General features: G+C 40.3%; 1 protein-coding gene across 1 annotated transcript; it reads right to left on the bottom strand.

The window, feature by feature from the left end:
* Positions 1-26,770: 26,770 nt before the first annotated feature.
* On the bottom strand, positions 26,771-50,187 carry LOC135463748 (uncharacterized). The gene is made up of 4 exons (XM_064741171.1): positions 49,061-50,187; positions 31,497-31,602; positions 30,795-30,944; positions 26,771-30,057 (listed from the first exon to the last, which is right to left on the bottom strand). Exons 1-4 carry the CDS (start codon positions 49,167-49,169, stop codon positions 29,913-29,915), a joined length of 510 nt encoding a protein of 169 aa, XP_064597241.1. The 5' UTR covers positions 49,170-50,187; the 3' UTR covers positions 26,771-29,912.
* Positions 50,188-72,089: the final 21,902 nt, after the last annotated feature.

Here is a 72,089-nt window from a genome sequence, read left to right as displayed (position 1 = left end):
TAGTCCACCAGTAAGGATCAAGCGTAGGCCATACTTAATCCACCAGCAGGGATTAGGTCAAGGGGATGATTATACCATCAGCAGGGATCAGGCAACCGGGATGCTTAGCCCAGTAGCAGGGGTTAGGTCAAAAGGGGATGCTTAATCCACCAGTAGGGATCAAGCCTCGGGGATGCTTAATCCACCAGCAGGGATCAGGTCAAGGGGATGCTTAATCCACAAGCAGAGATCAGGTCAAAAGTATGGTTAATCCACCAGCAGGAATCAGGTCTCGGGGATGCTTGAACCACCAGAAGGGATTAGGTCCAGGGAATGCTTATTCCATCAGCAGGGATCAGGTCAAAAGTATGCTTAATCTACCAGCAGGAATCAGGTATCGGGGATGCTTAATCCACCAGCAGGGATCAGGTCAAGGGGATGATTATACCATCAGCAGGGATCAGGCAACCGGGATGCTTAGCCCAGTAGCAGGGGTTAGGTCAAAAGGGGATGCTTAATCCACCAGTAGGGATCAAGCCTCGGGGATGCTTAATCCACCAGCAGGGATCAGGTCAAAAGTATGGTTAATCTACCAGCAGGAATCAGGTCTCGGGGATGCTTAATCCACCAGCAGGGATTAGGTCAAGGGGATGCTTATTCCATCAGCAGGGATCAGGCAACCGGGATGCTTAACCCACCAGCAGGGATCAGGTCAATGGGATGCTTAATCGACCAACAGGGATCAGACCTCGGGGATGCTTAGTCCATTAGAAGGGGTCAGACCTCGGGATGCTTGATCCATCAGCAGAGGTCAGGTCACGAGGATGCTTAGTCCACTAGCAGGGATCAGACCTCGGGGATGCTTGATGCATCAGCACAAGTCAGGCCTCGGGGATACTTAGCCCACTAGCAGAGGATCGGAGATGCTGGTCGATCAAGAGAACACTAGTTCGTGCAGAGATACAATACTTACTAACATGTAAATCTCACAAATCCTCAAGCGTTAGTTGACAATCAGCAGTTGGAGAACAGGCTTAAGGCTTTGAATACAACGAAGTACAAAAACTACTGAGGGTGAGACATGAGGGTGATAGCCGGATGCTATTGTCAGACAGTCAACTCTGTAACAAGACATATTGGTTTAGCATGAGATTCAACCATCTGCTATTTTACGTAATACGGATTGCTTCACATGGAACATTTATTGGTACAGAAACTTGGTCATTTTTACCACCCTTACCAGCCGTTTCTATTCATCTGTCTCAGTCATAAACAACTGTAATGAAATTCAACCAATGAAACAAAATGAGTCAATGAGTGCATTATGCAAAAGGAGCAAGAATTTCCAAATCCCTCAGCTATGTAAATTTCCCACTATTATTACTATCTTCAAAACAACACAGATATTGAAATATTGATTTTCTGAACTCCGGGATAACCACGGCTTTATGTGATTACGATTTGCTTATTGCAGGATATTGGGGTAGTGTGCGAGATCACTATTAATGTGCTGATTGCTGACATGTCATAGTAGATTCGATTTACGTCAAATTTTATTCTGAAGTATAAAAGGCTTAATTGGATTAGCCCGTCCAGAATGTATCGTTCAACACAGCAGTAAGAAAAGTAATGATTTTTCGCCTTCGACAACGGAGACCCCTAAAATATTATATAAAAAAGACCATACATTATACTTTTATTTGCCGTGAGCCTGACGTAATTTTATACGGCCATCACACATTAAACGTATAGAAAAAACCGAATTGTAACTCATGACCAATCTCATTATAAAACCCTAATTACAAACACCTGAATTTAATTACAAAGGTGGGATGCTTTTAGGCACTGTAATAAGCGAATCATGCATAATTAAAGACATTTCGTCCAGGAGATGTTTGTTTGGTTTAGAAGATGTTTGAACGATGTGGGAGAGGCTTGTTAGGTTTGGGAGATGCTTATTTAGTGTGGCCTTAGATGCTTATTTAGTGTGGCCGTAGTTGCTTATTTAGTGTGGCCGTAGTTGCTTATTTAGTGTGGCCGTAGTTGCTTATTTAGTGTGGCCGTAGTTGCTTATTTAGTGTGGCCGTAGATGCTTATTCCATTTTGGAGATGCTTGTTTGACTTGCAAGATGCTTATTTCATTTGGTAGATGTATTTTTGGCGGTCGTTGCCTTTCACACTCGGGGGCCAGATTTTAATCTTCCAGAGCTAAGGTGCGTTTTTTAGTTGCCCGAAGCAGATACTGTCGAGACAACAAAAATTGAGGAACCTTTGCTTCCAGCTGCTACAGCACCTTTCTCAAAGTAGCCTGTGTTGTGTCCAGATCTTTTTGTCAAGTGGCATGTGGTGGAAATTTGCTTCACTTTCCTACAATAATACATTTAAGTGTAGTTTCCATTTTCACTATGACTTAAGGATCTCCCTCTCTCTCATCCTCACAGCTGGTGTGTCTGGCGAACAACGCGAGCTGCACCCCTGTTCATCCTGATCAAGGCACCAAAATGTACAATGTACAGGATTTGCAGTGTGAATTACCGCCCACTGACCAATATCGTAAGCATCAAGAGATAACCACATTACAAACACGTAATTTGAACACCAGAGACACAAAAAGACACACTCAGAGAAGGATACAGGAATGTTGCTAACTGTAAACTCCCTCAATTTATTACGGAAATCTCAAAGCAGAAATACACACAAATAGCTGATAGGCTCCAGGAGAGAACCAATGAAACACCGCCACACACTGACTGTTATACTGAACAGTTCACGTAGGCAGTATCAGTAGTATTCCTTACTCCTTAGAGGTTCCCAGTCATACTTACGATTGAAAACCCATTGGCACCAAGTGTATCTGCTTGTATCTGGATAATCAATGATAACAACAGTATCGCTTTCCAACATTTCGGAAGAACTTTATTCATCCACTGTTGTTGACTTAGGGCCAGTCGACAACGTGAGCTATTTGGAATCAATACCTTATTAGCACTCCCAAATGTAATTCTGTGTATTTTAGCTTGTAAAGTCGCTACCAGACTGAATTTTGCGTGTACAGGTGTATTCATGATAATAAAATGGTGGAAATTGTCTAATCTTTGGGCAGATCTGAGTTTTATTGATGGAAGTTTGAAATTCGAGGCAAGAGGACACAAGGAGACAGGTGGTAATGAGGCTGCGAGTGACGTCGCCTTGGCGTTGCTAGGTACCCCTCCCAGCTGCTGCCATAGAAAGGTCTAGATTTTGACAGACAGCCTATGCCAAGATTTTATGGTTGCTTTCTCACAGGCTGGGTCAGGTATGTACCAAAACTTATTGACCTCGGAATGACGTTAACATCGTCGCTCATTGAAAATTAATAGGGGCCTGATGCCATTTGAAGCACGGTGACATTCAAGCGATAGTCGGTACACAAATACGCTTACCTTTCATAAATACCGACATGTCAGCCCATCTCTCTGAAAAGCTCATGTGTCACTAATAGTGACATTTCTTTTCTAATGTTCTTTAGTTCTCTTGTCTCGCTGTCCCATTCTATTCAGTGTTACTATTTGAGTTTTGTAATGGATGACGTCACCTAAAGCATACAATACCGTTTTTTGTATGAAGCCCCTTGAACCACCAAGCTCTTTTAACCCAGAATGTGCCCATATTTATCAGCGGGTGATCGAATGACACATAAGACGAGATATACCCCGTGATATTATCACAGTAGGTAAATCACGTGTACGTACTCGATTACAGAGAGAATATTGAACATTAAAGGCAACTGAAACACAAAAATGAAGCTTTTAAATGATACCAAAGACCAATAAACACTTTCCATGCAATTAGTTTGATTTATTTATCTTTATTTTTTTCCAGCAGGGTAAATTAGTTTAAAAACGTCAGATTTTACGGTAGTGTGTAATGACCCAGAGGGTATAACTGACGTTCCTTCTATGTTATTGCCTAAAATACTTAATTTCAAGATTAATCAGGCAAATGTATTCACAGATATATACGTATATGCATTATGAACGATGAAATCTGGAAATCCGTGTGCTAGGTTTCAAAAACCTGATTTGACGCCACTACAAAAAGCCACCGTAGAATTCAAAATTTCAAAGGCATTATACTACGATGAAAAATAGCCTATAAAAAATCCATTTTTAGTGCCATTATTTAGTTGTCTAGTTAGTGATCTAGTTTTAGAACGATTCCCGTTCGACAGAAACAATAAGCAATGGTAGCAGGGGGGGGGGGGGTGTAATTTGCTACTATTTATGCGTTTACATGAACATTTAACTTAGGTACATTGACAGGAGCCTGTATTTTACCGGCTACGTGTGACCAATCGCCAACTATCACACTGTCGTTGCTGGTCTGGATTTACTCTCTGTGCTGTACGTCTTTTACAGTATTCATACCTCAACGGCAACAAAACAGCAGAACGAGATGGCGTGACGAGGCAACATCTGCTCTGTGCTATACAAGTGCAAACCAGGGCGTGACACAACTCCTGAGTGACATATCGGGTGACAACTTAACGAGGTTCGCTATCACTGAAGACACCAGTTTCTGCCAATAACTTATTCCTGGCACTACAGAACTACAGATAACCGAGAATGTTTTCAGTGGTTATGCAATAGTTTGGCAATGGTCGTCTGTCAGCTAATGCACTAAAAGTACACTGCATTTTATTCCTTTCGCCATAAAAATTTTGATTACGGAATGAGCATCTACTTCAGGATATTTGTAGGTTTCTTGATGTTCTGCACTTTTGGCGGCACGTTCTTCAAGCTGATCTGAGAAATAACAGAATGTTTGAAGTGTGAGAGCGAGTCAGTGCATCTCACAAATTGTAGCAAAACGTCATAAAGACCCATAGCTATTTAACCATTGCTCCTTAACGTTAGTTAGTACTACAAATGTCAAATGACATAAGCTGATGTCACAAGAATGGGAGGAGGAACTACACCGACGGACAAAATGATAGCAGAACGAATCGTTTTCTTCTCTGACGTTCCAGTGTGTATGTACTTCAAATACGTTTTATGAGCACACGTACACCGATAATTGTGACATAATAAAGGAAAGAACAAAGCAGTTCACAGATTTGGACCGTCTTGATACAGGCGGGAAGAAGTTTTACAAGTTCCCCATGGTATGTACCTTAACATATTGAAACCAAATAACTGCATGTCTTGCTAAATTCACGAGAAACACAGATGATTTTTTACGATAACTACCGGTACTCAAAAAGATGTGATTTACGGCTAGATGGTACGTGTTACAGCGTCTTTGCTTTCCTCTGTCAGTAATTACCTTCACAAGGCTTAAAGATGTATGGGTTCTGTGTGTAAATGAAAACAGAGCGGTTTGTGTTCTGTATGCCTGCATGAAAAAAAAAACATCTGTAACAAGAGCTTTCCGTTCCAGGAATAGAAGTAAAAGAATGGAAGTCACAGTTGGTTTTGGAATTCTGCATGTGATTTATTCATATATTTGATTGGTGTTTTGCGCCCTGTTCAAGAAGATGTCACTTACACGACGACGACCAGCATCATAGTGAGAGGAAAGCGGGTATTGCCAGCGGGAAAACCACGACCATCTGCAGGTTTCTGCAAGACCTTCCCACGTATGACCTGAGAGGAAGCCAGTGTGAACTGAACATGAACGTACAGAGTTCGCATAGGTAAAATTCCCATGGATGTATACGTATATTCGCATAGTAGACGTCAACCAATAAGGACGTTTCATATCAATAATCCCGGGTCTTTGTGCTTTATGAGCACGTTAACTGCTAGGCCATGGTGGTCAACTGCAGTTCTGAGAGTTACCCCTACAGCTAGTTAGTTGTTCAGAAAACGTATCAAGTCCACGTATACGTGACTTGCACTCTAGTGACCAAAACAACAACAGGACGGCTTGCATTCTAATGGTGCATTGAGGCATTTGCTATCAACACGTAAGCCACTGAGACTGTGTAAGCGGACATTAACATAGGTAAGAGCATTTAGTCATGTGATTTAAGTAAAAATTTATCTGTTACTTAGGTTCTATCAAACAATACATTTATATAGCTAAACCACATGCTATGTTATCGCAATACAGCGATATAATACCATTTCTAACACATCTGCCAAATGCATACTACACAGAGAATACAGACGTCGACTGCATATATCGGATCGTATAAATCTAGCTATCGAAACAGACAATTGTATACCCAGTCGTCGACCATAATGGACATTCTTGGTCAATAATTGCATGACCAATATCAAAAACAGCTTTCAACACAAAGCACAATCGAATCAAAAAAGTATTTAGATTCATTAGATCGGATCCATGCAGAGAGACGCAATCAACAGTGTTCAATGATTACTGAAAGACACAAGGAATGTTCAAGGCGAATGCAACTTTTTGCTTCAACAAGAGGACATTCTGGATAATTGACGTTTCTATTCTCATGAAAAACAACTCTTAACACTGAGATACAAAAATTTACTTTCGACCAGGAAATTATTTAAGAACAACGAGTTAGAACTTTGAAATGGATGCAATGCCCAAACTACTTACTGCTTTCCCTGCGCCATTAAAAACCGCTAACTGTTTTTCTCTTGTATGTTAATAGCTTTATTTATACCATTTAAATTTCATTTCTAATGTATTCCTTTTGAAATATTTGGTTGTAAAATCATGTCAGGGGGAACCCGCATCAGAGAATCCGCGACATTTAGACAAGTTTTTTTCAATATTACTGCGTATTACGAACTAAAAACATAATTTATTCTGTCATACAAAAAGTTATTGGCAGCTTTCCAAGCACCAAATTAAGAGAACGTGCCAACAATTCCTGCTGTAATCAAAAGCATGCCTGCAACATTTAGTCTCCTTGATACGACATATAACGTATGAATGAGGGATCCAGTTAAGTGATTCATCTTAGAAAATGGGTCAGTCAAGTTTGAAGACACACGTCAGTACATAGCAACTGACTCAAATCCCGAGCTCCCTATACATAAATAAGCACAATATGCTAATAAAATAACAGAACACGTTAGGCACAGATAACCCAAATACTGAATAGGTACACTGTGTTGTAGATATCCACTGTGGTGTTCGTAGTCCCTTTTTCATCGTGCACACGTTGAACAGAGGGAACTACATAGGAGGAAAGATGGGCTATTAATGTATATATAGATCAACATAAAACGTTAACATAAGCGATGAAGATCCGACTGGTCAGCTACTCCTTCTCCAGGGTTAGGCAGATCATGCTTAATCAAACTGAATAAGCCTAATTGTTCAGGAATACGATCTGAACGAAAGGGACAGGATTATACAAAATCCTACAAGTGTGTTACGTTGCCTCAGTGTACATTGTATTTCGTGCTGATGGCCAGCACAGTGGGTTGAATTTTGACCACTTCACAGTTGATTTTTACGATACCGCTTAACTCATGGTGCCGAGCTACTTCGTTTATTTCTGTAGTATTATTTTGGTACATACTCCGTTTAAAAATTGAATCATCTAGCATTATGACTGTCAGCCGCTGCCTTTCAAGGGTTCTGGCAGGCACTCTTCACCAATAAATAATGATAAATAACCCAGAGCAGCGGATACACGCTCCACGCCATGGATGAATGTCCCATAAAACAGCGTAAGAAGAATTACTGCGCTACGAAGAAAACGCCACTTTGGGCCAGTGAACATGGATGTTGAGCATTCCGAATGATCTTAATAGCAGGTCAAGATTTGACACGGCTTCTGAGATGAAGTTCGAAAACAACGGTAAAGTCTAGCGTCAGAGTCACTTAACTGTGTTTTTAAACGTACGCGCTGTTGCCGGAATATGGTTATAATACTGCCAAAATGGCCATAAACATCAATCACGTGGAAAGGTAACTGAAATTAATGGATTGAGTGCTTTGGTCAGACGGAGCGTCCAGAATCTCTGGCGCTCTGCTTTATGATTGTGTTGAGTGTTTAGGGGCATTATATTCATCGTGTTGAATTAGCTCGCCACGTTCGATATGTCAACAGTTGCAATCGAAGCGAAACTGAGATACACATTTTCTTATCGACAACTGATATTCTAGCATGGTACACGATTTGATTACTGATTTCACTCAATCCCCTAGAACATACCTTGCGTCTTTCCAACATCATTGAAAACCGTTGACTGCATCTCTTTGCATGATCCTATTTTCGTACTTTATATACTTTTATAGTTCTTTGGTGGTTTGTGTTATGCGTCGTTTTGGGAATTCGCCTTGCGATTACTGACCTGGAAGGTGCTTATTGGTTGATGGTTGGTATACAGATGCCTGTTTTCACGCATAGATTCTGACATCAGGGCATCAAGGTCAGCATTTACTGCAGATCCTACATGCCTTTCTTATGTGTTGTCCTGGACACGATAGATTTATTCTGTTTTAGGGTAAAAGTTGAATAGGTAATCTACACCTCTGTGTCTTTTTATTTATTTTTAATACGCCTATTTTGTTTTGTTTTCAGATCGTTGATTATTACGCGGACTGCGTTCTCAACCTTAGTATTTTAAAACGCTAGAATTCTTTGAGAATTTTGCAAAAATGAGATCCTTATCATTAGTTGCGTGTCGGTGGACTTACATTTCTGACATAACGGGATGTTAGATAATATAGTCTACCAAAAACACGAAAAGAGTTCAACGATTGAACTAGACTCATGCAAGCCTCTGTCGCCTTCCGTAATTGACGTAAACGTCTTTGCAAAGATAGATTAGGATCAACATCCTAGTTAATCATCACCTCATCTGACAGGTTTCTCAGGTAGACAAGGTCATTGAGTACAGGTGAGAAATTTTGTTATCAAGCAATTAAGTGCATGTGGTAAAATTAGACATGAAACACACGAAGCCACACACGGCTACAAACTAGAGACACAGTGTAAAGATATCTTCATATGTGCTCACATGTTAAAAAGCCGTTCTATAAATACTTAGACCAAGGTAATTAATTACCTGAACAAGGGTTTAACTTTACAGGTGTAAAAACGACCAAACATACGTGAAGATCTACAGACCAACTCCCAGTTGTTCAAAAGTGTATTAAGACTTAATAACGTTATCAACTTTAGTCCAGACTAAAGTGTCATTTACTTTGTATTAGCATTATGCTGGTATTAAGATGTAAGCCTGGCTTAACTTCTTACAGAGGCAGAAAAAGGAAAGGGTTTGAGCGTCACCCTAGTGTGTACACATTACATCAAAATGAACTTGTCTACTGGTACAAAGCATGGTGAGCATTTTACTGGTTACAAGATAGATCACTACACCATAGATAGTAAAACCAAAGGGTTGACAGCAGTTTGGTATTTGGCAAATGGTCACATGTCACCGGTAAAATACAGCCCGTCGTCAGTTTACCTCAGGTAGAGTCTTATACTAATTGTTAACCTACATGTAAATGCTTAAATGATGACAAATTGTAATTCTCTAGCACAATGAATTCAGCAGGATTCGATCCAACAAATTATGCCCATGATCTTAACCGGGATATATTGGACGTCACTACTCTAGATTCTACTTAGTTTGGAGCCTACAAGTTATAGTATTTCAGTGTAGTAACACAGCAATACGTCAGTTGTACTGAAATCGCCGTACCTCTCTGCCTTTACATTAGGTAATTTGATGCAAGTCAAATGTACTGAAGTTGTATTTGATAATAAAAATGCCATTTACATTTCTATACATCGAAACAGACATCCGTATACCAGCCGTCAACCAGTAAGGGCGTTCAATCATGTAAGAAAGACGGAAGGTATGTTCTAGACGGCTACCTGAAATCAGTATTCAAATCATGTACCAGGTCAGAATATAAGCTGCCGATGATGAAACGTGTATCGCAGTTCCGCTTTGGTTGCAACTTTTCATCTATCCAAAGTGGCATTCTAATTCAACACGATGAATACACACGTCCTATCCTCGGGTTCAGCGGAATTAGACACAACCTCGAAGCAGAGCGCCAGAGATTCTGAAAGCTCTGTCCATATTAACTTACAAGAGAATTATCCTCATTGTAAAATCGCTCCTGGTGACAATAACTTTTGATAAAATGTTCTTCTTTTACAACTTATGATGACTCCACACACAATGAGTTCGATTTCAAACACGCGTGTTCACCTGGGTTTTGCTTTCGGTCAGTGTCGCATAACTACTTTAATCATGTACTTCAGGACTATTTTCTGTGTATCTCTAATGTAAGGATTCCCTTTATAATTGCCATTGTTTCGCTTTCTAATTCATGAATATGCAAGAGAAGAAGACATGGATTCGACATGTGAGCAAATCCCCGTTTATTAATGCAAACAAATTTTCATCAGCTATCTTAAGAATCTGACGCCGATTCTTGAATGACTTGAGTCAGAATTTGAAATGCGATCTTAAAGCTGATTTTTCGGTTTTAGTAAGATGTATAAACAGGCAAATGATGTACAGATACACCACGTGGCTTCACGTGGGTAGTGATCTTCATGTAGCTCAAGTAACACAGAACCATCTTAATCCTCTTGAACGCATGCAAAACATATTTGTTGTTCAAAATACACAAAATTTAAATCACATTCCGTGGAATGGCTTGACAAAGATTGATTTGCAGTATCAGTGTGATTTAAATACTGAACTTCGAAACTGTCTCTTTTTGCCGATAAATGGATCTGTTGCCTGCCTTTGGCTTTGACGAAATGATGTATTTTCTTTCCATATGGTGGGAAGCTACGAATGAATGAATGAATGAATGATTATGATTTTATGATTATGTCGTGGCGAGAACGGGAAACTAAGAAGAGAAAACGATAGTAAAATTGACAAAATTAGAGCAAGTTTCTTATTTGCTATTTATTAGACGTCATTGGTCTAAAAGTACTCAAAATGCTCTGTTCTCATCATAAACGAACAAATAGAAGCGAGCACGGTCAAATGTATGCAATGTCAACCTGACCCAATTCGTCTTTCATGAAATTTCAATTTCCTATTGATCTGATTTCCGACTTATTAACGCAGTATGAAGAAAAAAAAAACAATATTTAGATCATAACCACTGCTAAGGGATCACGTGACTGTTGTGTCCGCGATATGAGCTTGTTCCGGATACAGATCGATCCTTCCAGAAAGGATTTCCTCATTCCTTATTCCCGCTAATGAAGCTCCGTCAGGTTGTTAACATGTCCTCAGTAAAACTAATAGCTCTGCATGAAAAACCCATGGACTTCTATGGATTAAAGAAGAGCGCTTCAGTACTGACGGCTGAAATGTAGTGTTCCGCGGCAATACTAGAGCAGTCCGAATTCCAAGGCTCTTGTCCGGAATTCTGCGGCATCCAGGACTGCTTATCCCTAAAAGGTCACGTTCTGTGCACAATACTGTTATTGCTGTCAAACACATCTCTGTCACTTTATCATAACAAAATAACACATAGTTAGCCAGAGCAGCGACGTTTCAGTAGAATTAGGTCAAAAAAAGGCGTTAATGTTAATTGCAAGATGCTCACTACTTAGTCTACCATTAAGGATCAGGTGTAAAGGATGCTTAACCCATCAGCAGGGATCAGGTGTAAAGGATGCTTAACCCATCAGCAGGGATCAGACCTCGGAGACGCTTAACCCACCAGTAGGGATCAGGCCACGGGGATGCTTAGTCCACTAACAGGGATCAGACCTCAGGGATACTTGATCCATAAGCAGAGGTCAGGCCACGAGGATGCTTAGTCCACTAACAAGGATCAGGCCTCGGGGATAATTAGCCCACTAGCAGGGGCATGAGGGCGATAGCCGGATGCCGTTTTTTTGATAGTCAACTCTGTAACAAGACATATCGGTTTAGCATGAGACACGATCATCTGCTATTATACGTAATACGGATTGCTTCACATGGAGGATTTATTGGTACAGAAACTTGATCATTTTTACCACCCTTACCAGCCGTTTCTATTCATCTGTCTCAGTCATAAATAACTGTAATGAAATTCAGCCAATGAAATAAAATGAGTCAATGAGTGCATTATGCAAAAGGAGCAAGAATGTATTTATTAAGAATTTCCAAATCCCTCAGCTATGTAAATTCCCCACTCTCATTACTGTCTTCAAAAGAACACAGATATTGAAGTATTGATTTTCTGAACTCCGGGATAACCACGGCTTTATGTGATTACGATTTGCTTATTGCGGGATATTGGGGTAGTGTGCGAGATCACTATTAATGTGCTGATTGCTGACTTGTCATAGTAGATTCGATTTACGTCAAATTTTATTCTGAAGTATAAAAGGCTTAATTGAATTAGCCCATCCAGAATGTATCGTTCAACACAGCAGAAAGAAAAGTAATGATTTTTGGAGGAGAAAAGAAAGACTAAGAAGAATCTGACCTCGGGTCCACGTGAGTCCAGTTTTTTTTAAGGAGTTCTCTTCTTGACGTCACAGCTTCTCCAACACAGCACTTCTTTCCCTGGACGATCTTTTCCTTTGGTAGAAAGCCTAATCACCGGTCTGAATCTGTGTTAATACCTGGTCATTAAGCTCATTTTTCAGCAGGAGTTGAAAACATTAAGGAGTAACGAGCAACAAATAAGATGTATTGCCTTTCTTAGCAACCCATCATGAACGCCTAAGAAATCTCACAGCCTCCGCAATGTTTCTACCTGCTCAGCATATCTGAGGTTCTGGTGTAAATAAACACAGTATTTGGAACAATGTTTGATCACTTTTTTAACCCTGGACATACCAATGGACATTTATTGACTGTTGACCACGAATTTACAGTTCACGCTAGCAATACCCACGTGGTCTGGGTAACAGGGTATACCGCACATATGCCACTGTTTTTGAACGTTGTTGTAATACTATTGGCATATCTAAAATGTTCCAATAATAATGTTGGAAGTTGGAAGTATTAATCAACATCAACAGCACAACTACTCAACAAAATGATATAATTGTGTATTGAGACATGGACGCTCCAGTTGTAGTAAAGCTACAGTATGAGGATAAACAAAAAACTTGTCCTTAAAATATGCTCATGTACTATTGTGATCTTCGTGTGATCTTTTCCTTCTAATGTGGCATGCTTCTGTGTATATACACTTATACATACGTCTATTGCAATAAATGAGGCGTGCATTTAATGCAAAGGCACTAATTTCGTTGTTATGTATGTCATGAAGTAAGCCAAGCGTTCATCAACAGTGTACAATTTGATATCAGTACTTATAGGTATACGTTGCAGCAACATCACTGAGCCAAGGGCCTCCTTGGCTCAGTCGGTTAGCGCGCTAGCGCAGAGTAATGACCCAGGAGTCTCTCACCAATGCGGTCGCTGTGAGTTCAAGTCCAGCTCATGCTACCTCCCTCTCCGGCCATACGTGGGAAGGTCTGACAGCAACCTGCGGATGGTTGTGGGTTTACCCCGGGTTTTGCCCGGTTTCCTCCCACCATAATGCTGGTCGCCGTCGTATAGGTGAAATTTTCTTGAGTACGGCGTAAAACACCAATCAAACAAATAAATAAATAAAATAAATGTCGAAAGGAGCGATGGGAGTTAGCATGGGCTAAACATGAACTCACGACAACTGAATTGGTGGGAAGCTTCTGGGTCATTGCGCTGTGCTGGCGTGCTAACGCCTTCGTCGACGACGGGGGCCCCTAAAACATTATATTAAAAAAGACCATACATTATACTTTTATTTGCCGTAACTCAGACCTAATGTTATATGGTCATCACACATTAAACGTGTAGAAAGAATCGAACTGTAACTCATGGCTAATCTCACCCTTAGTACATTAAAATGTTAGAGACAAGCAAACACCTGAATTTAATTACAAAGGTGGGATGCTTTTAGACACAGTAATAATTGAATCATGCATATTTAAAGACAATTCGTCCAGGAGAATTTTAATTGTTTTAGAAGATGTTTGAACGATTTCGCAGATGCTTGCTCGGTTTGCGAGATGCTTATTTAGTGTGGCCGTAGATGCTTATTCGCCTTGCGATATGCTTCTTTGGTTTGCCAGATGCTTGTTCGGTTTGGTAGATGCTTATTCAGTTTGGGAGATGCTTATTCGATTTGGGAAATGCTTCTTTGGTTTGCTAGATGCTCATTTTATTTGGAAGATGTATTTTTAGCGCTCTTTGCCTTTCACACTCGGGGGCCAGATTTTAATCTTCCAGAACTAAGGTGCGTTTTTTAGGTGCCCGAAGCAGATACTGTCGAGACGACAATAATTGAGGAACCTTTGCTTCCAGCTGCTACAGCACCTTTCTCAAAGTAGCCTGTGTTGTGTCCAGATCTTTTCATCGAGTGGCATGTGGTGGAAATTTGCTTCACTTTCCTACAATAATACATTTAAGTGTAGTTTCCATTTTCACTATGACTTAAGGATCTCCCTCTCTCTCATCCTCACAGCTGGTGTGTCTGGCGAGCAACGCGAGCTGCACCCTTCTTGATCCTGATCAAGGCACCAAAATGTAAAATGTACAGGATTTGCAGTGTGAATTACCACCCACTGACCAATATCGTAAGCATCAAGAGATAACCACATTACAAACACGTAATTTGAACACCAGAGACACCAAAAGACACAATCAGAGAAGGATACAGGAATGTTGCTAACTGTAAACTCCCTCAATTTATTACGGAAATCGCAATGCAGAAATACACACAAATAGCTGACAGGCTCCAGGAGAGAGCCAATGAAACACCGCCACTGACTGTTATACTGGACCGTTCACGTAGGCAGTATCGGTAGCATTCCTTACTCCTTAGAGGTTCCCAGTCATACTTACGATTGAAAACCCATTGGCACTAAGTGTATCTACTTGTATCTGGATAATCAATGATAACAACAGTATCGCTTTCCAACATTTCAGAAGAACTTTATTGATCCACTGTTGTTGACTTAGGGCCAGTATACAACGTGAGCTATTTGGAATCAACACCTTATTAGCACTCCCAATGGTAATTCTGTGTATTTTAGCTTGTAAAGTCGCTACCAGACTGAATTTTTGGGTGTACAGGTGTATTCATGATAATAAAATGGTGGAAATTGTCTAATCTTTGGGCAGATCTGAGTTTTATTGATGGAAGTTTGAAATTCGAGGCAAGAGGACACAAGGAGACAGGTGGTAATGAGGCTGCGAGTGACGTCGCCTTGGCGTTGCTAGGTACCCCTCCCAGCTGCTGCCATAGAAAGGTCTAGATTTTGACAGCCAGCCTATGCCAAGATTTTATGGTTGCTTTCTCACAGGCTGGGTCAGGTATGTACCAAAACTTATTGACCTCGGAATGACGTTAAAATCGTCGCTCATTGAAAATTAATAGGGGCCTGATGCCATTTGAGGCACGGTGACATTCAAGCGATAGTCGGTACACAAATACGCTTACCTTTCATAAATACCGATATGTCAGCCCATCTCTCTGAAAAGCTAATGTGTCACTAATAGTGAAATTTATTTTCCAAATTTCTTCAGTTCTCTTGTCTCGCTGTCCCATTCTATTCAGTGTTACTATTTGAGTTTTGTAATGGATTACGTCACCTAAAGCATACAATACAGTTTTTTGTATAAAGCCCCTTGAACCACCAAGCTGTTTTAACCCAGAATGTGTCCATATTTATCAGCGGGTGATCGAATGACACATAAGACGAGATATACCCCGAGATATTATCAGGGTAGGTAAATCACGTGTACGTACTCGATTACAGAGAGAATACTGAACATTAAAGGCAACTGAAACACAAAAATGAAGCTTTTACATGATACCAAAGACCAATAAACACTTTCCATGCGGTTAGTTTGATTTGTTTATTTTATTTTTGCAGCCGAGTAAATTGATTTTAAAACGTCAGATTTCACGGTAGTGTGTAGTGACCCACATGGTATAACTGAGGTTGGATCTATATTGTTGCCTAAAATACTTAATTTCATGGGCAAATGTATTTACAGATCTATACACATATGCATTATGAACGATGAAATCCGGAAATCTTTGTGTTAGAGGGCGCCATTAGGAAAAGCCACCGTAGAATTCAAAGTTTCAAATGCATTATACCATGATTAAACAGTATCCTATAAAAAAAACATGAATTTTAATGCCATTATTTAGTGGTCTACTTAGTAAACTGGTTTAAAAGCGATTCCCGTTCCACAGAAACGATAAATTTTTGTCTTTATAAAATGCTTAAACCATGGTTGTAGGGGGCCTGTTCTTTGCTGCTGTTTTTGCGTTTACATGAATATTTAAGTGAGGTAAATTGACAAGAGGCTGTGTTTCAACGGTTACGCGTGACCATTAGCCAACTATCACACTGTCGTTTGCTGCTCTGGATTTTCCCTATGCTGTACTCCCTTTATAGTATTCATACCTCAGCTGGAACACAACCTAACATCGAGATGGCGTGAAGAGGCAACATCTGCTCTGTGCGATACAAGTGCAAACCAGGGCGTGACACAACTCCTGAGTGGCATATCGGATGACAACTTAACGAGGTTTGCTATCACTGAAGACACCGATTTCTGCCAATATCTTCCTCCTGGCACCCAGAACTACAGATAACGGGAATGTTTTCAGTGGTTATGCAATAGTTGTGCAATGGTTGTCTGTCAGCTAATGCACTGAAAGTACGCTACCATTTATTTCTTTCGCCATGAAAGAACTTCAGGATATGAACAAGGTTCTTGGTGTTCTCGGACAGGAAGTTTGAGTGCACGTCAGTGCATCTCATAACGTGAAGTAAAACGTGATACAGACCCATAGCTATGTTATCATTGGTCCATACCAGTAAAAGAAATGTCAGGTGACATAAGCAGATACCACACGAATGGGAGACTCGAGGACGAGTTACACATACGGACAAAATGATACCAGAACGAAACGTTTTCTTTCGAGACATTACAGTGAGTGTGTACTTCATGTGCGTTTTATGAGCACACGTACACCGATAATTGTGACATAATAAAGGAAAGAACGAATGAGTTCACAGATTTGGACCGTCTTGATACAGACTGGAAGGAGTTTACAAGTTCCCCATTGCATGCACCTCCACAAATAGAAACCAATGACTGCATGTCTTGCAAAACTCACGAGAAACACAGATGATTTTACGGTAACTACCGGTACTCAAAAAGATGTAATTTACGGCCAGATGGTACTACGTGTTACAGCGTCTTTGCTTTCCTCTGTCAGTAATTACCTTCACAAGGCTTGAAGATGTATGGGTTCTGTGTGTAAATGAAAAGAGAGCGGTTTGTGTTCTGTATGCCTGCATGTTAAAAAAAAAACATCAGTAACAAGAGCTTTCCGTTCCAGGAATAGAAGTAAAAGAATGGACACCACTGTTGGTTTGGGGATTCTGCATGGGATTTATTCGTATATTTGATTGGTGTCTTGCGCCCTGTTCAAGAACATGTCACTAACACGACGACGACCAGCATCATAGTTAGACTAAGGCAGGTATATCTAGCGGGAAACCCACGACCGATTACAGGTTTCTGAAAGCCCTTCCCACGTACGACCTGAGACGAAGCCAGTGTGAACTGAGCATGAATGTACAGCTCGTATAGATAAAAGTCTCATGGACGTATTGTTCGAGACAGATATTCGTATACCAGCTGTGAACCAGTAAGGGCGTTTCATGTCAATAATCCCGGGTCATTGTGCTGTATGAGTACGTTAACCACTAGGTCACGGTGGTCAGCTGCAGTTCTGAGAGTTACCTCTACAGCTAGTTAGTTACAGTGTTACTCAGAACACGTTTCAAGCCCACGTATACGTGACTTGCACTCTAGTGACCAAAACAACAACAGGACGGCTTGCATTCTAATGGTGCACTAAGGCATTTGCTAACAGCACGTAAGCCGTTAAGATTCTGTTAGCGGACAAATCACATCTTTTGTTATCGCAATACACCAGTAGAATACCGATTCTAACACATCTGCCAAATGCGTACTACACCGAGAATAGAAACGTCATCTGTATATATCGGACCGTATATGCAGTGAATTATTTTCACGCAACCCAACGCTGTTGTCCAAGAGAAACGTCATAGTGTTCAGCAGGGTTGTTCCAATTGCATGAAGGATAGGTTGGTACTGCTTATAGTGTAAACGTATAAAAACAAACTATATGACGTCATCAACAAAGTCGTACAACCTATATGTAGGTCAACATGTTTAACTTGAGGGCGAAGTACTTACACTCGGTGACAGATCTATGTACACTTAGCAACTACGAAACAACAAAAAGCAACAGCAAAATTTTACGTACATGTTTTTTTTTTGTTTTGTTTTGTTTTTGTTTTGTTTTGTTTTGTTTTGTTTTCACCCCTTTACCTCGAGCATGTGTCTAACTAGTAGTATTATATGTGAGGAAAGATGGAAAGTTGGGAAAGAGAAAACTTTCATCTTAAGCATTGTAGCATAGCCGCGGAGAAGTTTCAGATCAAGCATGTGTTTCTGATATTTTCCTCATCAATTCTCAAAAAGAAAGGCTGACGGACGAAAGGGAATGGAGCCAGGCGAAAGGAGATGACACAAAATTGAATTTGACCCAAAGCTTTTGAATCACATTGTTAGCTGCAGCAGAGCACTACTGAACGCACAGTTAATATTTTTTTATATTTCTCTTAAATTTCAGGAGTTTTTACTTAACTCTATTGCTAAGACTGCAACCGTCCTTGCTAACAGCGTGCGACTCCATTTTATATGAACAGCATATGCAGACAGATTAAAACAACGTAAGCACATAATTAAAGAGCCGCGTCTTGCAACCGAGATCAGATGTGTTTAGAGACTTTCTGCGACCACGGGACAATGCTGTGAGTGGCAAGCGGAAGAGATATAGTGCATTGATGTTAACGCCAGAAAACCATGTTCGTAAGGCCTTAAGGTGACAAGAGGGGGCCTCCGTTGCACAGTTGGTTAGCGCGCAAGGGCAGCGTAATGACCCAGGAGTCTCTCACCAATGCGGCCGCTGTGAGTTCAAGACCAGCTCATGCTGGCTTCCTCTCCGGCCGTTAGTAGGAAGGTCTTCAGCAACCTGCGGATGGTCGTGGGTTTCCCCCTGGGCTCTGCCCGGTTTTCCACCCACCATAATGCTGGACGCCGTCGTATAAGTGAAATATTCTTGAGTGCGGCGTAAAACACCAATCAAATCAATGAATAAATTAAGGTGACAAAAAGTGTGACAAGAAGTTCATCATGTAGGTTTCAAATCCTCCACAGAATCCAGGGTTTGCATAATGAGTTCCAAGATATGGCTGCAAGCACTGAAATACACGTGGTTTGCACTTGATGATTCACTAAATAGATCTGGCTCACAGCGGTATCGCTGGTTTCGTTACTGTTTCAGCCCAGAAACAAATTACTACCAGAAGAATGATCAATGATTTAATACAAGACAACGTTGCCGATATTCCAGTCACAAAACCACACCAATCTCTAAAAGGCTCTTGTTGTGATCAAATCCATAACCACAATTTTAAACTCTAAATTATGAAATATGACGCAGGATTAATGTACATGTATCAGTCCATCTGCTTCAGCCTAAAAAGTGTGTGACCCAAGGCTGATGTACCAATTCATGTGGTTCAGCTTATAAAGTGTGTGGTCCAAGACTGATGTACCAGTTCACGTGGTTCAGTTTATAAAGTGTGTGATCCAAGACTGATGTTCTAGTTCATGAGATTCAACTTGAAAAATATGTCAACCAAGACTAATGTATCAATTCATGTGGTTCAAAGTGAAAAATGTGTCAAGCAAGACTGATGCATCAATTTATCTGATTCAGCTTGTAAAATGTGTCAACCAAAACTGATGTACCAATTCATATGATTCAGCTTGAAACGTGTGTCAACCAAGACTGATGTACCAATTTATGTGGTTCAGCTTTAAAAGTGTGTCAACAAAGACTGATACATCAATTTATGTCATTGAGCTTGTCAAGTGTGTCAACCAAGACTGATGCATCAATTTATCTGATTCAGCTTGTAAAGTGTGTCAACCAAAACTGATGTACCAATTGATATGATTCAGCTTGTAATGTGTGGCAACCAAGACTAAAGTTATAGATCACGTGATTCAGCTTGTAAAGTGTGTCAACGAAGACTAATGTACCAGTTCATGTGGTTCAGCTTTAAAAGTGTTTGACCGAAGACTGATGTATCAATTTCTGTGATTCTGTTTGTAAAAATGTGTGTCAACCAAGACTGATGTACCAATTTATGTGATTCAGCTTGTAAAGGGTGTCAACAAAGACAGAAGCATCAATTTATGTCATTTAGCTTGTAAAGTGTGTCAACCAAGACTGATGCATCAATTTCTGTGATTCCTTTTGTAAAGTGTGTCAACCAAGACTGATGTACCAATTTATGTGATTCAGCTTAAAAAGTGTGTCAACAAAGACAGATGCATCAATTTATGTGATTCAGCTTATAAAGTGTGTCAACCAAGACTGATTCGTGTGATTCAGCTTGTAAAGAGTGTCAACAAAGACTGATGTACCAATTCATGTGGTTCACCTTGAAAGGTGTGTGACCGAAGACTGATGTATCAATTTCTGTGTTTGAGCTTGTAAAGTGTGTCAACCAAGACTTATGTACCAATTTCTGTGGCTCAGCTTCAAAAGTGTATCAACCAAGACTGATGTACCAGTACATGTGGTTCAGCTTTAAAAGTGTGTGACCCAAGACAGATGCATCAATTTATGTGATTAAGCTTGAAAAATGTGTCAACCACGACAGATGCATCAATTTATGTGATTCAGCTTGTAAAGTATGTCAACCAAGACTGATGCATCGATTTATGTGATTCAGCTTGTAAAGTGTGTCAACCAAGACTGTTGTACCAGTCCATGTGGTTCAGCTTGTAAAGTTTGTCAACCAAGACTGATGCACCAATTCATATGGTTCAGCTTTAAAAGTGTGTGACCCAAGACAGATGCATCAATTTATGTGATTCAGCTTGAAAAATGTTTCAACCAAGACAGATGCATCAATTTATGTGATTCAGCTTGTAAAGTATGTCAACCAAGACTGATGCATCAATTTATGTGATTCAGCTTGCAAAGTGTGTCAAGCAAGACTGATGCATCAATTTATACGGTTCAGTTTGAAGAGTGTTTAACGAATACTGATGCACGAATTCATATCGTTCAGCTTGAAAAGTGTTTTAACGAATAATGATGGTCGAATTCATGTGATTCAGCTTTAAAACTGTGTCAACCAAAGTTAAGTACACACATTAGGGCACAAGTCATTCGATTCAATACCCGAGCTCTCAATACATATAGCCTGGTTAAGCCGCTTACAATAGCACAGCATGGTTTAAGCCGGTAGCCAGGAGACCTAATGGTTACACACTTACGTTACATTAGTATTCTTAGCTTCCCTGTACAAGCTTTTACCCATAGATCTGGCGCAACTGGAATTACGCAGTTCGGCCAGGTGGCGGTATTTAAAGTAAAGAGAAGAGCAGCTAATGTAAACATTTTTAATGAAGGCTCGGCATATACCAGCTACACTGTAACAAGTGACGTCAAACACGCACCGGATGTGTACAGAATGGCTCATACAACGCCGATTAAGCCTACTACGCGGACTTTTCTCGTTGCAGATATAAGATAAGCACATTGGTTAAGATTATCACATTAATTAATCATCACCTCACCTGACGGGTTTTCCGGGTCATTGATCATTGATTACAGGTAAGGATTTTCTTCACTGAGGAGTAATTAGCGTCATATTTTTAGACACAGGAAGCGATACGACAAGCTCTTGACATCAAAGGTGCGGTGAAAAGGTCAGGTGAAAAATATCTACTGCAAGTTAATCATCTGTGCAAGGTTTATCATTACATGTGTGCAAACAACTAAATACAGATGTATCAAATGCTATGGCCTAAGTTTGTCGTTCATTGGTCTAAAATGCATGACCTTTGGGTAGTTGGTATGTATGACGTTGTGTCGTTTTTAGCATGGAGTCGTTGCTTGACGTAGAAATGTAAAAGTTTACTGGACATGTATTATGACGTCTACCCGCTGAGCTTAGATTGGAATGCCATGAAACAAATGTTTCTTTTTTAACGTCATGGCGTCTCGGTGTAAAAATGTAAAAAAAATGTAAAAACAAAAGCGATATCTGTAAACTGTGCGAAATAACAATTTTATCACTGAAGAAATTCCCGGCTATTCAGCTTTATATAGTTCACGAAGCAAATGTAATAAGTAAACAAAATCAAATTCTTTTATTTGTAGGCATACGCGGCGTGAAATGATATTACTCGGGGAGGTAAACATACCGGCCGGTGTGCTGCGTGACACCTTCGATGTTGTTCGAAAGGACATCTCTATTCACTATGTATATCTGCACACGGCCAGCAACTTACAGCGGGGTATAATGTGTAATTTAATAAAAAAAAAGGACACAATGTGCCGTTAAATATTTTTTCAAAGTAATTATCGTCGTATCATTAGAGTGGAAACACAGGTAATGACACGAGGTTGTTTTGAGATCTGACGACAGGTGAAAAGTCCAAGCTATAAATACTTGTAGTGTAAGGTAATTAGCTGTGTTGCATGATATTAACACTGCGACGAACTTAATAATCTGAAACAAGGAAACAAGAAACAAAGCATGACTCTGTACATTTTCTAACAGAAGTCGTTTGAGTTTGGAATAAATATACACATTCACTAACCAATGATAGGTTAAACTCAAAGAAGGAAAGGAATAGTTGTGGATTAACGCTACATTGACAGTATTTCAGTTATGTGGTGACGAGATCATGTTACAGGTAGGAAACCCTTATGGCTGTCGCCATCGGATTGACACTACCAAAATGTTGTCCAACTTCAATCAAATAAACAAATAAACCAATTCAAACTGTTGACAGTAAAATAAATTGGCGTTTCAAAATTCGAAAACCAGCTTTAAATTGCGTGTTTTTTTTTTTTTTTCATGGTTCATAACATACTATTACAAGTACTTGTTTGTACGATGTGTCTTTTATTTCTGTGAATGTCACATATCCATTATCTTTTCCCTTCAGATTTAATGTCCATTTTAATATTATTTCAGGTAGATTGAGAAGGTACTTACCTTTTAAGAGATAAGACCCCACGTTTGGGCTGGCCTCTATAAGGTTGTACCACGACAAGTGACATCTAGCAAATAATAATATGAAATAACAACCCATTTGCGAGCCGTTTGTAAATATACTTATTAAATAGAGAGGACCTTTTAAACAACATTGAACATGTCGCCCAACATAACGGCATGTACGTTTACGTCCCAGAATAGAATGTCTTGCTTTTTATCAGCGCTAATAAATCGAGTTGAACATGTTTATGTGTTAGATTTGTTTTTATGATTTATATCTAGGTCAAATATCGTGATTTTCTCCAGCCAGAAAGCTTCTAGTGCATACACTATATTATATGTTTGATGTTACGCGACCGACCCTTCAAAAAACGTCCCGACCAAAATTCATTTTTCCTGTTTTTACAGATGACAAATTATTTTATGTTATGTTATTTAATATCTTTTTTCCGCCTATCGTTTGAAATGTGAATACAGGTGACGGGCGATCTTTCGAGATAAACAATTTCCGAAAATCCGGCCTAAGGATGGCTTATATTTACCGATACGCGATGACTGCTGCCATTCTTAGCCCGGGCATGTGCACCCGATTATGACATTGTATCTGTATTTAACTAACCAATCGGTAAATATCTCACTGAATGCAATACTTACTATCTAAAGCAACTTAATACATAGTCTGTCAGCAAGCTCAGGCAGTTTTGCACCTTTTGCCACCATTGACACTGACTTTTATTCGATATTTCCTCAGAAAATCTCTAAAATAAGAAAGTAAGGTCTGCTTTGAGGTAGTCTCCACGTGATACCGTCTACCCGATTGACCTAAATTGTTACGTCGATCACGCTTACGTCTACTGAGAATCTGACAGTATCTAAAATATATCACAACGTTACTTACGTATCCCAATCTATAGAACAGTTCAGTGCGCAAAGGTAGACAACGATGCTGTTTTGAAAGCTAATTGTTCAGTGACGTAGAAGTATGAAGTGCCAGGTGTTTTTAAAATGCCAAGAAATTGACCCTGTGACTGAGACTGTTTGTTGCTTTGATTTTGTAACACCTTAATGTCAACCACATGTGCGCATGTGCCGCTCGCGTAAACAATAGCTGCACGTTTGTGACTGACGAGATATTATGGAATTACCATTCGTTTACGCCACGGAATGAGACAAAAATTGTCCAAAAGACGACGAAAATGTCCGCGAGTGTAATTCACTTGACTTTTACCGATGACATGTACGTGTTTTTTCGTGTTTTCGTTCTTTCGAGAAAGTCGGCGGAGGGCTTTCCCAAATACATGTTTTACTATGGATAGCTTCTCGGCTGTGAACTAGACCTTACCCAATATGAAAAGTTCACAGTCGATGTATTGGCTAACAATTTCCTCTCCCGCTGTTGAGCAAAGTCGGCCTTATAGCTCTTTGATGGGTATACATATTCGATGCCCCTAGATCGAAATACCTGTGAAGTGTTTTCACCCGTACCCAAATTGATACCCGTCAAATAGTGTTGCCATATTTTGAGGGGGACGTATACATTACTAAACTGGTGACCAGTATCATTGTGTTCCCATAGGGAGTTGAGGTTTCAAATTAATTCCTCATCAATGAGATAATCCTTGTACGATATTCAAGGAAATCTTGTGAACATCGCAGCTGTAAGCGTCTTTCGACGACAGGATATGGACTTTTCCGTGATCCAATTCATTTCGACACGCTGTAGCTGTAAAACACACCTAATTTCGCGAAACTCGTGAGAATTGTGTAGGTTTGGTTACAACCGGAGCGAAATGTTTACAATCACCCACAAAACTTGAACCCAGGGCTATAGGCTTATCTCCAAGGACAAGTCGCTCAAGCTATAGCCAAGGTTCTACGTGTAACCCACTTACGTAAACCCCCTAGTTTATTTTTTGTGAATTAAGTTAATACATTTATGGACTGGTATTATCACAGGGACAAATGGAGACCTTACACCATAATACCCGCTGAAACATGATCAAAACGGAAGATTTTTATTTCAAACCTACGTTATCAAAGAATCCCCAACAGAGTCCATTTTATGTTGGCATCCAACATTGTCTTACTCCCATTTCAACTGGTGAAAAAAAGGTGTCAGGTGTCTGGATACCTTTTCTCCCCGTCAAAACTCTATGTTAGGGAGAGTGTAGCTGGGAATATATTGGTATAATTTCCTGAACTGTCATTGAGATCACCACCGCCAGATGCTGAGAAAACTTTGGAAATTGTACCTGCTCACTGATTTATTGTTCTGAAGTGGAAACGATGGTAGTGACACTAGAAAGGGCAGATGCGTTTCTCAGTGGATACAGGGAAGTTAACATACAATGACAAAGCTGATATGTTCCATCCTCCAACCTTCATGCAACACAACATCACTTTGGCTCTCCTTTTCCTCATGTATAAATGTTTTGGACTGTAAATTAGGTCAAACCTGGTGATTTAGCTGAGGCTCACTTGGGTGCTTACGCTTTTCACACTTTTAGACAAGCATGTACATTTAGTGATGTATTGAAGACAGAAGAAATATTTTCACATGGAGGAAGAATCCTCTAAATCTCACAACGTTTAATTAAAATAAAGAAATTTCGGAAAATTGAAAAAGATTTCTCGGTATAGATTTTATTTCACTCTGTCAAAAGTATAAGCTGGACAGGTTTGTTTAACAAATGTTTATCTGTTAGTTTTGTTGTAAAGATCCAAGAATATTTATTTTGAGGGTTGCCAAATATTGGGTGATATAATTTAGTACTGATCGATGGTGAGGAAGTTTAATTGTGATCATCATTTCAACACGATTCTACGATTGTTCTTGTTTTCTGCCAAAAAACCCCGACCTATTGCCCTCTTTTGTTATGAAGGGCTTGTAATATCAAACAAACAATATTTTAATTTTGGCCTTACGACAAAACTTTTACCTTCCTACATCTACGCCGAGTAACATCAGAGGCGATGTCATACGCAGCTTTAGAATATCTAGGTCATCTGCTCACTTTAACGATGATTGACCTAAACCTCATGATCCCTTGGGGGTGGGGTGAAGGGGGGGGGGTGGTGATTTTCGTTTTCGTATGCCGTTTTCTCCACGTGTTCTTCTTTCATGGGGTAGAATAGACACCTTTGTATTCCTTGTATTGTCGCTGAGCCTTATTTCGTACCCCGTCATATGCTTCAAAGACTGCGCATTCTGGGAAAATGAGTATGTACGAAACAATTCTCAGCGGTATAGGGTTAAACCCTTAATCAAACAGTGTAAACACGAACGAATTTTGCAATGAAGTTGTACGTAAGTGAGACACGCCGAGTTTCCATCCAGTCTGTATTTCTTTACTTTATAACAACTGCTACTGTATTTGCTTGTACATTCCATAGATGTTCTGTAGGATTACGATTACTTGATTATGTTACAGGTGGAAACAAAATCAAGATGTTCTGTGTGGTTACGATTATTTGATTATGTTACAGGTGGAAGCAAAATCAAGATGTTCTGTTTGGTTACGATTATTTGATTATGTTACAGGTGGAAACAAAATCAAGATGTTCTGTATGATTATGATTACTTGATTATGTTACAGGTGGAAACAAAATCAAGATGTTCTGTATGGTTACGATTATTTGATTGTGTTACAGGTGAAAACAAAAACAAGATTTCGATATGTGAGCAAACCTCCATTTATTAATTAAAAACACAGTTATAATCGTTCTCTTCTGACGTAATCACCTTGAGCAAAAGTACATCGGAATATTTCTTGTTTATATAAATAGTAAGACGAACAAGACGTAGATTGCATATGTCATCCACATTGTTATTTTGCGTCACGTGATAATTTCACGGGATCAGATCTAGAAACAGATACCAAGTATAAATAAATGAACAACTTCGCCCCTGCGACCTACGTTACACGGACACAAACTTAATCAACTTCACTACATATAAAATATATTCAATCTTTAATTAATTAAAAATTAAATCACATTTCGGCAAGAATAAATCAGAGAATGTCCTTGTTACTGAACGCTACAAAAACGCAAATGCTCAAAAGTCTCGAGCACAATAGTACCCAGCCAACGAAGTTCAATGCAAAGAGAATCTCAGTAACCGAAGTTGTGAACATGGGACAGACTGTCAGGCCAAGATAACTACATGTATTAACAATAATCCGACATAGGCTACCTTTGATAAACTACGTGAAAACAACATTGTCTCGTCCAAACGAACAGTGAGCAGTGTCACGCAATATGGCGTTTTTATGATAGAGAAAGCAGGCCAAGACTGAACACGTATTAAAACACATACTAGGGAAATTAACAGTCTATTAAGGCATTGGCAGGGTGCACGCAGGGTACTCAGAGGAAAGACAGTTATTGCATTTCAGTGTTCATTTAAACATGACCTTTGTATTACGAACTATTTTTAGTAACATTTCCGTTCACCAACAAACATGCCAGGTAATAGTCAGGCAATATATCATTATATGTTAACCTCAAAATCAGGGTGAATACATGAAATAAAGTGTTTAAGGTAGGTGGCTGGTAATGAAAAAGGAAATTATGTCACAGTACAAACACTGATTTCAACATATATCAACAAATATTCATAATTTGAAACAACTTTGCCATGCCATTTTCACCCACGTAATGAGTACCATATAACTCATGTAAACTGACAAAATACTTAAAACACGTCCATTATCACCTCGTTTTAGAATTTAAAATTATACTGAGGTGATAAAATAATGTGTATAACAACCAACCATGGCATAAGAATTGTCAATGACTTATTCAAAAGTGGAGATGACACACATTTGTAACAGACATTTCCCCCACCACTGTGGCCCTCAGCGGACACGACCGACATAATCTCTCACCTCGATCGATGGCAGGACTCGATCATATCAAAGGACACTAATGAGATGTGAATATATTAATAAATTTCATGACAAAACGTAAATGTTAAACAAATCTTGAGCATATTCCAGTACATCACCAGGCAGTTTTGCGATAACATCATAATGACTTTCGCTTCGCTCACAAGCATTTTCACATGAATTCCTCCAATTTCACCATTCATTAACCTAATATCATTCAAGAAAACAAGTCATTCGGTTTATGAATTTAAATGATATCCCGATAAGTCACTGTTGCTCTTGGGAATTTGTATAGAATACGCCAATATACACTGAACTCTTGCAATAGATTATCCTCCGTTTCCAAATTTGCCCAAATCTACTCGAATCAACCTGGCCGTGGCTTGCATCGGTTAATGGCAACTCGCACTATGTTGGTGTTATCAGTCAATTCTGTCCAATCAATGTACTGATTTTCGAAGTGCTAAGAAAATATCAAAAGTTCGTCTGCCTCTTATCGCCAGTGAACAGCTATACAATTGATTTGGTGCCTGGCATCCTTTTCATTTTATGTGACAACAGGAAGCTAAGAGGGAGCTGAACTTGTATCCAGGCAGTCGAATCAAATTCAAAACATGATCCGATTAAAAGTGAACATTTATTCCGTTGAGCAAAAAGCCAGCAATATAGATATTTGTCTTGTTTAGGTAGGAAGTTACCTTAACTACACGTGGCATCTTTGTGTCCAGAAAAATATGTTGTTGCCGTCATCAATCATGCAGTGGTTTAAACTGCAAATGCTAAATCAACAAGACCTTATATCAGAAACATCAGGGACACCAAGCTTAATGAAATAAAGCGGCTAATTTCCGATTCTGAAGCTAAACGCGCCTTTCCTATTTGAAGGATCAAAGACAAGGCCCGATAGATGTTCCCACTCCTGTCATTTGGTGTTGAGTCTAAATCTTCCTTATTCTCCAACATTTATCAACAAACGCGACTTTGTGAGGCGTGCCTAAGTTGAGATTCTGTCCTCAAAAATTAACAGCCTACTAACACAGTGGTCAAAAACAAAAAGCCGAAGCAAAGATCAAGTCTATTTCAAGTGATCTTTCCCTAACTGGCCATATAAAGGATTTGCTACTGGATTTTCCAAATTTGCTGACACAGAACTAAAAGAAATATTCAAATCATATGTCGTGAGTGTACCATATTGTCAGAACACGAATACGCAAAAGAAGTTTGATTTGTATCACAGAATTGCTTGGAAAGTTGTTGGATAGTTGTCTTTGTTGAGACAAGGTAACAGTTTCACAAGGTCACTCCTCCATCGGCACGTGACTAATTAATATTTAGATATTAAAGTGACCGGAATTTGTAGATTGGCATCTCACCCAGGTTGACAATGCCTGTAGACCGCCTGTTGTGTCCCAGTTATGAGCTTGTCCTATATCCAAATCGATCCTTCCAGGAGAGGTTAGTGTTCCGTTAATGAAGCTTCGTCTGTGGTCCTGTCAGGCTGTTAACATGTCCTCGGTAAAACTAATAGCTCTGCAAGAAAAACCCATCGACTTTTAAGAATCCAGAGCTGCAAAGAGCGCCTTAGGGCTGACGACTCGAGTACGTCGTTCCACACCTATACAGGAGCAGTGCCCATCTTTCAGAACTCTTTTCTGGAATGCAGTGTCGCCTAGAGCCTTGAGTGCCCGCGCTGTGTGAAGAACGCAGTCGCTGGCTGTCAAACGCATCTGCGATCCTTTACATTTATGGACATTTTTCCGTTCTCCCATTTACAATGTTAATCTACGAAAAACCTATGAACCAATCCGAAATGACTTGTTTTGGACCACTGTTCGCCGCTGGTTATAGGAAACTTCAGACGCTTTGTCTGCCCGATGAACTGACTAGACTGTATGATAGATAGCATTTAAACGCGAGACAGACGAGAATGTACGAGACTACTTCTCATCCGGTTTTGTGGTACAGTGAATTGTTATCATCCAGCCTCGACCTGATTTAAAGTCTTTCCAATAAAAGTCTCGGTCTTCTTCTATCACTATCGCTCTCTTTTGTTCCGTCGTGGCGCAGGTCGCTTCAGACACCTGCAAAAACAAGAGGTATTATCAGTTATGTGTTATTTGAAAGGTATGTTCGTTTGTTCAGTGCTTCACAACCTAGTCGCAAATTCTTCAACTTGATTTCAAACACCTGATTAAAAAAAGTCGCCGCATCAATCGTCTTCATTTGTTCGGGCAGTTTGGCTACCCACTCTTTGCAGTCAGTAATAACGTCTTTGCTAGCAATCTGATATAAAACTGAAGGAAATGGAACTGAAGCCGTAGGAGTAACTCTAACTTAAATCACCAAAAGAACAGCGGTCAGGTTTATGAGGGGGTACATATGGTGTGTCATCAGGCTCCTGACTCGAAACCGCAGTTGACCGCAGAGTCCTAGGATACGAGCAGGCAGTCACATTGACCAAATTCCTAACAGTCGCAGCAGGTCAGTGCTCTAATCGTCTAAACCAGTGAGAGTACTAGTTGGATCTGAGTGCACAACCTTTCTATTCAAGAGGCCAAAGCATGCAGCGTTCCAGAGCAACATTTTGGAAACAGCAAATGAGAAAACGTCAACGTGAACTTAGGCAATTCTCAAACAGAGATTAGCGTTTCAGGTGACGTCCAGGGACCTCGGAATTTGGGGTGGGGGGGGGGGGGGCTTCAGACCTTTAGAAATGGTTCCGTTTCCTATGCCATTTCATTTTGTAGTCACATTCACACCTTTAGGTTGATGAAGATAAACTGAAAATGGTTTCTTAGAATAGCAAATGTGAATACTCCGAAGCTGCCCAAAACGTCTTTGTGATTTGATTTGCCCACAGCAATCCCCTGCATATAGCACCCAGGTTTTCTCTGCCCCCGGTGTCTGTACAAAAACCGCTGACAGAGACACGAGGGTGATAGCCGTATGCTACTCTCAAACCATCAACCCTGTAACAAGACACACTGGTTTAGTATTAGACACAAAAGCCTGCTGTTCAGGGTGATAATAGATACTTTACTTTTTAAGGAAGAACATTTCACTAATACGACGGCAGCCAGCATTATAGTGACGACAGGCCCCCAAATGCGTCAATGCGTCTTACCTAGCTGAACCAGCAGTTGTATGTGTTCACGCGATTACTTGAGAAGAAACGCCGGATATAAGGTATATGTTAAGACATTGAATTATTGATTTTCAGGTTGTCTTAATATGCAGGGCATGGTTTATTAATGCAATTACGAATTGCTTATTGGAGATACTGTCGCTGGGGGTCATGTGGGGAATCACCATTAGCCTATTGTTCTCCTTAAGCTGACATGGCATAGCTGAGCGTGGACGGTGACAGATGGCGAATTTTGGTGGGTTTGCATCCAATTTCAATCCGCGGCATAAGAGACATATGATTCAACCAGCCACTATATATCATCCAAAACCGTGACAGAAAAAGAAAATGAATATTTTTATAAAAAAAAGAAATGAGCGATATGGAAGAAACTGACCTCATATCTGCGCAGGTCCACGTGGGCCCAGGGTATTCTCCAGGAATGTGAGCATCGCATGTTATATTCCGCCCCATCACTTTGTTAAACACCGGGAAAGAGGTATCTGAAGTAAACAGAGAGAAAACATGAAAAGAAACATTCCTCGACTGACACACGTTCTAGTTAGTCAAAAAGGTACTATACATGAATGATATTATTCTAAAAATAAGAGCAACAGTGGCAACATTAAAGTTCACTTTATTATCACACAAAGTCTGCACTATCGTGTAAAGCGACACCAAACTGATGACATTTTCCACTAAATATACCACACCATGTTTATGTGTGTTTATCTTTAATAGTAGGCCTTCGTATACAGCCAATTTCATGTATGCCTGATAATCGACACACAAAAGAGTTTAGACAGTGTCCTTGAGGGACCAGACGAAGACAACACGACTCTGCTAATATAACGATAACGGAAAGAACGAGATGGCTGTAACTGGCAACATCAGCTCTCCTTAAACTCAGCGCAGGTCAAGCACAAACCGAGGTGTCACACAACTCTGGAGTGGCATATCGTATGACAACTTAGAGAGAAGACATAGCGGAAATTATGCATTATATAGCAAAAATTGCTGTTTTTCTTTTTCTGCTATTACTTCTGTTTTATTTACTGTTAATATTCTGTATTTCGAAGTCTTTATGGATTTTGCCAGCGGATATTATGTTCAGTGGTTACCTCATCTAATCATAAAATGGATATTTCCTATCCTATGAAAAGCCGCATACATCCAGAACGAATGCACTACTTTAAATAACATGTGGTATTCCTTTTAGCTGTCTTGGCATACTGATCTATAAATCAACAAAAACGTAAACAGATGTTTGTAAACGCGTATTAAATGTGACCGTCTAGTCACGTCTAACAAATTGCAATCAACATCACTATTTTTTTTACCTAATTCTACTTAAGCCACGGTGCTAGGGCGTGTAAGTTGCTACTATCCATGCATTTACATGAACTGTATAAAGCCTTAAATGATGAAAACTGACAAGAGGCCATATTTCACCGGTTACATGTGACCGATCGCCAGCTATCAGACTTTTGTCGCTGCTCTAGTTTGACTCTCTATGCTGTACGTCTTTAAGTATATTATTTAGAACTAATGACTAAATTTAAATCGTGTCTTGCTTTTATTACACCAAGTATTCGAACCCAGTACAAAACTTGCGATTACCCTTTCTTTCCACTAGGAATGGTCATCGACTGTAAGGTGACGAGAGGAAGAAATCTTGTTTAACTCGTCCAAATAGACAAAAACCATGAGGCATGCTGTTGACGTGGTGACTTCAATATTTACGACGTAATCGGTAAATAACTATGCTCCATCGGCCTCCTATTGGCTGAAGACAAACTAAAATGTGAATACACCCCACTTGTTTTACGTCATGTGCACGACATTTTGCCCCCCCCCCCCCCCCCCCCTCAAAATATACGTATTTGCGGACTGATGAAATGTTGTGGGAAAAAAAGAGGCGAACTCGCCCGATTCTTATCAATCCAATAAAAAAGCCTCTAAAACAGCATTTGACCAAAGATAACCATCCATGGCGGTAATATCACACATCGTGATCATTACTTGACGCAGAAATGGTAGAGTGCTGCGCAGTTCGCCATCCCACAGATTATTAACTCCCATGTGATATAAACATAATCAAAAATACGTGTAGAAAAAAACAAACACCTACACGAAACAAAGTCTATTAATTTTGTAAATGAGCATGGTCATTGCATGCAGAGCGGAGAGTGGTAATATTGGTTCTAGATGTTAAAAAAGACAGGAAAATAAGTCCATGGCGTTTTCTATTTTTGACAAAAACGCATTAATCATGCTAAAAGTAAACCTCGACTTCACAAGCTGCTCTGTAGACAAGATGTAAGGCTTTTTACAAGTCCCCACGGGATTTAACCTTGACTATATAGAACAAAAAAAGAACTAACCTCGGCGAAAACACGTGTTTATAATGAACAGTGCTGGGAAAAGTAAACATCCGTATAGCTTGTTACAGGATGGCAGCTACTGATTAATTTCGCTAAATAAAGTCTAAGCAACAAACTCGATTTACACAAGCAGTATTACAAGCATGTACAAAACCAGCAGTTTTTAACTCTTGCACCCGCCTTGCAAAACGCAATGCTGTGCTCAAAACATTTGATAATATACATGTATATTACAGGGAAAAGCTTACGCAATACTGATACGGGAGGTCCTGAGGGTTACTGTATTGTGCTTTCTAACAATGTTGTAGACCTAATTCTCCAAATCCAATGAATACCCGTTAGATGAATCAGGCGGTAAATTATTTCCCAGCACTTAATTGGCCATTGGAATCCGGATAACACACAACTGGAAATGAAGCATATGTCCCCAGGCCAAAAGCACTCATAAGTAAGAGAAAACTGGAATGTACGCAACCATCGTGTCCCATGTGACCGAAAGATCCTAAACCTTGTAACATAGCCACGGGGAAGTTTCAGATCAAACAGTGGTTTCTCATATTTCGTAATTAATTCGCACAAAACAAAGGTTTGCGAGTGATGTGGAATGGAACCAGTCTTGGTATATATACATACAGTTAAGGGACATACAACTCTGACTTTACAGTGGGTGAGGCGGGAAGGGGGGGGGGGAGGCGTCCGCTTGTCCGTTTTTTCAAATTAACTTTAGACTCTGCGGGCGATACATGCCTAATCACAAGAACCCGGATTCATTTCTCTCCCCCTAGGCCAATAAATAGAGATGTCCCTGAAGACAGGGGAAAATGGATGAAACAAGGTTGAATTTCTTCTGCTGGCGTAATTATATCGCCGTTATAAAAGTTGGCCATATATTAGAAAAATAACAACAGCAGGAGGCCATTATGGTGGTGGTGGTAGTGGTGGTGGTGGTGGGGGGGGGGGGGGGGGGGCGGGGGATCCACGACCACGAGGCTCAAGTATCACTGAGATTTCTGTCCACATTTAGTCAGGTCTTAACTGATTGTCTCACGATTGTACAGTTGAACATCATAAACCGTCATCATAAATCTGTATCATTAAGATTGATTAGTAAGTAATCATAAAGTATGGTATGGTATGTTCATCGAGATGCACGTAAAATGTAAATTGTTTTTCATTCTGCATGAGTGAAGCCCAAACGTATTATATTTTATGCATAACATAATATCAGTCACATTACTTTTCTTACTATCTCTTAATACATAAGACAAACTATTTCAAACAATCTGTTTTCTATATTTCCAAAGTTATCAACTGAATACGGCTAAATCTCAACGTCAAAGATTGATGTGGCGAAGTGATTAGGCGGTTTAATTATTGTCAATAACGATTCAGCGGGATCTGAAAGAAATGGCATCCATGGCCGGAATTAATCAAGCACCGAACAAAATTGGGATCAATTTTATTTTATCCTATTCACCTGGGTATATTAATGAAGCCGAATAAAAGAAAAATACGGCAAATATCCACTGCAGACATGGTTTCGACTCTTCTATCTATAAGGGAATAACTTCATTGTTTCTTGGAAGCTAAGGAGAATAAGGATTAATTTTTATCCATGATTACAAAATATTACATTTCTCAAGGATTGCAAAAATACCCACAAATTCGTATTTACTAGCACATCGTTATAGTTTTTTTAAAATAAAACAAATTAATTTGTTTCGACACTTCCTACATCAAACCCATATCATCAATGCACTTATACTTCTCCTGCTCTACACGTATGTTTTAGAGCTGTATTGTTAGTTATTTCGAGAGAAATCGTCATTAAGATTTCAAGGGGGATTCCCTATTTGATCGAGACTGGAACTGGACGGCGGCTTGTGTGCCCCAGTGTTTAAACGACGGTTACCTTAAGCACTCAATCAGCGGCCGTCCCTGACTCAGTTTTAGCCGCCAAGAGCCTTGTTATTCTGTGCGACTCTAGTTTCCTGTCCCAGATCTAGGCTGGTGTTAGGTTGCATGTCCCATTATTTGTTGCATTAGATGGCGTTTAATACCCGTTTGACTCTTCCATATATGGCCGAGCTATGAGTCTTGAGAAGCTATACCACTGCTGTATTCCAGGCTTGTATCTCGTCCGCAGACAGGAAAGAGAATGCTAACAGCAACACCTACACGGCATTACTAGAACTTCATTTTTTCTTCCGTTTAGGGCGACGTGATCGCATTGACCCATGTAGTGTCTTGTAAAGATCTGCTGGCCGACCGCCGGGACCCTGGCTCGCTGGCAAATCGCTCACTAATTAGGTGACATGTACTAATCCTGTTCCCAGGCACCCCTCGGCTTCCTATGGCTACAACTCTGACCGGCGTTGTTTAGGAGGAATATTTCTTTGCAGTGCATTAAACCCAAATCACAAAAGTAAATAAATAAACAGACGTCAAAACCGTATCCCTATTTACATCCTCAAAAGTGAAGCTCCCATGCCTGTAAGCCTTAAACACGATGCTTAAACTTCCTTTCTGGTCATGCGTGGGAAGCTGTGGTACCAACATGCAGATGGTCGTGGGTTTCCACCCGGCTCTGCCCCAATTCCTCCCACCATAATGGTGGCCGCTGCCTTATAGGTGAAATATTTTTGAGCACGGCATAATACACTAATGAAACAAAAAAATAAATAAAATTCAAACACACTGTTTATGTTTGCATTTTTCTCAAAATATACAGAATTTTGGTTCGTAAACGTAAAAATGTTTTTTGCGTATAAAAGTACATCGTGTTGGTGGCGGTTTTTTTATTTTTTCTCTGGTTATGTCGCCTACAGGAAGTTACCAGAACGCTTCAGTCAACACATGACACTTATTTAGATAACGAGCCTGAAATACAAGCCAAGCCAAAAGACAGATTATAAGGTTATGGGGCACAACGTTTCCGTTAGCAAGGTTTTTACCTCTTGCAGTTCCGGTAACAATGCGGCGCAGATCGAATATTGCCGAAGGCGCTTCCGCCCAATTCCGGGAGTACCCAGTGTCTTTATACTCAGCTTCAGTTCGACAGAAATTGAAAAGAAATGCTTCCGCTTGGCTTCAGTTTGATTTCCTTTTACGGTCCGAGGAATTGGGAATGGTGGAGAGGGAGTGGAGGAGGTGTAAGCGTCCATCCAGTGTCAATCCGTTTTCAGAGCGAATTGAAACTGGCTCAATTTTGCAATCAGGGAACTTGTTCCGGTCAAAGTGTTAAATACTGGTCTACGCTTATACAGGAATTCACATAAACATAATTCTTGGTTTTGCAATCAGGAAATTTGTTCGGGTCAAAGTGTTAAATACTGGTCTACGTTTACACAGGAATTCACATAAACATAATTCTTGGTTTTGCAATCAGGGAACTTGTTCCGGTCAAAGTGTTAAATACTGGTCAAGGCTTATACAGGAATTCACATAAACATAATTCTTGGTTTTGCAATCAGGGAACTTGTTCGGGTCAACGAGTTGAATACTGGTCTACGTTTATACAGGAATTTACACATACATAATGCCTGGTTTCAGCGGCGACGACACGTTGTCAAAACAGCTACTGTGAACGTGTATAGATGTAGATTTTCCACACAATCCGAACCCTCTGGTACTGGTTTAGTGAAACTGGGGCCCATGGAGACAAGTGTCCATGCATCATCTATGATGCAATTAACCAAAGTACATAACATTTTCCTCATTATTATGCTGATTTTTACAGGATTTTTTTAACTTCTCTTTTACATTTTACAACTATGCTGTTGTTAAACAGCTTTTCGGAACTTTGTTGAATTGATTAGGTTTCAACAATTTTCATACTGCTCTGTTCAATGAATAGCACCGAGCCATGCGCCACTAGACTTCAAATTCATTCTGCTCAATGACACAACGACCTCATCGATTGGGCCATTTAAAATGTCCTTACAATATGTTAAGATGAAACCTGGGACAGTACAGTGTAGAGACTGTTATATTCGTCGATTAAAGAGTGTTCATATCGAAATTTAATATTATGACGATTTAATAGATTTCACCCTGAATTTTGAAATGTGCATTTTGGCAACATTTCAAATCTGAACTGACTGAAAAGATAGAAACATAGGTCGCCCAATGATATGTGTGATGTAATTGCAACCAAACTTGAAACAAGATCGGATTAAACACAAACAGGTTGCAGTGATAGGGTTGGAAGATTTTTCTAAATAAAAGTCACAAATCCTCCATAGACTAGTGACAGCTCGGCATGAGTGAGACAATCAACCCATAAATCCGTCCACATTCCATCTTACAAGACCCTTTGTTCCCGTTGTATGACGCACAGCTGCCCAAAGAAACAGTTTACGACTTCTGTGATCTGATTTATAGTGCTTTCGCCTCAAAGGAACGACAAGACAGCCCCTCAAATGCAGTTACTTTGACATTTTTTATTGTACCACCCGAAGGTCTAACAAGCTCTTCGAAATTTACGATCGAAAATGCAACTTTTTTTCTTTAGAGCCTTTAAAAGAAGTTGGAACGAGATGACCCAGACAAGCGACTGTGCTTTAGAGGTGCAGTAGGTTACACTGACACTTACAAAAGAGCTAATACAGTTCATGCATGTTTTTAAAACTACCGCATAAAGCGTTGACTCAATTCATTTATAGATTTATCTTATACGCCTTAGCAGCAAACAAAAACATCTAAGAAAACAAAGCCAATTCCCACCTCTTTTCCTACCAAGTACCAGAGTTAGTGACCTTTCAAAACGCCCCGAGATGTTTTCCGCAAAACATATATCAATGAATAAACTGAGATGGAAGAAATCCAATGTCAAAGAAGTAAGGAACGGCGGCGGTGAACTGCTGCGCCTTGACATAGAAGCGATTCGTTTAAATTGACTTGGTTCCATCTGCAGAGAAGTCATTATAACACATGTGAATGTCAAAAGCAAAGACTGGCCAGGAGACAAGCAGAACGCAGAGGGCGTATCTGACGGCAGAGATGCGCACTCTGCTCATAGCATTTGAATGTATTTGATCGCAGTAAGTTCTTTAACGCCATACTCTAGAACTTTTCAAAGAAGGTGGTCGTCGGTTTTATATGGGTGAAGAAAACCGTAGTGCCGGGGACAAACAGATGGCCTTTTGCAAGTTATTCACGAACATTCTTAGGCGCCGCTCGTGTGTACGCACACCTTATTTCGTCGACGAAAATCAAATTTGGATTTCGGAAACTATCCAATGAGTGTCGTCGACCAGTTAGTGTCACCATGGCAACAAAAACAATGATAGTAGGGTAGTAAACAAATTCTCGTGTTAAAGGCCGGGATTGAACCTGTACCTCGAGTGCCTTGACGATTGGAAGACAATGGTCATAACTACACTGGCACGACCCGCTCCTCTCTGCTTATATAGCTGAAAATGCCATCCCAGCTGCATGCGTCAACGAAGAGATCGATCGATGCTTCATATCGATGTGACTTCAGAGAAAGAGCTTTGGCCTCGTATATGGAGAAAGGCTGTGGTTTGTTGTCCAGCTTTAATCAAACCCACCAATAGGCAAAAGTATAACCTGAACTGTTGATAAATGCCCTGCCAGGCTTTATGTCTGGTCGATGTAGGACTTTAACGACTATGCTGTGAGATTAAGCATCGCATCACGTGCAAGGTTAATCATTAAAAACGTATATATAGCTGGTCATTAAGCTTCATTACGAACACCTGGGCTTTATAAAATACACCTAACGGCACAAATGTACTGGTAGAACACCCTGTTTTTTTTATTGGCGACAACACATGCAGGGTTACATTAATGTATATGGACATTTATATAAACATCAGATCGATACGTTTTCCGTTGGAAATCCTCGCACTGCTTTCCTTGGAAGTCTTTTTAAACTAACGCTTTGGAACACAAAATAGCTTTCAACTGCAGTGGACCATGGTTGAGTGTTTCAGTTCGTTTCAGTTTGTATTGCTTTAAAATTGGTAATACTGGTGCTGTCTGACTTCGTGATATTGTTACGCCTGCTTTTCGTACTGACGGGCTTAAAACCATTGGCACTGCTTGGATTCAAATCCTTTGTACTGCCTGGCTTGGCGGCCTTTGTACTGCCTGGCTTGGTGGCCTTGGTACTGCCTGGCTTGGCGGCCTTGGTACTGCCTGGCTTGGCGGCCTTGAAACTGCCTGGCTCGGCGGCCTTGGTACTGCCTGGCTTGGCGGCCTTGGTACTGCCTGGCTCGGCGGCCTTGGTACTGCCTGGCTTGGTGGCCTTGGTACTGCCTGGCTTGAAGTCCTCGCATGCTGACCATGCTTCTTCTTCAAACCAGAAATTGTTTAAAGCAATCTTCCAAAACATTTGCGCTTAAGTACAGCCTATACATACCCTCCCATTACTACTTTCCCACACCCAAAGTCGATAGTGTGGTATTGTCATACATAGTTAGAGATGTTGGAAGTTTAATTGAAGTTTAATATTAGATCTACAATCATGACGTTTTTTCTGTCTCAACGTTTCATCTTAAAAGGGCTTAAACCTTCACCGGGCGTTGTCTCAGAAGGGTGCCATACCATGGAACCCACTCTTAAGCTGCTATAGTTCTGGTGATTTCTAACCTGACAATTACATGTTAACCTCCAACATTTTGAAGTCCCTCCTGACTTGTTGAAAGCAAGTACGACAAATACTGTGTGTCTCAAAATAACTTCTAAAAGTAATGGAAACATAGTTTTGATAAGACCGAAGTATAAGGTTTAAAGATACTCTAAACCCTCCTTTCTCAAGCTACAATCAACCTTCAACGCCTCCCCCTCCCCCCCCCCCCCACAAAAAATCATGATTTAATTGATACTTTCCCCCAAAAAAATGTCCCGAGAGACAACGGAACAATTCCATTACTGACAGGACGAGATGAAGTCCATTAACACTAATACTGGCAGTCAGGAACAGAGTAGGGGAGGCAAACAACAGGTTTACAGTTGATCGCAGAGTTAAACATGTGTACGCTATAACGTATTGCAACAACAACAGTTCCCAAGGTCTGAAACGAGTTGAAAGCAACAGAAAATTGCATGTTCCAACAATCTACGGATACTTTAAACACTCTGGGTGACCTTCGTTGAGCGTTAATGCATTTCGATATTACGACTGCTTATCAGTTGTATCTTAAAAGTGTTGAATTTGAATTGACACATGGCAATGGCGTTGCTCCATCTCACGGTTTCGTTGCTTACGTAAAAAGCAATGCAGTAAAATACCATATCATACATTTCATTTTCGGATGTCCAATCCATTGGTTAGAATAATGAAAGAGATGTACGCCACAAAGGTGTGGTTACATTTACATTTTTCTCTTAGCAAGTCCCCCATTTCGCTCTAGAAATCAATGGTTGTGCATTATTAAGATAAGTACTAATTCTATAGGTAGCTATACAGCCATACACATAAGTGTACCATTCGGAAACAGACTGCCTCGTACACACACGCATCTAATTCGGCTTACGGTAATTGAATTTTTTTCGGACCGGAAAAGCTGAAGGCTTATCAGAAACATCCGACACCAGTGTGTGTGGACGATTAATTCGCAGCTTGCCTGGATAAGCCAGTGCAAATGTATTCTGCACAGTATTAGTGACGCAGGACGAACCCATGGGATGATATTATATAAACAGAGGTTCAACGGGCAACGGGCGTAAACATTTTGAACAAAGGGAAATATATTAACATTAACGGACACCATTATGGACACCTCTTATTGTATTTGTTTCAGCTGAATTCGTAACCTTGTCACTTATCCTTGCAATATTCCTACCTTGTCCCTGCTAATAACACCATGTATATAAGTCAGTTCACTGTTGTGAAAACTGTGCCTACGTTTGTGCTGTAAACATTTCTCCGTTATAACTTTTGTGGGGCAAACATTTCTCTGCTATACTTTTGTGCGGTAAACATTTCTCTGTAATGACTTTCGTGCGGTAAACATTTCTCTGTTATAACTTTTGTGCGGTAAACATTTCTCTGTTACTTTTGTGCGGTAAACGTTTTTTCTGTTATAACTTTTGTGAGGTAAACATATCTCTGCTATAACTTTTGTGCGGTAAACGTTTTTCTGTTATAACGTTTGTGCGGTAAACTTTTTTCTGTTATAACGTTTGTGCGGTAAACATTTATGTGTTATAACTTTTGTGCGGTAAACATTTCTCTGTTATAACTTTTGTGCGGTAAACATTTCTCTGTTCAAACTGTTGTATCTGTAAAAACTATGTGGTCATTAGTTTTCTGCATAAGTTTTGAGTTATTATTTCTACTCATACATTTGGCTATCACTAGTATTTCTTCTATGTAAACATTCCGGTGTTGTGAATCAAATGCATCTGATTGTTGTTATAGTTTTTTGTGTAAACATTACATTGTTATTACTCTCTGCACGCGCTTAACGGGTATTGTTTCTTACCATATCATGCTATTATTCTCAATTCTATCGCAAAATCCAGGAGTATTTTCTAACTTTCTATCATAAATTTCAGGTCGTGTACAAAACATTTTGTTCATCATATTATATTCATTCACATGAGCGTGAACAATGACCTTCTTTTAAACTGACCTTTTCCACAATTCAAGTGATTTGTTGTTACAGGCGTACTAATCCGCACAGCGTATCAGTAATTTTAGACTCGGCTTGAAGTACTTGGGTTTGAGTGGCGGTTGCAAGAGTCAGTCAGACAACATACAGGCGCATCTTTGTATTTTAGGGGATAGATTAGTAACCAGCTCTGGTGCCTTATATGACCTTATATGAGCGTAACTAGCATTCATTTTTCTGTGAATATCCATGCTTGCTACAGGTAGGAATACTGTTATTATTTGTTTATTTAATTCATCGGTGTTTTACGCCGTACTCAAGAGTATTTCACCTACAACATTATGGTAAACGGAATCTGGGAAGAGCTGGGGTAAACCCATAGCCATCCGCAGGTTTATTTCACTTAGACTATGGTGGCCAGCATCATGGCGGGAGGAATCCGGGAAGAGCCCAAGAGAAACCCCTGGCCATCCGCAGGTTTATTTCACTTATACTATGGTGGCCAGAATTATGGCGGGAGGAAACCGGGAAGAGCCCGGCAGAAACACATGGCCATCCGCACGTTTGTTTCATTTATACGGCGGCGGACAGCTTTGTGGGCGGAGGAAACCGGGCACAAATACTCATAAATGATATATTGGAACACTCGTACCGTACTAATACTTTAGTGTTGATGTTATTTCAATAGCTAGTTTGTTTAAATTGTTTTAAATTCAAACTCAATAATGATTTACTTACATGATGGCAGTAATGTTGATGACAACAGTACTAAAACAAATATCGTTGTGGAATGTACAATGAGAAATAAATAAATTGAAAATCCCGTAAAAGCAAATGTTTATTTATTAAAGTTTCGATATGCACTTCACGGTTTCGCTTTCTATAAAATCAGATGCTTAGCATATAACGCGTCCTGTCAAACAATAAACCCATGACCTATGCTAGCCAAACCAGCAATTAGGCAAATGAGATCATTTGATCGATTACCTTGGTTGGATTCGTGATCTTTGTGAACTTTGGTGGTGAGAAATGCGCCATTAACTCTATGCAGCCAACATCTGAAGCTGGCCATATCAACCTTAACGCCGATGGAGGACGGAAATCTCATCATTCCTGATGGATATCTGGCACTGGGACATACAGGGAGACAGGAAAATCGGTTCCTAACGTAGTAAACGGTTATTATGTCTAAGATTAAGACTGGATAGGAACACATTCTGTAATATAATCTTTACAACTTAAGCAATACATTTGTCTTACACTTTTTTGTGCAATAATGTGATCGGGCACACACACGTAATCTGATAAACGAGGTGGTTAACAAGCAATGTGCCATATCTGGTATCAGTCTGTTCACTGATTCATTCATTCAACAAATAAATAACAAAAAATGTACAAGGCAAATATTTTCCTCGAATATTTGTCTTATCGAGTGAATCTTTTCCAGTCATAAGTCGCGAAATATTTCCTTTTGTGGCGGAAGGGCGCTATTTTGATTAAAACGCAATAAGACAACTTGATTTTACGAGAACAAACGAAAAGCACAATCTCGATAAAAAAAACGGTATAAAGGTCAATGGTTACCTTCACACAGGAATAATTAGTCGTCTTCGGTTTCCATAAACATCATTCTATACCGTCATCACTCAACACTGACCTGACACAGAGGACACCGAATACCGGCGTCACTGAGAGTATAAGGGACAGAGCCCTTCCATGTCGGGTAACCAGCTTTCTGTGTGGTATGTGGCGTAAGTCCTTGGCCCAAATACAACACGTTTGTCATACAACCAAAACATTACGCAACTATGTGAAACCACTCTGGGGAAAAACAGAAAGACGTAGCTCGTAAAAAAAGAACTTGATAAGCCTTGGTAATATAATACAAGACTTAACGTATAAAGAATAAAAGCAAAGCAGCAAATGGTCACACGTGAAACCTGTGAAATTAGGCTTCCTATCGGTTCACCTCAGTTAGCATACATACCCACTAGCACCGTGGCTTAAACCGAAATAGGTTTTAAAACATGCGGAGACATGAATTTATTAAACGTCACTGGTTTATAATTTCTAAAAATGCTGTGCTGACATCGCATTTCAGATACAATGACAGGAAAAACAAACCCAAAAGGGATCAAGTCTCTGAATTCAACGAAAACAATTAGGCCTATCATTGTGTCTGTAGAGCCATAGATAACTGGGGATAATGAGTTTTACGCCTAGTCCTCCGCAATGCAATCATTGTGTCTGTAGAGACATAGACAGCTGGAGATAATGAGTTTTACGCCTAGTCCACCGTATTGCAATCACAAAGATCTAATATCTCTACTACGCAATATGACGTTCAATTTCACGTCTGACATTTTTCATACATAGTTTTTCCAACACGTGTTGAATGATTAATGTGTAAAGCAATGGATCTGTTTGCAAAATCTGACACTGGAATCTTCAGAAAGGCAAATATTTTGGAGAACTGTGTACAGGTTCACTCTTCATCGGAATTGATAGCCGCTCCAACGTCGACTTTCCAGACTGCATGACATTTATACCTACAAAACGTCATACGCATACGGCGTTATAGTTACATCGCAGGTGATGACTCCGTGGCACGTGTCACATAGCTTCTGGTCCGAGGGCAACAGGTTATCCAGCGTCCAAGTGTCTGGCTAAAGCATGGAAAGTGTAGGCCAAAGAAATGTCAGTGGTAAGTGCCATGCTTCAGATCTTGATAGCGATACCGATCAAAATATCCGCATGGGGGCGCTTTTGTAGAGGAGATTACGTAATAGCATGTAATCTTTCCCTATCAGTGTCAGTGAAATTACATAATAATCTTCATACTAGAGCGGAAGCACTCAGCAAAGGTCAACCATTTTCTTTACTGACAATTTAAATAGCATAGCATAGCATTTAGCCTTAGGCGGAAGGCCACGAGAAGAAAAGCCATCGTGAATCGCACATTGTTTAACCAGAGAACTGTCAAGACGTAAAGCTAGTGTCGCAGAAAGCCCTATTCACATGGTTGTATTTCCGCTTTGTGGCTAGCTCTCGTCCAACAATGGTTGACACTTATCGATGGCAGATTTTAAATATTGGCCCGTGTCTCATTCGCTAACATTGTACTATATCATGCTTCTCTAAGACTGAGTCTATAGTGACGTTGTTTGACAATAACCATCTCATTGATTCATTGTTTGCATAGGTTACCATGAAGTATCCCAAATGCGCTACTTTATCACATATTTCGTATAGATACATTCACACAAGGTACATCATCTGACATCGGTGTCAGGAGTCAATGGCGAGCGGCCAATGCCCACACGCATAATGTGTGTTGTAAACGCTGACCATTCTCCAGTCTTTGCATCTACAACCCACATTTTAAAAACGATTTGTGGCCGAATGTCTGAAAAACTCTTGTATAACTGTATATGCTTATATGTAAACTAAAGTCAAAGAATGTTACTTTCTTCACGTCAAGTGGTTTCTCAGTGCGTGGCCCTATACACAGTCAGACCAGCAAGGGCTTGTGCCTACAGAATAACATTTCGAGTTCGAAACCCACCCTCGCTCCTTCGCTCGCGTCTTATGGGTAGAAATAGCGCGATTTCCTTCACCAATTAATTTGCCCACGGTCAGAAATGGTTTTATACATTCCTGATGAGAAATATAAACATTGCTCACAATAATACATGATCCAACCATATCTCGTCCATCTTATCTCCGCTCCTTCCCTTCGACACTTCTACGCCAAACTGACACCAAAGGAATCAAAAATTGCCCTTGGATCCCGACGGAGTAAGATATAATCAGAACAGTCAGGTAAATCTGAGAATGATTTCGCTAATTACTTTTACATTTATCTCTGATGCATATATATATCGTTGCATCATGGCGTTATCGATTGTGTCGTCAGTGGGTCTTGTCCCAAGGCGAGGAGCTATGTGATGAGGGCTGAATATCATTGGCTGCATCATCCACACATTAGAGGACAACCCGTAACTACAAGGATCACATGGGATCAACCAGATTCTCTGTTTAAAAAACTGCCTCTGCATCTAGCCCTTGTCGCCAGAAGAACATAAAACAGGATGAAATGTCCTTGACGATGAACAGAGCAACTCGAGCAACGAGACAGCTTAATTAATGAGTTATTTTTGTCTCTGTCCATTAGCAGTATTGAATTTGTGCGTTCCCGATGGTGACGCAGGCAGGCTTACTCTAGACGTCTATGGGAGGGACTGTACGCACGCTTGTAGGAGACGCAGCTTGTCGTTATAACTTCAACTGACACAGCAGACCGATGTAAACAAGATACATGCATATCTGACCGAATATCGCCGTCAATGAACTAAGGTAATGAACAACGAACAGCATATCACTGACGTTCGTTTGATCCTAATATCGCAGTATTCAATGCGTAGCACGTTGAATGTATTCAGTTTGTGCCGTTATGGGGTGCTTGTGTTTTAAGCCTGTCCTACATTAAACAACATACCGACGCTCAACAATCTGATTTTAGTTGCGAAACAATTGACCTGATGTTACTTGGGGTCTACAGAGTTAGTATTTTAAAAAAAAGCAATAAAAATAATGACACTATCGTCTAAAAGGCATCTGCTAAATGTAATTAATATGAGTAACAATATGTTTTGCGTTTAACAACGCATATTGAAATAATCATGGGAACGTGGGTATGCTATGGCAGTTATTGAATGTTGGAGCTTAATCAGATCTCGAAGCGAAACCTCATTTACGAGAAGCCAGTTGGTCGCAGACGCAGATACGCCTTGCATTCCGCAAAAGAGTAGATAACTCTAACTGAATTTGACGCTCAGTCCCGCGCGGTTTAACCTGGAATGCGATTAGCGTACGTAGTTAAGTCTGTATGCTGATATTCACAGCTGTTTCCAATACAAGCTATATCCCATTCACTCCTCGATACCAGGCAAATAGCACATTTAACCTAATGTTAAACTCCCTGCGGTCACCGGATACACAATAACTACAAAATCGTCGAGGGCACGATGTCGCGGACCTCACAGAAGACCAATGAGGATTGTCAGCCAGCGGGAGATCTCTGCATGATCAATGTGTATTTATCTGAACTATTTCAAAGATGTGAAAGAATATTAATATGCCGTTTGGACGGCATAAACATGTTCACGTATCTATTTATCAAACTATGAATGACGCATTACAAACTTGACATCTACAAACGCCAGGGGAAACAATCCCTCCGTCTCCAAGCAAGTGATGAACTTTACCACAACTCGTACTTATGCTGCTCCAAATCGCGCAAAATTTTGAACGATAATATAAACATTTACAAACATAATACTGAGTACATGCATAAACAGGAACGAGCATTCCATTCACTGCGCACAGGACATGTCACACATAAATGGAACTACGACAGCAGTCATTTGAAAACGGTGTTGCTGTTCCTGATGAATGAAGATATAACGTGGGTCAATGTCCTCAGTGTTATTTCCTCAACCTGACTCCGTCCATTGTCAGTCAGCAGTTTTCGTAGCGATTGCCAGGTTACTGATACAAGCCCTTCCCTTCCTCGTTAATGATAACGGACATCAGCGCACGAGCCGACAGCGATTTTCGAAATAAGGTCTGTACGAAATAATCCGAACTTGCGGGGATATTATCAGATTGACCACAAGACTGAAATATTTCGTCCGTCATATCATATACTGCAAAGAATGAAGTGAAACAAAAACAGCTGTCGGCAACAGATGGCTGCACAGTATTATGCGCAGTATTTGTTTGTTAGTTTCATTGGTTTTACGCCGTAATCAAGAATATTTCACTTATACAAAGGCGGCCAGTATTATGGTAGGAGGAAACCGGACAGAGCCAGGAGGAAACCCATGGCCATCTGTTACGTACACTAGCCCAAGATATTATCAGTAACGCTGTAGTAAAACTTTAAGTATTTTATGTTTGATAATACGCAACTTTCTTTATACTACAATATTAACAAATGTTTACACGTAGCTTCCTAAAACAAAATAGAAACTCGCTACAATACACATACAGCTGAAATGCTTTAGTTTAGTATTAAACCTGGATTTTTATCATTATTCATAACTCAAAAATTCCATATAACAATGCATTATTTACAGACAGAATTACAACTCATAATTGCGTGATTTTCCTGGGTAGCAGATATCCAAGTGCTTGGGATATATACATTACAGTAATATACCTGTCTTACTGATATGATAATGGATGCATGTCGTTCGGGGGAGGTACATTATCAGAAGAGGTACATTATCAGGGGAGTTTCATTATCGGGGAGGTACACTATACAGGGGGAAAATTGATCAGGCGAGGGGCACTATGGGGGTAGGTACACTATGAGTTGAGGTACATGATCAGGAGAGGTACTTTATCAGACGAGGTACATTATCAGGCGAGGTACATTGCCAGGGGAGGTACATTATCAGGAGAGGTACATTGCCACGGAAGGTACATTATCAGGGGAGGTACATTATCAGGCGAGGTACATTGTCAGGGAAGGTACATTATCAGGGGAGGTACATTATCAGGCGAGGTACATTGTCAGGGGAGGTACATTATCAGGGTTAGGTACATATCATGGGAGGCACATTATGAGGAAAGGTACATTAAGACGCTTTGCCTCTGGTAAGTTGTGTGCACGTAAAAAGATAGCAACATAGATGTGTAGTCAACATGAATAAGATAGATAGACAAATGAACCGAGGCTATACTATATCTATTTATAAGTATATCTAAATATCAACCTATATGTACATGAACATGTATGTATGTGTGTATCCTATAAGTGGATACGTACATGAAGACCTTGCCTGGTCGACCAGATATTTGTATAATTAAAGATCAAATGCTTTTAGTTAGATCGGTGTTTTATGCTTTTCTCAAGAATATTTCACTTTTACGACGGCAATAACAGTAATAAGAGGCTATCTCGTTTACGCTGTATTAGCAGTACCCACCTTTATAAAGCTTAATTCCGGTCGTCAGCATTGGCTCCATTATTATCAGAGCGGCTAAAAACAAAGCCGTCACAAGCCCTCGTAGATGCGGTGTGAAACTGAGCGCCATAGGTAATCCCGTGTTTGAAACTCACGTGGGCTCAAAACTTCAAAACACTGGCTCACTGAATACCGCAGTTAAATGGAACAGCTACTCGTGAATGAGGCATTTTTTCTGCTCAGCACAAAAGGTAATCCGACATCCACTCGGACACTTGTTACAAAATGGAAAACAAGCCGAGGAATGGTAGCTAAACTCCGTTTCCAGCCAGCTGAGTTTACACGATGTATGTCCAAGAAGAATGATTGCTGCCTGTAGGAGCATACACAAGTAAACAATCCAAATAAACAAACTCGACGGTTACGCTAAACAGGCGGTACATAGAGATGCGCCCAGAGCTGAGTGGAAACACTCCGTTGTTCGTGCTGTGTCATTAAGGTTAGGTCGTCAACGGTGAAGCTCGGCAACTGTGGAGATCGGTTCATTGTACCCCAGGCGAACAGAGCGCCTTGTACGACAGAAATCCTTCGCAAACACACAGTCACATCTGCTACGCACGGCTTGGTACGTTTCACGCTTGATGTGTTCAAAGGAAATTCGTAATCCGAGTCGACCTGTAAACCCCCAGACAGAGCGTACATTCCATTTAGAATTGCGAAATTAACTCGCTGGATATCGAGTTACTAAGGACCATCGTAGCCCACGTATTAACTGTGTTTTCCCATCACACACGTGTGTCTGCTGGCTCGGGCGTCTTGGGCCTGACTAACTGCCTGGGTGTTCATGTATAGGCAGTCAAAGCCTGTTGTTCCCTCTCACTGCTTGTGCAAGCTACCGCGCTATGCCGAGGCCCTTAAAGTTGACTTGTTATGTGTAGAGCGCTATAGCCAGCGATTCAGTGAAGCAGATCGGGTCAATATCTCGGCGGTTAGACTCTGGCTAGCCTTCAGCCGAGGACAATCTTTGCCCGCTCCACGCACAATAACAACCTTCCCTCACCGTAAACATCTACCAAGGTCAAACCGACTCACCTCACTGATCTCTAAAGGGCTATATCTCTAAAGCGTGCGTGAATTCGGCCGAAAACTTTTTCATCATTCAGAACATACGCACGCATACATATGTAACTGTGTGTTTATATGTACACGTATGAAAATAAGGTTCAGAACGGAGTTACACGTATGTGTTTTGCTCAGTGCATGCCGGAAACTGACACGTTTATGCATTAATAAACGAATTCGCAACACTCATCGAAGCAAACGGTATTTTTAGACCATGCTGCGGTATATCTCTACACGTAGCTGTGGAAGCGATTCGTGCTTATCTGAAATGTAACGTATGTATTGCCTCCTTGTAAAAGGGGAGAATTTATTATGTGGGCTATCTCTATACAGTTGATATTTTCAAACGACGAGGATGTTTGGCTGCTGTACGATGATGCTAATCTATATGCATCACGCAGTCTACAATTATCTGGGTTTTTTCGCATCACGTTCGATCTGCTTGACACATTATAACATCACTGCATCGATGGTTGTATCTCAGCAGTGTAATCCCTTTGATTGCACGTTGTTTTCCGACTGAGAGGCATGTGTCTGTTTATTTATTTGATTTTTCTTTAACGACGAACATTTTTCACTCTATCGGCGGTCCGGTTTTTGGGTGGTACAGCTTGGATTAGTCGGTATAAAGCATCTATAGCTAGGTAATTATCAAATCTACTGACTAACATCCTTCATAAGAAACAGGGCACATGAGCTGCATTCTAACGCACGACCAGGATTTGAATGAAAGTACTTGCATGGGGTGTAACGTCGTACTTTACATTTTTAGTCATGTAACGACAATTAGTCGTTAGCTGTGTGTAACATATACTGTATCTTCTTGTGGCATGACGAGTCCATGCGGCCAAAGTGCTGCCGACATGGACATATAACGCCGGGTCGCACAGACTTGACACCCTAACAACTTACATTACTGACACCGGGCCAACCAGTCCTGATTCCTCTCAGCAGTGTTGAACGCCAGGCGAGGCAATAATAAGAACCATATTTACCAGGTCTTTGGTATGACCACACACTAGTTTGATCACAGGTCTCCCGATTTCGAATAAATGAATGCTTATGGCTTAACGCCACTTCGGCAATACTTCAACCACGTATTGGCGATCCCGATTTCGAGATGGACTCCCTGACCATCATGACCACAGATTTGAAGGTGCTCAGATTTCACTCCTGCATAATAATTGCTGGCAATATATGTTTTCCTTAGTTTCTCTAAAAACATATAACGTCTGTAACGAATGACCATTTGCAGATTTTATTATATAGTGAAAACCACAGCATTCATCCCACGACTACATATATATGGCTGGAAAATTTCCCATGTATATGGCGTTCCGTCTATACTCTGTGGCTCATTTCCCATGTATATGGCGTTCCAATGAGGGTAATTGTTCCATGCATATCGCGTTCCTTCCATATTATGTGGCCCATTGAATGCTTGATGTAACAAAAGGGTCTGGCAATGTTCTTCTGTAATGTTTATTTTAGATGTTTTGTCTTGTTCTGGACGCTAGCGGGTCTTGCTCTAGAGATTACTAGCGAGATTAAAACCAGGTGCGAGGTCGTTGACACTCGTACCTTTCTTCCACCAGCATAGTGTGCACTCCCCCCCCCCCCACCCCCATCATAAAACGATTCAGATAGAGAGCTGAAAAGTAAGAGTAAAAAATACTTCTTTCATATATTATTTTATTTATTTTTTTTTTTTTTTTTTTTGGTTTAACAAAGTTAGATGAAAAAAAATGTTTGAAATCTCCAGTGGGCTGAGTGAGCCATACAGATAGTGTCACCTCATAGTTAGTGTTTCCCCAATCTATAAACAGAGTGGTTAGTGTTGGAATAGATGTTATTATCCACTAGTGAAAATGACGTCAATAATACTCTCAAATAAGTGATGTGACGTCAGAGTAACTCACCACCGGCAATATGGACTATACAGCCCACTAATACCGCGCAACTACATTTAACACAGTGGAGAAAGTAAGTAAACATATTTTGAGGGACAAATTATCAACCTGGACTCTCCCACCCCCACCCATCCATACTTAGATTTACTCGCCTTCCTTTTGACGCCCCACTTAATTTTTATTTCTTTAGCTTTAAGAATCAATCAAATAAATCAATTAAATAATTCATAATAAATAATTAAATAAATAAATCTTCTCCTTGGACCAACTCTAGATACATGTGTTTGCAAATGGTGAGGCGGAAGTGGTCATATGTTTTTCACAAACAACGTCTGGAAACCCTTGTGGTGCAAACACATATATGTGCCTAAGCGTCAAAATGAACACTGTTATGCCCGTATATGGATATATCCTGTCTCGCGGTACATCGCGTTCAGCGGTCGGCCAGTCTGATAGCGCTCCCACAAAAGGTTTCAAATGACGCTCCCTTCTTCACAACAATGACGTAAAAGAATTCTTACTTGTTTATCGGCTTCCAGTCATGGACTTGTTCACAGATATGGAAGCAGGGACACGCCAGGGCGTACGACAAGACGAGGCAATCAAATCATGGCTGATCATTCATTTTATGCGTGTGTTGTTTGTTTTCCAATCTTGTCTGACTTCTGCTACAGCTCTGCGCATGCCCACTGTATACGCCATTCATACGTGGAAATGTTTCTTGATAAATGTCAGACATATGTCATTTGTCTCGATCTTTAGGAGTTTGATTAAACACCTGTGTAAGTACAAACCATTTCCTTTGACGATAATACACTATTGTTACTTTCTAATTGCTTGCTTTGATTTTCAAAATTCAAACCAAAATGAACGTAAGCTACATGTAATTTCATAATTTATATGGGATCTGGATAATGAGGTTCTGGTGTAAGTTTCAGGTAGTCAATTTCTTTTGAAATTTCTTCTGATTTTCGATTTACGTTTTCTTTTTTTCTATACATGTAGCCTGATACAAATCCGTATAGCTTTAGTATCATCAAGCTTCCTTGGTCTTCACTCTGTTGCTACACCCGATCACCACGCCGATGTATTTTTCAGTCCAAATCGAATCCAGATACAGCGCGTTCATTATAGCTCCATCAATTCGTCGAAAAGAACGATGGCTTAGTAATGTATGCTTTTCTAGAGGAGTAACTATGTATATGATCATTATTTTCGATGATCTATTACCTTGACGTGATTGCCTTATTTGACACAAGTTTTGCCAATACACGTGATGTACCTGACATGAAGAATATCTGTAGTTTTCATATATGTAGTCAATTGTCTGTCCTTCAACAATTTCGCACAAAAAATATTATGTCAAACATACGAACATTCGTCAGTAACTTACAACAGGTAGGCGGTTAAGCTCAAGCACACCGGTTTCTTACAACCATTAAACTTACAGCCTTTCTATAAACAGTGTGACTTCAATATGACATTGAGTAACCACTACAGTGGTCCTTAAGAATGACAATATAAGTAATCAAGCTACTTAAATACATTTACCTTGGATGGGAAGGCCTGTTAGCAACCTGCGGATGGTCGAGGGTTTATCTCGGGCTCTGCCTGGTTTCCTCCTTCCATGATGCTGGCCGTCGTCGCGTAAGTGAAATATTCTTGAGTACGGCGTAAAACACCTATCAAATAAATAAATAATTTTCAGAAAGGTTTTTAAAAACCAAATCGAAAACTAAATTTGTGCAGTAATATGAAAAATACAAAAGATCTCTTGAAGATTCAATCAAATCATGCTGTATTTAGTTGCAGACCATCCTCCGATGATAAGTACAGATTATCAGAGCGAAGACGCTAAACCAAAATGCATCTAGGTTCGGACCAAGTCAGTGTCAATAAGGCTGCGGATTTACGTCAGGTTTTTAATCCAAGAGGAGAATTACGGCAATTTTCTACAGGCCGGAGCTGTCTATTTTTCTTCTCGCATCAACCATTCCGCCATGGGTAAAATAAGCAAATTACTCGTGCTAACGGTATAAACACCAATTAAATAAATAAATATATAAATGGATCTAGTTTACATCCAATATATTCACATCAAACCCGATTCCATATCAGTTAACATATCAGCCGCCAGCTTCGTACCAGGTAAATTAATTCACCGGAATATCTAGATGGTTATTATACCGACAAAAAACCAGGACGTGAGTGACATTCTAAGATCAAAGTGTCGCCTCGAGTGTAATATACATCACGTCCTGCTTAACACAGTGTCGCCTCGGGCTATAATTCACCGCCGGTTGTCTCTCTAAACAAGTCCGTCTCTTTCCCCCCTTACATAAAACCGTATATACAGAAGTACACGAGTAAGGGTAACTCTATAAGGTAACATAGTACTACTGTCACTGTAATCTACGAGGATGGTGTGGTTAGCTGACAATCTGAGACAACAACCACACAAGATTCTAATGCGCTTGCGCAAACCTGAGAAACATTTCGACACTATGTTTGAACATTTTCCATACTTTGTGAGTGGTCTGACTTTTGAGCGCTAATGTGTAGAGCGCCTGTATGCAGGTACTCTATGATACCTAAATGCTGTGAGTAAAGACGGTGGAACAAGAGCCTATACTTGTGCGACCCTATGCTGGGTCACGTAACATGTTATGATTAACTCTTTGACAGATGTAATAAGAACTCCAGAGAGTCTTGAGGGAATGTCCTAGTTTTCAAAAAGATAAACCGCAGGTATCCAGAAGGTATATATCTGCTTAGTCTACACGAAGGTACATGTAATTTCCAGCGAACGATGCTGTTGATGGAAGCCCTACATCTGACTTGTGGTTGTCTGGCTGTCACGGTTCTATCATCGATCTTTCAAACGATCCTCTCTCCTGAATCCTCATAGTTGTTAGTCTGCTGATTTTCTAAGGAACGTTCACAACGAGATGGTGTGACAAAACATAACCATTTATTCCCATTTTACCCGACTGAACTAGCTTTGGCGTTTATGTTTCTTTGTTTTATTTTTTTTTTATTTTTTATTTTTTTTTTATCCTGTATGTCGTAACCATGAACCTTACCGAAGTCTTATAGCTGAAATATTAATTTGTACGACGTCAAACATCAGTCAAATAAAACCTCTTCAAACCTCTTCCGGACAAGGTCATATCTAATCTGATCAGGTTTACGGGGAACGTCCTGGGGATATATATATATATATATATATATATATATATATTATAATATATATATATATATATGTGTGTGTATATGTATGTGTGTGTGTGTGTGTGTGTGTGAGTCTTCAAATGGACTCCCCCTTCTTCACAGCGATGGCGTTTGTGTTTGTCTTAGTTTTTTGTGTTTTTTTTGGGGGGGGGGCGGTTTTGTTTTTTTTATCTCCATGCATGACTTGTTTACAGGCAGGAGAGAACGATTTTTTCCAGTTGAAACGAAACTGTTTCCTCTTTAGAGCACGTCACTATTACTTTCTTTCACTATTACTTTCTTTATATAAATTCCATATAAATGTTTTGTAGCTAGCTTCTTATGAATACGACGTCTGGATAATTAATTCTGATGACATTCTCCGACAGTGATTTCGTCAGATTTTTCGATGGTCAGGGCGTTTTTCGTTTATCCTTAATATTTTCCAAAAGATCCACACTGACAGAAATCTCTGAGAGCTTCACCGGTCATTAACCGTCCTTGACCTGCGTTTGTACTGATAGACTCAATCGACGCACTTACGCGTGATCTAGCCCAAACGGAATCCTAATACGTCGCGTTTATTAGTGACACATCCATGGCTCAATAATGTATGGTATCCAAGGCAGATAATTACAATTGTGGTCATTATTTCCAAAAACCTCATAACATTGACATATATAGTTTTTTGAGGTACAATTGGGGCAGTTTATTTATATATTTGATTGGTGTTTTACGCCATATTCAAGAATATTTCACTTACACGACGGCGCTCAGCATTACGGTGTCTGTCCAGGCGAAACCCACTACCATCCATAGGTTGCTGGAAGACCTTCACACGTATGGCCGCTTAGGAAGCCATAAACTGAGGCAATGTACGTAGTTCTGATTGATTTTCAGTAGTCTCCCACGCAGTGCAGGTCAAAAATCTCTTGAACATGAGAAATGATAACAATAAGCGATCGACAGGGCTTGTTAATTGGGCCTTTTGTAAATGAATTGCAATTGTTGAAGGCCTTTTGTCTGGCTTTCAACAGTTTGGCACGGAAAGCTGTTTTGTCAGAAATTCTTCAGTAACTTACAACAGGTAGGCGGTTAAGCTCAAGCACACCGGTTTCTTACAACCATTAAACTTACAGCCTTTCTATAAACAGTGTGACTTCAATATGACATTGAGTAACAATCATTTAAATAGATAGTGCTGTTTAATGTTGAATCATTGGCATCGAAATACATATTTGTATACCAGTCGTCAACCAAATTGGACGTCTCGATCAATAATCGCAAGGCCATTTCCCATAACGTCAAGCAAAAGTCATGTGTGCAAAAAAATTATAACGTCCGACATTCTTTGGTAAAATCATGGAGAAATAGTTTATCCTCACGTTGTGCCTGCAGTGATCCTTGACAACCCAAAAACAAGCAATCAAGCTGCTTATTATAAAATACATATACACAAACAAAACCGAAAATAAAATATGTCAGCATATCAAGATGGAGGAGAGGCCCTGCAGATACAATAAAATTGCTCTGTAGTTCACTGGACAATCCACTGAGGCAAAATACGGATTGTTCACAGCAAAGACGCTTAACCGAGGAGGATTTGAGTTCGCACCCGGCAACCGTTGATTGGGTCGCGGATTTACGTCGGGTTTTTAATCAAACAGGCGAGTTGCTTGTTGAATTTCCTGTCTCAGTTTCTCACGTAGCTGTCTCTTTTTCATCTCCTATAAACCAGTCCACCGTAACACATGAAAATTATTCTTGAGAACACTATTAAACACCAATTAAATACATACATTTATAAATGGATCCAATATATTCACATCAAAACCGATTCCATATCAGTTAACATATCAGCCACCAGCTTCGTACCAGGTAAATTAATTAACCGAACATATAAATGGTTATTATACCGACAAAAAAACCAGGACGTGAGTGACATTCTGAGATCAAAGTGCCGCCTCGGGTGTAATATACATCACGTCCTGCTTATCACTGTCGCCTCGGGCTACCATTCGCTGTCGGTTGTCTCTCTAAACAAGTCCATCTCTTTCCCCGTTAAATAAAACCGTATATACAGAAGTACACGAGTAAGGGGTAACTCTATAAGGTAATATAGTACTATTGTCACTGTTATCTACGAGGATGGTGTGGATGGCTGACAATCTGAGACAACAACAACCACACAAGATTCTAATGCGCCTGCGCAATCCTTGGAAACATTTCGGCACTATGTTTGAACATTTTCGACGCTTTGTGGGTGGTCTGACTTTTGAGCGCTAGCATGTAGAGCGCCTATGTGCGTATACCCATGATACCTAAATGCCCGTGAGTAAAGACGGTGGAATAACTTAAGAGCCTACACTTGTGCGACCCTATGCTGAGTCACGTAACATGTTATGATTAACACTTTGAGAGGTGTAATAAAAATTCCAGAGGATCTTGACGGAATGTTCTGGCTTTCAAAAAGAAAAACCGCAGGTATCCATAAGGCATATATCTGCTCAGTCTACACGAAGGTACATGTAATTTCCAACGAAAGATGCTGTTGATGGAAGCCGTACATCTGACTTGTGGTTGTGTGACTGTCATAGTTCTATCATCAATCTCTCCACCCACCCATCCATGCCAGCCTAGTCTTCCAACGATTGTCGCTCCCGACTGTGAGTTCTGCGGCACGTTTTCGACGAAATGGTCTGATAACAGAGCCATGTATTCTCATTTTACATGACTGAAGAAGCTTTCCTTATGGTATATATATTATATATATATATATATATATATATATATATATATATATATATATATATATATATATATAGTGTCAGTGATTGCATACCCCATGGATACACCCTGTCTCACTGTACATCACGTCTAACGATCAGCCGGTCTGGTAGCGCTGCCATGAAAGTATCTAAATGACTCTCCCTTCTTCACAGCGATGGCATAAGCGAATTCTCATTCAGCATCTACGTGAAAATGTTCCTAGGTAAATTATCTGGACACAATGTACACAGGTTGTGCTTGAATCAGGCGAGTTGCTTGTTGAATTTCCTGTCTCAGTTTCTAGTAGCCGCTATTACTTTCTGTCACTGTTACTTTCTTTATATAAATTCTCCATAAATGTTCTAAACATATTCATTCAAATGAGAACGTAAGCCGGTTTAAAATACACACGGTGTCTGGATAATAGGTTTCCAATGATAATTTCGACAGTGATTATCATCGCTATTTTTGGTCCTGAGTATTTTTAAAAAGATCTACTCGGAAGAAAACCGTAGAACTTCACTGCACTGTTACACACAGTCACCACACTCATGTTTTTCCAGCCAATTGGAATCTTAATACGGCCCGTTCATTATCGATGCATTAATTTGTCACCATTACTTCTGGCTCAGTAATGAATGCCTTCCAAGGAAGATGATTACATGTGTGTATTTCCGGTAACCTGATTACATTGACATATATTGTTTTCGCGGGTACACATTGCATACATAAAGTGAAGCGGCCAGCATTACGGTGGAAGGAAACGGGACAGTGAAAGCCCATTACCACGTGCAAGTTGCTGGGAGACCTTCCCTCGTATGGGCCGGAGAGAAAGCCATGAATTGAGGCAATATACGTGGGTTTGATTGAGTTTCTATAGTCTCCCACGCAGTGCGGGTAAAATGTCTTGGACATGAAAATGTTAACTCTCCTCGCGTATTTTTTGTAGGGACTGGTGTCAATAAGCGAAAGGACTTGATAATAGGAACTTTCGTGTCGCACTACATTTGTTGAAGGTCATTTCTCTGCCAGCAATTTGCGTCACACATACGGATATTCGTCAATAACTTGTCATAGGTACAGGCGGATAAGCCCAAGCACTCCAGCTTTTTCCATCCATTAAACTTATTGAGCCAAACGATTAACAAATCTTTAAAGTTTGACGTTTAAATATAACAATCATTTAAATAAGTAAGACCCTGTTTAATGTTATATCTTGGCTTTAAAAAACATATTCTTATATCAGTTGTCAACCAAAATGGATGTTCCAGAGGAATAATCGCAAGGCCAATTCCGTAACAGCGTCAAGCAAGTCATTTGCCACCCGCACCCCCCACCCCTCCCGTAAAAAAATATCACGTCTGATATTCTTTCAGTAAAATGGTACTCTGACTTTTGGGCGCTGATATGTGGCGCACCTACATGGGGGTAACTCATGTTCCCTAAATTCTGAGAACCAGTAAAGACGGTAGAATAACTTAATAGCCCATACATGCGCGATGGAGGGACACGTAACATGTTGTGATCAACTGTTTCATAGGTACCATAAGATTTCCAGAGTATCTTGATGGGATGTCTTGTTTTCAAAACGAAAGACCGCAGTTGTCCATGAGACATAAATCTGTTCAGCCTACGAGGAGGTACATGTGATCTCCACGAACGATGCTGTTGATGGAAGCCGTACATCTGGCTTGTGGTTGTCTGGTTGTCACAGTGTGTTAATCAATCTCTAAACCCACGAACCCATGTCAGGCAGCACGTCTTCCACTGTTCCTGTAGCCCCCACCTCTTCCCAGTTGTTGATCTGTTGATTTTCTGCAGCACCTCTTTCCACTTTCACAGCTTGATAATATTTATGTCGTATTTAGAACTGGTTGACCGCTGTCAGTATAATTTGACTAGGTGAGATGTCATGTCTAGTGTCTCCAGCTTGATACTTCAGTGGCGACAGCACTTTGGCGCTATGGAATCGAACTGCCACGGTACAAGTACACACACCTAAGGCCTCCTCGTCCTCATATGACTCAAAAATTGTGAACTACGACGTTAAACCCCAATCATACAAACATTAAACACTCACTTGATTTGGTTTGAAGTCAGTTTGCCTTTGCCCTTGAGAGGTGTTATTTAAAGGTATTATATGTTCGGTTTTCAGGGTTGTCTGTGATGAGTATGATTTGTATTTTAGGTTGGATTTTTAACACACTCAGTGGGGTCTATATGTGCGTTCCCTGTAATCCACCGTTTCAGACCGTCGATTAAACGCCAGGCAACATGAAATAACGCGAGAATCTACCAAAAGAACCGTATGTGAGTATATATATTTATGGGGCAAAACCTACCTCAAAGGTCACTCAACAAGATACGACGTCATACAAAACGTCATGTGCGACGTCACGCTATATACACAGGTATGCGAAGGCCTACAGTCAAAAACGTTGTTAAAACGTGTTCATATACACAAAATCACGATGATGTAAAAAAAAATAAACAATAAACAGAATACTGCACAGAGAAGGTTGAATATCATATTCTTTTCTCGTGAAAGGTGTACATGATATCCCGCCTGACGCACTATCATTTTCACCTCTCACTCGAATAATATTTATGATATTGAGCCTTCACTGCGCAATGTGCTCTATATATTCACGAGCAAAGGATTTCAGCATGGATAAAATTGGTCGGTATATAGATAGGCGAATAAAAATATAATAATTTCAAAGCTCGATCGACTTGGTCCAGATACACACCAAAATACTATCGCAACAGAAAACAAGTGACTGTTTCACACGGTTTAACGTACACCTTTTAAGAATAACAGTTTGGATCTGAAGGCTTTAGCATTGCATTCAGTTCTTACCAAACCAGTTGGCTTTTCATTACCCTCGGCGCTTGACTGTAACCGTGGGAAGAACTTCACTGTGAAAGGATCATGTTCTCCAGTCTAATGTAAGACGTGGCCCCGATTATGTAATGTAGAATTTGGTATTCATTTGCCATTCTAAAGATTTCAAGTGATTTCAATTCAAGTGAAACCTGCTCCAGAAACCTATATAGGCATATAAAACACCCCTCGTACTGGCATCCTGTAGATGATCGTGGGTTTCCCCCATACTCTGCTTGATTTTCTCCCATCATAATGGCCGCCGTCGGTGAAACACCAATCAAAGAATAAATAAATAAATAAATAAATAAAACACTCCTACTGTAAATACTTTGAAATAGGTCTACTTACATTTTGTGGGGATTATGAGGGGATTAATTGTTTACGTATGCCTTATTATGTAGTCTTGTGGTCAACGATCTGAAATGCCTGATCGTCTTTATAAAAGATCGGACGTGAAACCCCGGATGTTCATCGACCTTCGAGATCACGTCCGCTTCGGTAAATTATAATGGCTTGTCACTGACCTATTACGCGTTACTTTTATTACTAAGGCGGCAAGATAAATACGGGCAAACGTCACCGCACTTTACCCCTGATTGTCAACAAGAATGCAGAGTGTGGATCGATCGCACCTGTTTGCGTTTCGCAATATTCAGTGGTATACTTTGCGGGCAATTGTGGTGCATCTTGCCCTCTATCTGTTTGTGCCGAATACATGTATTTTTAAGCGCTTGTTTTACCATGTTTCCCCCACCGAGTCAATACAAGACGTGCTAATGGGAATAATGACACATTTTTCCTCTCTTATATAAAAAGTTCATCTCCATTTCAATGCTGCTGTAACATGTGTCAGATTTAATATTTCCATGAATTCGTAAATATTTCTCCAGTATCCATATTTATGAACCTTTGGTCGGACTATAGATAACAGTGAATTTACGTTTTGACACCTAGATTTAAAGACAACATAAATCATTTGTTAACTTAACTGGCTAACGGAGTTCCAAACAACCTGCCCCTATAAAGTAACAGCTGTTTTGTTTGACACAATCTGAATGTCAACTGACATTGTTTCATCAGTTAATATCGTTAATAAGCGCTTTAGGACTGAGTATTCCGGAGTTTATGTAAAGATGATAGCCAGTGATATACCGGTGACTTTTCACCATCAGTCACGTCATGATCTGATATTTCCCGTGTCCTGTATGACAGACGATAAGACAGGGGAGTTTCGAGTTCGAACTCTTTTATCACCAAAGGCAAAAAAGGTTTTACACGTTAGTCAATCATTCTGATTACATTTACTATAATATGGACGTTTGAAAAAGCCAGAGTTCACAAAATGTGATTCAGTAAACGAACGACACGGCGAATTACGGGGCTAAATATCTGTAAACTTAAGTAGTTCCTAAAGGAAGTAGATGTCATTTCTCCAAATGAACATTGTGATACAGGTGATCGAAACGTTTACGTCAACAAAGAAAGACTAACATTTTACACAATTCATATGATACAGTAGGACTTCAATGACAATTTTATACTAGTATAGATATGTTAACCTTTGACTATTCCTCAAAACATATTTTCTGCCCCATGTCCCATGCTTACGACAACCCTGTAAGCTATTGTGTCGGCTTGATGTACAGTATTTTTCGACAATATACCCAGTGGCGTTTGCAAATCGACGCAAGCAAATTAGGGAAAGAGGGTCTATACGTGGAACAGTTTGCTGATTGAGTTGTACTTCAATCCGAACTGATGGGTGATTCATTCATCGATCAGGGATCAGTTTAAGGGAATTCAGAAAAACGCAGAAGACGGCCTGCTTTACAGCTAACAGGCGAACGTTTGAATGTAATTTTGACCACAGAGCACGATCATTTTCAGCTAATTTCAAAAAAAGACTGTGTAGACGACTGTATACAAAATTTATCTGTTCGACTGACAGCCACCAAGGTCTGGTATTCTTGGAATCTATGCTTCGAAACAGACATTCGTATACCAGTCGTCAACCAATAAGGACGTTCTAGGCCAGGACGTAGGATGTAGTGATCTAATTCAACACGATGAATACAAATCCCCTAGCCTCGGGTTAAGCGGAATTAGGCATGGACAAGGTGAAGCAGAGCCTCGGAAATGTCAGAATTGCTTTGCCCGGGACGGGTATTGAACCTACACCTCGTGGAACGCCCAACATCGCAACCTCGATGCCACGACCCCACCTTGAAGTTATCCACGGATGACACCCTTTTTCAATTTGATTCCATATTTCTACAAAAAAAAATTACCGCCTCAGTCACCAAGCTAAAGCTAAGCCTCCGTTGTCCGGTGATCAGAGTCCCAGCCCAGAACACTGACCCAGAAACCTCTCACCAATTTGATCGTTGGGAATCTATTCATATTTGTGCGGTGATATGTGCGAAGGTCTGCCAGCGACCTGCCTATGGTCATCGGTTTACCCCAGGTTCTGTCCTGTTTCCTCCCACCATGGTACTGACCACCGTCGTACAAGTGAAACATTCTTGTATGACGTACAATTCCAATCAAAAAATAAATAACTTCCACGCTAAAGGCACACATTAGGTCGTATAAGCTCCTGTCTGACAGTCAATGACCCCAAGATAATGGTAGAGAGATTTATACCGGATATAGCGGTGTCCCTGGGAGACTGATCAAAGCTCGAGCTGCAAATGTTGAAGAGAACCCAGGACCTCATTAGTGGTGGATGAAGAGTTTTTGCGTAATCAAGAAATGTCTCTCATTTGCACCTCACGATTCGGGGTGAAGAGTTCAAAGTGACGCGTTTCAGGCTTCCACTAGTCATTATAATCGTATAAGAGAAGTACTGCAAGACCTAGGGTGACATTATTCGAACATGACAGAAAATAATGGTTATTCTTAAATTGACACGAATCAGTAAATCAACAGGTTGATCAATATGTCCCTTTATATATCCATCTGTCAGTTGACCGATGGGCCTATAAGTCAGTAAGCCACTGATCAAATCACTCCTTCCTTTCAAGTCCTATCAAAGCAGAGATGAAGAACAAAAAAATTCATTCAATCTGGAAGTGAAAGCTCGCGTTGGCTTCTTCCCCGGCCGTACGCGGGAAGGCCTGCCAGCAACGTGTAGATGCCGGGTTTCCTCCCACCATAATGCTGGTCGTCGTCGTACAAGTGAAATATTCTTGAGTACGGCGTAATACACCCACTTACGGCCGCAGAGGAAGCCAGCATGAGCTGGACTTGAACTCACAGCGACCGCATTGGTGAGAGGCTCCTGGGTCATTACGCTGCGCTAGCGCGCTAACCGACTGAGCCCATGGAAGTGAAAGCAGACATTAGTGTACCAATTGTCAAATGTAATCATGGACGTTCTGTCATTTTGGTTGCACACGGAAACATCGAATTCTGATCGGTGTCATGTCCCATGTCTATGTGACTACGCATTGCAGTGCCCGGATAAATCACGATCAAGCGCTATATAAAAGCGACATAATCTGCAGAGTGTGGGTGAGATGGAGAATACAATTTGCTGATGTCTCGATAAAACATACAGCTAACATACTACAGTGACATCTGCCAATTCAAATTATATTTGTTTTTTATTCTCTGTTCATCATACAGCCAATTCCGAACAGGGCGGGATTTAAGATGAAAGGAATCATCAGGGAACAGTGAATATGTTATGTACGTGTAAGATTTGATGAATCTGTTGTTGGTGGGTGGTCTGTGGCTCTGAGCTGATGGTACAAGACTCTTCGAACCCTTATCGGGGCCCTTGGGTGGGTGTTGGTGGGTGGGCGAGTGAGCTAATGATACAATACTCTTCGAACCCTTGCCGGGGCCGGGTGGGTGGGTGTTGGTGGGTGGGCGAGTGAGCTAATGAAACAATACTCTTCGAACGTTTGCCCGGGCTAGGTGGGTGGGTGTTGGTGGGTGGGCGACTGAGGTAATGGTACTAGACTGTTCGAACGTTTGCCCGGGCTAGGTGGGTGGGTGTTGGTGGGTGGGCGACTGAGGTAATGGTACTAGACTGTTCGAACCCTTGCCGGGGCTAGGTGGGTGGGTGTTGGTGGGTGGGCGACTGAGGTAATGGTACTAGACTGTTCGAACCCTTGCCGGGGCCGGATGGGTGGCTGAGTTAATGGTACAAGATGAGTCCAGCTCTTGTTCGGGTCGGTGAGGTGGGTGTTGGTGGGTGTTGGTGGGTGCTATGTGGCTGGAAGCTTACAAGAAACCCCGAGCACAGGTGGTTACAAGTAAATGAGGATCACCAAGCCCTGAGAGTTCATATCTCTGTGTGTCATTATGTTTCCGAAACATGTATCCGGTAATGCCAGATCTGTGTAAGTGGTAGTCACAGTCTGCGTACATCTCTGATCTATAGAAGCACTATGTTTGGTTTTTATTGCATACTTTAAACCTTTTTTCACTCGTAGGTGTACGTACACCGCGTCTTCCTGTGGCAGGGCGAGTCCATGCCGACAAAGTGCTGCCGCCACCGAAGTTTCATGCCGCAGTTACCATGACACCCCACACACATCGGGGCAATCTAATCTGTTTTCTTGCCATAAACAGCTGAGCACTAAGCGTGGCAGCAACACATCCCATTCTTAGGTCTTTGATCTGACCTGACCAGGGTTTGATCCCAGGTTTCTCCCATTTGGTGTTTATTAACAAACTCACTGAAAGTCAATACGTTGTTGAAACATTGTGTTTAAGCATCTTCTTTATAAATTTCTGCATCAATATGCAGATAGGGTGTTTTTTTAAGCAATCTCATCGAGAACGTATTGAAGCAACAATGTAATGTGGGCGTACAGCCCCACCATACCTCTGACATCTCACTATCGTCTTAGCCTTGGTTTCATTTACGTCACCTGCCTGCATATTTATGACAAGACGGTCGTAAAACCGTCAATACTGTAACCGATGTGCGTAATAAGATATACTTACATCGGTTACCAACGCAAGTATTCTATTAAAAGAAATGGAGGAGGGTGAAGTCACCCATAATTAGTTAGAGTACGCCTTTTTAGATAATTTCTTCGGTGGTAAAGAAATGAACAGTGGCAAGACTTCACCCGACAACACGTGCTTTCAAAATAATCAGTCACGGAAGTTTTTTCTTGGAATTGAAGGGAAAAACACTTATACATATAAGCACTTAGGGTAAAGAACTATTGCCTCAGAGTAAATTAGGATGGTTTTAACACAAGTTGAGCATTAAATTTTATTAGATTGGTAAATGAAACCTTTTATGAAATCTGACATAGAATGCAGTACCACCTGGATTTGAGAATATTCTTAGAATACCTAGCTCGCATACTGGACATCAGGGACGGACACAATCGATGGCTTTCGCATGTACACCCTTTAAACAAAAATCTACATAAAGTAATTTGTATTACAATCCGCCTTTTATTTCTGCACTCGCTTTTTTTTGTTTGCTTTATTCCATCAGTAAATCAGAGCTTCTTGTGAACACTCATTTCATTTATTTAGAAACTTTGAATGTTCATTCCTTTTTTTATTGACATGATACTCGGGAATATTTCTTTTATAAGAGAACTTTTCAGGTTTGTGGGTAGCTTCGCGAAAAACCAGAGCCATGCCATCTTAAGTCCGATTCCAAATTGCAACTTCGATTGAAATGGATTTGGGGCTACCTTCATAAGACTTTGTAAATCAGTTTGTCGTATCTCCCGTCGTAAGTACATCGGACATCACTTTGCCTCACATCGGACATCACTTTGCCTCACATCGGACATCACTTTGCCTTATGGAACTAGAACATAAACGACATTTACAAAACAATCACTAGCAACAGTATTAAAGAATTTGTTCAAGTGGCTAATGCCATCGTTTACATTTATTTATTTATTTATTTGATTGGTGTTTTACGCCGTACTCACGAATATTTCACTTATACGACGGCGGCCAGAATTGTGGGTGGAAACCGGGAACAGCCCGGGGGAAACCCACGACCATCCGCAGGTTGCTGGCAGACCTTCCCACGAACGGCCGGAGAGGAAGCCAGCATGAACTCACAGCGACCGCATTGGTGAGAGACTCCTGGGTCATTACGCTGCGCAAGCGCGCTAACCAACTGAGCCATGGAGGCCCCCTCGTTTACATAAACAAGGCGTTGGACTATGTTTAACCAAACAGGACGATGGTGCTAAAACCCTCCAACTATCGAGATTTTGTTGTCTCTAATTCTAAAAGCACGAAGGGAAGAGAGGAGAAAAATCGTACGTGACCACAATAAATATTGTCATAATAATTTACTCCCCATATCGCACTGCAAGGAGTCCACCGATAGACTAAAGGGCAACGTATCCAACACATCAGGAGGCAGAGTTGCGTCTGACCTCACAGGTATCCAAGCCTTTGATGTGTAATTGCCTTTCCTATCTGATTAAACTGCCGCTGTCTTCTTGTGATGTTCAGAAGACAAATGATGTACGAGCTTAATAAAGTCACTGTTGGTACTTCCGGCTGCACTCATTACCTGGCTGGTAATTTGAAAGAGTTCACAAATGTAGCGAACTTCATTACATCTACTTGGTTTACACGTCTGATCAATACTAAATCTGGGGATTTGTTTCCATGGAGACTATAAACAGCTTGATCGAGGAAAGATTGATCAAAGGATTACTTTTTTTATACTAAGATAAACGTTAAAACAAAACAACAAAATATATTTAAGTTAAACAAAATTCTTACTGATAGCTTGTTTTAATGAAATTAAGATAATTGTGCTAAATTCTAGATTTTTTTTTTTTTTTTTTTTTGATTGGTGAACTCAAGAATATTTCACTTATACGACGGCGGCCAGCATTATGGTGGGTGGAAACCAGGCAGAGCCCGGGGGAAACCCACGACCATCCGCAGGTTGCTGGCAGACCTTCCCACGTACGGCCGGAGAGGAAGCCAGCATGAGCTGGACTTGAACTCACACCGACCGCATTGGTGAGAGACTCCTGGGTCATTACGCTATGCTAGCGCGCTAACCAACTGAGCCACGGAGGCCCCTAAATTCTAGATAGTAGATAATATATATATATATATATATATATATATATATATATATATATATATATATATACGAATGAACGAATGAAAGCAATAACCATCTGGTAGGCAGCTGTAATACACGTACGAGTAGTTGATATTTAGGACTTTGGCATATAAATGTAAAATGCTGAACACTCCTTGTAGGACATAATTGAAGAGTAATCTGTGCAAAGACAAATAAGTCTGACTATTCTAATTTTCTTTACTAGTATTCGACTTACAGAACGAAGCAAGTGAATAAATCAATTTCTTTGCTTGTTTGGCTGATGTACAAGAAAAACAAACATTTTGTTTGAATCAAGAAAAACAAACATTTTGCTTTTCCTTTCAAGACAGCTCAATCGCCAAGTCACAGCACAATTATTACTAAAACATAGACCAAGATCAAACATAAATGGGACCTTTGAGTTTTAAACATTCTTATTACATTTTATTTTCCACTTACATGGTGAAGACTCTTGTTTTGTCTCTGGAATGGAACAATAACAGGAAAAAGTTGGACTTACAAGGGCGTGTAAAAGTGATTCCTTGCATCTAACGGCAAAACGACGCCTTATGCAACCGAGTAGACGTGATCTCCATATACCTTGAAAAAGTTTCATATATGAAGATTCTGTAAGGTCTGTAATTCTCAATGCACGAAAAGAAGTAAGCGGATGAAAAAGATTTCATTGTGTTTCACGATGAAAAAATGTTATAATAATTCTACAGCAGACTGGGCGCGTCTCACTCATGAAGGAAGGGACTCCCATCTAACCTCACAGGGATGCAGCCCTTTGATGTCCAGTCGCGTTACCCAGCTCATTAAACAGCTCACGGCATTCTGTGATGTTCAGAAGACAATGTAATCACAGTTTTATTGGTACTTCATTCTTAACTGGTATACCGGAAGAAGTGAGATGTTGGAACCCATGCAATCTTCTTGACGAGGGACAAAGTGCATTTCTAAAAGTATCGACAGGATATGTGAAAATTTTCACAAATTTGTAGTCTCCATTACCTCAGATACAGCCATTACGTCTATAACAGAAACTAGAAGTTTAAGCGACGTGCTGAATTCAGTAGTGTAAACTGGGTAGCTGAGGACACCTATTTGAGAGAAAAGCGTTTTTAAAACAACAATTTCTAAAATAGCAGAGAAAATAAACGCTTTATCGGAAAAAAAATTACATGTACCATTTTAGCAACTGCATCTTTGAGATAAAAATGGGTCTTAAGTGGAAACTGCACGCCTACCCACGCGAAGCCATCTGAAGACATTTTCCGGTTTATCCGAACACATGCCATCAGACTGTCAGACTCTCATGATGCATTGGGTTGTTTACCCTTTGGCAAGGCATGTAAGTGTTGCGGCTGGGCTATTCGGAAACTCATCCCCAACGTCTCATTAGGCCCTGAAATATTGTCAGCCATTTATAACCCGAATGCTGGTGTCCAATCGTTCTCACATGGAAGACGACCATATCCCGTGCTTCTGTGGATTAGAGATACGGTACAAACGTCTATCTTGTGGCGGGCCTGTGCGGAAGCAGCAAAGGAGCCACTTTGTATGTTCCAACATGTAAATGGCTCTGGAAAAGCCACAGTGGATCAAGCATCACTTTCGCAAAACTTTCAGTTCAAACTTTCGTAACTTTCTTCGTACATTACATTGCCTGATAGAGTTATAACATAGATACGAAACATTAGGAAAAGAAATTACGAGAAATGTGACTGACGAATGTTTTGCTAAAGTGACTCTTCTCCACTACCACGAAGGCAACGCAAGTGAGCAGACGAAATCCCTGAACACCTTAAAAAGCCTTCCTTTGTCGAGACTTTGAAACGTCTGTAATTCCAGATGCACGAACGGAAGTAGGTTAAATTATCATATGGCTAATACTTTCTTGTCGCATTGCGTGGGCACCTAAAGAGCACCTAAAGGGCACCTAAAGAAGCGTACTTACATAACAAACGACAACGCGTTTCGCTCATGAAGACCTCATAGGGATGCAAACCTTTGGTGCTCAGTCGCATTTCCCACCTCATTAAACTGCTGAAGATTTTTTTTTTGCAGTTTAGAAGACAAAGTAATATCCTTACTACCCACTGCTGATACTTCCCACTGTCCTAATTACAGAATCCTGGTTGGTGCAGAAACATCGTGTAGGCATGTTTGGGTAATACATAAAAAAACACAGCAGCATGGAGAGCAAATCCAGTTTCTCGTCAATTTACCTCAGTTTGGGTTTTATTCTAACTTTTAACGTTAATGCTTAAATAGTACCAGAAACAACTTAGACACACCACAGCTCCAGAGCTATGGTGTAAAAAAACGAAACAAAAGTAGTGATGTCGATGCTACTTTTGAACGTCACTCACATGTAGCATTACTATAATGTTTGTAGTCGTCACAAAGCTGTTTTCATGAAATGATAGAAAGAGTCCCCAGAAAAGCATTCCAGAACCGCTAGGAAACCCAAAGTTCATTATGTCAGCCTCTACTGTTAGGCTAAATATCTGCATGTATTTCCTTGTGGGTAATTTCTGAGTGCAAGACAAACATCCTTCAATACATAAATAGTTTGAGGGTTAATCTATAAAACGTCACTTCCTCTGTAGTAGAGAAGGTGAACGCTATTGCACAGTGAATAAACAGGAAAACTGCCTACTCGCGACAAGAATAGTTCTTTTCTGAACGGTAGTCGTCTTCCCACTGAGGCTTTTATTTGAGAAATTGCACATATACGTTTGCCGAAGGAACTGTGTCCTTGCAATGAAGGCGGACTCTTACTTGTACGCCTTGTTATGCCTTTTTCTGGTTAAGTCAACTGTTAAATAGCCATGATTCATTGTTTACCACCAAGCAAGGCTTGTTAAAGTCACGGATCCGCCTAAGCCATTCGGTGCTCATCTCTAACGTCTAATTAGGCACAGAAATCTGCTCCATCATTTATAACCTGAAGGATTATCAAGCCTTCCCGGGGGATGGCTATCTCAGGTGAAGTTTTTCATTCATTAATGGTGGATTGATTCTCATGACCAAAGAAATCAAAGCCTGCCTTTTGCATGGTTGCTCGGGTTGAAATACCTGTGCAGAAACATCGAATGAGAGAAAAAGGTTTTCATCCTTTATTATTCATCCTTTATGGGAATATTGCCATTTCCTGCACCTAAAAGTCTCATATAACACAATGTCAAGAAGTATGTTTGATGCAAACAGTCGTTACGGCGATATCAGCGCAGTACAGAGTGGTTTTGCGGTATACATGATTTATATATTTACACCACCGCCAGGCCAGTAAATGTCGCCAAGTACAGCGCAAAACCCTAAGTATAAGTATACATGTCGGGAATCTTCCTTCACCATTCACAAGCCAATCTTTGACAGGAATTCCATTCAACATGTTATCTTGGTATAAACTGCACAGTCTGCTCAGCGTTACTGGCAGAAGGTATGAAACACTGACCGAGGAAAGAAGACTAAGTCTTATCTTCATATGCCGTCAAAACCTCAGATATAATGAGACTAGGTAGTTCCGACCAGATGATGTACTTAACTGGCATACTTTTTTAACCCGCAGCTTTCAGCCCACTACTTGGATGGGGGCATTGCCCGTAAGTGTGTTCCATGTGATACCAATGCGGCATCCAGCATACTCTCGTTGAGTGTGTGGGCTTTTCCAATATTCGACGAAGGCCGTACACAATTTACTCTTCCAGTCGTTTAAAAATGTGGCTTGCGATCCTCACGTATAACACGTGAGGCAACACTCACCTAACATTCGGGTGTTTGAAAGTAACACATGTATTAACTATAGCTGACGCCAATATTTTGTCTATGTTAACTATACTTGGGCACACTTAATCAGAACAAACATTATATGAGCGCTTATCTTAAATCAAAACAAACATTATATGAGAGCTTATCTTAAATCAGAACAAACATTATATGAACGCTTATCTTAAATCAGAACAAACATTATATGAGCGCTTATCTTAAATCAGAACAGACATTATATGTGCGCTTATCTTAAATCAGAACAAACATTATATGAGAACTTATCTTAAATCAGAATAAACATTATAT

Source organism: Liolophura sinensis, chromosome 3, assembly GCF_032854445.1.
Source record: "Liolophura sinensis isolate JHLJ2023 chromosome 3, CUHK_Ljap_v2, whole genome shotgun sequence".
NCBI lineage: Eukaryota > Metazoa > Mollusca > Polyplacophora > Chitonida > Chitonidae > Liolophura > Liolophura sinensis.
This window is presented reverse-complemented; position numbering and strand designations above follow the sequence as displayed.

Bases quoted from the DNA above. Each gene is read 5' to 3' on its own strand.
- LOC135463748 (XM_064741171.1), bottom strand. From the start codon at position 49,169: ATGGCGCTCAGTTTCACACCGCATCTACGAGGGCTTGTGACGGCTTTG. The intron at 30,945-31,496 runs GTCAGTTTCTTC...GTCTTGTTACAG, and splicing joins TGGACCTGCGCAGATATGAG to GGTTGATGGTTTGAGAGTAG. The intron at 30,058-30,794 runs GGAGTATTCACA...CTTGTTTTTGCA, and splicing joins AAGACGTTTTGGGCAGCTTC to GGTGTCTGAAGCGACCTGCG.